Source organism: Cetorhinus maximus, chromosome 20, assembly GCF_964194155.1.
Source record: "Cetorhinus maximus chromosome 20, sCetMax3.hap1.1, whole genome shotgun sequence".
Lineage (NCBI taxonomy): Eukaryota > Metazoa > Chordata > Chondrichthyes > Lamniformes > Cetorhinidae > Cetorhinus > Cetorhinus maximus.
Genome location: NC_135898.1, coordinates 23328321 through 23399508, shown reverse-complemented (window position 1 = coordinate 23399508; position 71188 = coordinate 23328321). Strand labels below are relative to the sequence as shown.

At 45.8% G+C, this 71188-nt stretch overlaps 2 protein-coding genes and 1 long non-coding RNA gene across 4 annotated transcripts; 1 reads left to right on the top strand and 2 right to left on the bottom strand.

Annotated features, from left to right (window-relative positions):
• The first annotated feature begins 18930 nt into the window (after positions 1-18930).
• LOC144694970 (S-adenosylmethionine synthase) lies at positions 18931-27387 on the top strand. Its single transcript, XM_078565794.1, has 9 exons — positions 18931-19040; positions 20219-20296; positions 21461-21583; positions 21665-21777; positions 21876-22019; positions 23283-23501; positions 24354-24536; positions 25700-25833; positions 25938-27387. Exons 1-9 carry the CDS (start codon positions 18950-18952, stop codon positions 26038-26040), a joined length of 1188 nt encoding a protein of 395 aa, XP_078421920.1. The 5' UTR covers positions 18931-18949; the 3' UTR covers positions 26041-27387.
• Positions 27388-30173: 2786 nt separating this feature from the next.
• On the bottom strand, positions 30174-33421 carry LOC144694972 (uncharacterized). The gene is made up of 2 exons (XR_013579841.1): positions 32867-33421; positions 30174-32049 (listed from the first exon to the last, which is right to left on the bottom strand). It is a non-coding gene; the product is annotated as an uncharacterized LOC144694972 (long non-coding RNA).
• A 258-nt stretch (positions 33422-33679) lies between these two features.
• On the bottom strand, positions 33680-66303 carry ggcx (gamma-glutamyl carboxylase). Of its 2 annotated transcripts, XM_078565790.1 has the most exons (15): positions 66203-66303; positions 65573-65782; positions 59670-59828; positions 58789-58954; positions 55318-55396; positions 51570-51676; positions 49677-49840; positions 48493-48785; positions 44006-44137; positions 42033-42184; positions 39565-39734; positions 36525-36655; positions 34818-34965; positions 34106-34301; positions 33680-33970 (listed from the first exon to the last, which is right to left on the bottom strand). In XM_078565790.1, the coding sequence occupies exons 1-15, from the start codon at positions 66237-66239 to the stop codon at positions 33805-33807; spliced, it is 2310 nt and encodes a 769-aa protein (XP_078421916.1). In that variant the 5' UTR covers positions 66240-66303; the 3' UTR covers positions 33680-33804. The 2 variants fall into 2 exon arrangements, with proteins under 2 accessions (XP_078421916.1, XP_078421915.1); XM_078565789.1 differs by lacking the exon at positions 66203-66303 and having other exon boundaries at positions 65573-66009.
• Between the last annotated feature and the right edge of the window lie 4885 nt (positions 66304-71188).

The window sequence follows — 71188 nt, the reverse complement described above, 5'->3', positions numbered from 1 at the left end:
ATACAAGTCGTTGTTGTCTATATATCTCTGAACGAAAGAGGGAATATCAAGAGGGCTTCTGGTTCTGACCTCATCAAATGCCCCCACTGTAATGTATAACTTGAGAAAGGATGAGGGATGGCTGTGATACATGTCACGTAGTTTGCAAATACTCACAGTCCAGTTCCAGCCACAGTGAATGGCTGCTTCGTGAGGTATTGGATAGCTGCCAGAGGCCTGTACAATCAGACTCCACTGACAGTCAGCCACTTATGGAAAAGGAGAGAGCAAAAATTTTCTAGGAAAGGAAAACCCTCCCTCTCCCACCAGGTTCAAGTTGCTCCTTTAGATGGCAGGGGAGGGGGGGGGGGGTGGAGGGTGTGGAATTCAGCACAGTGAACGCAGGACCCCTCCCTCCCACTACTTTTAGCAACATTTATCAGTCACGCGGGTTGCACATTTGCCACAGCTGGCAAGAAGCTGTTCACGGTTACTTGTCCTCAGGGGTGGCCTTTCATGGTCCTCTCAATGACCAATAACATTGCAGTTTCCACTCGAGAAACATCGAGCGTGCTGAAAGTGGGAAGGACCTGGCTTGAATCAGTATTAAGCTTGTTGCCACATTTGTACTGTTTCCCCATTCACTGAATGTTCAAAATGTAGTGTTCATGTCAAAATCTTACACTGATTTAATGTTTCAGTTTCTGTACTGTGCGTGTCTACTCATTAAATGTTTTTATACAATGTTTTCTTCCTCCTATTAGGCAAGCGTGTTCAGTTGCTAAATTTTTGAGTCGTTAAAGGAAGTTTTTTTTTTAAAAACTGAATTTCGGGGATCTAAAATGCAAATGGGGAGTATTGGAAAAACACAGCAGTCTAACAGGGAGAAGGCTGTTTAACAATTGGGGAGTTAAATCTGCCAGAACTTTGCATGAAACTATTTGTCCTTCATCACTTCTCTTTCTTTGGAAGATATTTTAAAAATCCAAATTTCTGTGCTCATTTCTCGAAAATGTCTGAGAGAACATTTGACTCTGGCATGGAATGGAGAACTTTAAACAAGAGAGGGTGAACTGGTTCGGGGTGGGAGGGTGGGGGGGGGAACAGGAACTTAAGAGATTCAGGAGGGCAAGCACCAGACACAGGGACTTTTCCCTATTCGCAGCATTTTACTGCCAGCTGGAATTTCCGAGCAGAGATTGACTGCAAAATGCCGCACGTTTTCCTGGGTGCGTGGGTTTCAAACGCAGATTGCGTGCTGCTTTCTGTAGCCTGTGACTTAGAAGATGGAGCAAGGCAGAGTCATTTGCAAACTCTCTGTGGAGTCAGAGGAGTTTAAGTTTGCTTAAACAATTCAAAGTTCTGCTTTGCATTTTCGCCCGAGGTATATATAGATGAGACACCCCAGCTTGTCAAATGTGTAAATTTAGTTAGTTTTGCAAACGAATAGAACCATAGAAAAGTTACGGCACAGAACGAGGCCATTTAGCCCATTGTGCCTGCACCGGAATACTGTGGGCAGGATTTTCCCGTCGGGGAGCGGGGCCCACTCGCCGACGCCTAAAATGACGCACGGTAATGCCGGGTGGAACTCCTGACGTCACTGTGCCCCATTTAAATTTTCTGGTAGGCGAGGGCGCAGCAAACTCAGCTGCGCACCCGCCGACCTCTCAATGGCCAATTGAGGCCATTGACAGAGTCATTAAACTAATTAGTGGTCCTGCCCGTCCAACCTTAAGGTTGGCGGGCAGGCCAGGAGCCCCAGCAGGAATTAGAAAAAGCATGAAACCTCATCCAAGGGCGGGATGAGGTTTCATGTAGGTTTTTAAAAATTTTAATAACGTTTTTGTAAAAATTATAGACATGTCCCAACTCACGTGACAGTGTCACAGGAGGGGACATGGTAGGGAAACTTTATTGTTCTATGTTTAGTTTTTTCACATTTAGAGCCGATCTCCCTGAGGCAGCACTTAGCCTCAGGGAGATGAGTGCGCGTTTTTGTGCGCATGCGCGAAAGAACGCACTCTCGATTTTGGGAATTAACCCCCCTTGCCCACACAGGGAGCGCATAGCGCTTCTGTGCGGACATCATGCTGGGCGGGCCTCAATTGGCTGCCCACGTAAAATGGCGCCGGAAGCGCGCCTGTGCGCGCCCGCCCTTCAACTTCACCCCCGACGGGGGGAAAATCCTGCCCTGTGTTTTTTCCTACTGAGAGTCCATTTTCTCCCCAGCCATTTCTTCATCTCCTGAAGTGGTGCCAGTTGCTGAGGTTTTTCATGGATTTTCAACAGGAGCAGAGCAAACCTTAGAATTTCAGTCCTGCCCTCCCCTTGCCACACTGATCTATCTTACTTCTATCCTGGGTCCTGGATTGGCATAAGATGAGACCATGTACTCCTATTGAATAATGGTCATTACTCCTCTAAAACCTACCTGCCATGTAAATGGCAAACCTGCTTTCGGTGCCACAGAATGGCAGGTACATCTATCGCCCGCTTTTATTTGTCTGTATATATCTCTATGATGGCATTCAGTTCATTGAAAGCCATACGGTCATTAGGCATTCATTCGACTCATCAGTCTCCCGGGTTTTATTTGTCAGTGGGCAAATCCAGGCTATTCCAGCACTGCAGAGGCAGAGATGACAAGATGGGGAGGCTCTTCTCCTCTACCCCTTGGGAGAAAATGTAAAGCAGGTAAGTCGCACACAGAATCATAGGAGGGTTCCAGCACAGAAAGAGGCCATTCAGCCCATCATATTTGTGCTGACCTGAGCAAAAACAATCCAGCTAGTCCTGTGACCTTTCTCCATATCCCTGCAATTGTTTTTCTCTTCAAGCAATTATGCAATTCCCTTTTGAAAGCCATAATTGAATCATCCTCCACCACACTCTCAGACAGCGTATTCCAGATCTTGCCTTTAATTCTTTTGTCAATTATCTTATATCTGTACCCTCTCGTTCTTGATCCTTCCACCAATGGGAACAGTCTCTCCCTATCCACTCTGTCCAGACCCCTCGTGATTTTGAATACCTCGATCAAATCTCCTCTCAACCTTCTCTTCTCCAAGGAAAACAGTCCCAGGTTCTCCAATCTATCCACGTAACTGAAGTTCCTCATCCCTGGAACCATCCTTGTGAATCTATTCTGCACCCTCTCTAATGCCTCCGCATCCTTCCTAAAGTGCGGTGTCCAGAATTGGACACAACATTCCAGTTGAGGCTAAACTACATTTTATAAAGATTAATCATAACTTCCTTGCTTTTGTACTCTATGCATCTATTTATAAAGCCCAGGGTCCCATATATGCTCTCAGCCTGCCCTGCCACCGTCAACAATTTGGGCACATAAACCATGCCACTGCACCCCCCACCCCCCCACCCACCCCCGCCCCTGCTCCTTTTAGAATTGTACCTTTTATTTTATATTGTCCTCGTTCTTCACACTTTGCGACATTAAATTTCATCTGCCACGGGTCTGCTCATACTACCAGCCTGTCTATGTCTCCTTGTGAGGTCTATCACTAACGTCCTCACATTTCACAGTACTTGGGCAAAAGATACAGGCAGGGATGTGAGGAAGAACTTCTTTTAAGCAGCAAGAGTTAATGACCTGTGATTCACTGCCTAGGAAGGTGGTGGACGCAGAGATGATGAATGATTTCAAAAGGAAGCTGGATGGGCACCTGAGGGAAATAAACTTGCAGGTCTGCGGGGATAAAGCAGGGGAATGGGACTGACTGGATTGCTCTACAGGGAGGAGACATGGGCTTGATGGGCCGAATGGCCTCCTTCTGTGCCGTAATGGCTCCGTGATTTCAGGACAGTCTGCAATGGTTGGAAACTGTGTGCCACAAGAGGTGGTGCCATCAGCAAATTTTGAAATTGTGCCCTGCATACCCATATCGAGGCTCTTATTATAGATCAAGAAAAGCAGTGGTCCCAGTACCAACCCCTGGGGAATCCCACTATATACCATCCTCCATGTTACGCTTCTGATAGCCAGTTTTCTTTTATTCATTCATGGGATGTGGGCATCATTGGCAAGGCCAGCATTTATTGCCCATCCCTAACTGCCCTTGTTTAGAGGGCACTTTTAAGAGTCAACCACATTGCTGTGGGTCTGGAGTGACATGTAGGCTAGACCAAGTAAGGACAGCAGATTTCCTTTCCTAAAGGACATTAGTGAACTACATGGATTTTTACGACAATCAGCAATGGTTTCATGGTCATCATCAGACTTTTAACTCCAGATTTTAATTGAATTCAAATTTCACCATCTGCCGTGGTGGGATTCAAACCCAGGTCCCCAAAGCATTACTCTGGGTCCCTAGATTACCAGTCTAGTGACAATACCACTATGCCACCACCACCCCCATTATTGAAGGAAGAGCCAGTCTTTACTTCAAACAAGTTTATTCATAAACTGCAACATTACAGGTGCATATCTCCTGACTCTACTCCTGTGTCAGGAAGTTTCTCTTTATATGTGCTCAAGTAACCAAACAATGCCCTTCACCTATATGTACTTAACCTCAATTGATACAATTAACGCTCCTGTCTAAAAAAATAACCATCCACCACTATTCTCTGTTTCCTGTCACTCAGCCAACTTCGAATCCATGCTGCTACTGTTCCAGCACATGCCTTACAGACCCATATCCCTTCCTACATGAAAAATGGAGAGCAAGATCCTGGTCTCCAGGTTACATGCAGCTATTCTCCACTCACCGTCCCTCTCTCGAAGGTATGGAATCAACTTTAAATCCACGTATCCTGGGAGGTTTCATCACACAATATCCTGTCTCTAATTGCTCTCTCCCCCAACAAACTCCAGGACTCACAGTTGCAGTGAGTTGATCACTGGTGGTTGCACATGTCCCCACAATGGCCCAGTAGGCAGGGCAAATAAAGGGGCAGTCAAGCAAAGCTGTGCTGTGCTGTGGAGTAAACATTACTTTCTTTGCCTGGAGGGCTGGAAGAACTGGCATCACGGTCATGATTCGCACAGATGCACCTGGTGATTTCTATTTTTGAAAAAATGTATATAAACCAATTCAGCCATCTGTGAATCTGAGCCTGAATACAGTTATATAATCAGTAGAGTTTTAAGGAACTGCATCTGGCCACAAATCACAAACAATACCTTATTGTATGTCAATCACTCAGCCACATGATCCCACCAAAACCTTCTGGAAAATACTTTATTGAATCTTTTGTGCTAATAATAACGCTGCCAATTCTCTATAATTTTGCTTTTGGGCTGTTTACTGCGTGTCAGGGGAGATGGGTCTTTGAATCCTAGAGACTTTTGGACAATTGGGGTATTGCATCCAGTTCTGGTCACCAAACTTTAGGAAGGATGTGAGGGTCCTTGAGAGGGTGCGGAGGAGATTTAGCCAGAACGGTTCCAGGGATGAGGGATTTTAGTTACAAGGTTAGGTTGGAGAGGCTGGGGTTGTTCTCCTTGGAGCAAAGGAGGCTGAGGGGAGATTTGATAGAGGTGTACAAGATTATGACAGGTTTACATAAGGTAGATAAAGAAAATCTGTTCCCATTACGTGATGGTACAAGGACTAGGGGGACACAGATTTAAGGTTTTAGGCTAGAGATACACGTGGGGCAGACTGTGATAAAGAACTTTTTTTACACAGTGAGTGGTAACAACTTGGAACTTGCTGCCTGTGAGGGTGGTGGAAGTGGAGGCCATGAATGATTTCAACAGAAAATTGGATAGGTACTTGAGGGAAATAAACTCACTGGGCTACAGGGGTAGAGTGAGGAATGGGACTGACTGAACTGACTTACAGAGAGCCAACATGGACTCAATGTATTGAATGGCCTTCTTTAGTGCCATAATGACTTCAGGACAGTGTGCCAGTTGGAAACTGTACACCACCAAGGTTTTACACAGAGCTGCATCTCAAAGGATAACACCAGGAGCCTATTCAATATGTTATCAACAAAGCACCAACATGCCTACGTTGGTCACAGAAATGGCTGGGACAATGGCAATTCCAGCTTACAATACTCAAGAGAATGACTTTTTGCACTTTTGGGTGTAGGCACCCTATACCCCTCACCATTTAACCAACTTCACCACAATTACTCTCTGGTTCCTTCCCTTTATAAGCCACACTCATTTCTTACCACACATGCGCAGTCATTGAGTATATTTAAGATGGATCTTTGGGACTAAGGGCTTTAGGGATAGAGTAGGAAAGTGGAGTCGATGCAGAAGATCATCCACGATTTGATTGAGTGATGAAGCAAGTTCAAGGGGCCGCATGGCCTATTCCTGCTTTTACATCTTATGATACCCATTTTCCTATGTTTGTTAAGGTGTCGCTTGTCTATATAGGTAGTTGCAATATGCAGGGTGTACAACAAAGAGTAGTTAAAGGAACATTAAAATTCAAACCCGAATGCAAACAAAAGGAATCTGCTTAAGTTCCTGGTACAGCTTTGCACACAGGCTGTCTTCATTTCAGTGGTTTTGGAACGCAGAAGATACAGTGACGCAAATGTGCAGCCATCTTTACCTGTCATCCCATGTCACTGGGATGTGGCCTTGGTCTTAAAAAAAAAAGTTAGGGGTTTCCAGCCAGTAAATTCAAAAATAATTTTGTTGATATAAAGCATGGTTTCATAACAATGTAGATATGGTCTAAATTCTTACAAATGTCAAGCAAAATGTGCCAGCCTTTTAAACTGGCAAATTAAAAAATATATATTTAGTGTTTAGTTTGCATAGAGCACCATCACAACTGGGTTGAAATCATGCAATGTGGTAATAGTATGTCACGTATATTTATGCTAGCGTAACAAAGATTTTAACGCTTGAAGAAAATGACATCATTAAAATAGTGCACAAAAGGAATTTTAAGCAGCCTATTCACTAAAGAAAATGGGAGAGCTTATAGAAATAGGTGTACAAGATTATGAGGAGCATGGACAGGGTGGATAGGGAGCAGCTGTTCCCCTTAGTTGAAGAGTCAGTCACGAGGGGACATAAGTTCAAGGTGAGGGGCAGGAGTTTTAGGGGGGATGTGAAGAAAAACCTTTTTACCCAGAGGGTGGTGACAGTCTGGAATGCGCTGCCTGGGAGGGTGGTGGAGGCGGGTTGCCTCACATCCTTTAAAAAGTACCTGGATGAGCACTTGGCACGTCATAACATTCAAGGCTATGGGCCAAATGCTGGTAAATGGGATTAAGTAGGTAGGTCAGGTGTTTCTCACATGTCGGTGCGGACTCAATGGGCTGAAGGGCCTCTTCTGCACTGTGTGATTATGTGAAGCCTTGTGCCTTTTTTGAATTACCTATGAGCTTGGAGAGCCTATAGCTCCTTTCCCCATGGCAATGCCTCAGACAATCAGAGACAACTTGTTAACCAATCAGAACCCTTTTCTCCTGCAGTATAAATTGTTGTGACTGTTTGAAATTTGGCATTCTTGTGTTTGTCCTGATGAGTGCAAGATGGAAAATCTTCAGCAATATTCAGGAATGTTCAAGCTCTGTACTACCAAGTGACCGTTTAAAATGCAAACTTTAATAAGGGGAATAAAGACTTTAAAAGTGTCAAGAGATTCAGGTGGATATCATACACCTTTTTAGCCATTCAGTAGCCTTGGGATCAGCATTGCAGAGTCCTCCTGTTATTTTAACAGAAATGGGAAAAAATTGGGTAGATATGTGGTGTCCACTACTGCACTGTAGTGGGCAGTTCCTGAGTCACCAGGATGGTCATCTTCCACACACCTTACTACTCCAAAGTCTCACCCAAAGATAGTGTCTGAAACCAGGAAATTGCTCATTGGGCTGGGCAGTGAGGAAGGAGTTTCTTACAGAGGGTCGCTATTCTGTTAGCAATAACGAGGATGTTGTGATGGGTTAGCATCAGAAGGCGGGTGAGGTGTGGGACTGTTGGTGATAGGAGCTTTGGGGTTGCATTTACTGGTATCATTCTTGGATGAGTTCTTCAGGTAGAGCGCAGCCAGGAAAGGATTGCTAGGTTGCTTCCTCCTCTTCCCCTGCCTCATGCTCATGAGCTACTCACTGCATAACTGGTTACATGTTTCACATGGCTTTTATTTTATGCATGCTGTGCACGTCTGCATGTTGTGCACCCAAGTCATCATCCATGTGGTCAGTGGGCAGCCTTTGTCGTCCTGTAGCCAGCACTTGGTTTGCAATTCTGGCTCGTAACTACTGCCAGGTCACACATTCACTGCTCATTGAAGGATTGGAATCTCTTTTGGTTTCACTGTGGAGCAGGGTTGACATGGGGCGACCACAAACCAATGTGCGTCACACTCTGCATACTGGGAAGATTGCAATCCTAGCAAAGCTGCGTGCTCCCTCTACATGATGGTCTCTGGCAAGTGAGAAAGAAATGAAGCTGGCTCTCAATGAACAGAGAGACTCAGTGACCTCCCTCACACAATCGTGGACAGCAAACTGTGAGATGTTGCAAACATCTCCAGAACCAGCTTGGATGGAACTAGATGCATAAAAGTTTATCATCACGGTCACCTTCACAGGCACTGGAAATGCAGTCCTTGCCCTGTTCTGAGGCTGCAGTTGCGGCTGCAGCAGGTGTCAGATGTCAGTATAGATGTCCTATTGGAGCACACACATTGCACACATTGTTCCTCCCAGAGGTGCAGTTAGGAGAATTGTTCTTTGAACACCCTGGGTGCATATAGCCTCCTGCTAAGAGGTCCTTTCCCCCTCCTCCTTCCTCTTCCAGCACCCTGTCCTGCTCTGTGAGACCTCTGTTCATTCTCCAAGTCATACTCCAGGGGGTATAGTTGCTAGTGCACCCATGTGTTTGAGCAACTGGTTGTGCAGGAGCCTTGAAGTCAGTGAAATGTCCTTTAGTATCTGCCACACCACTCCCTGTCGACTTCAGAATATTGAAAGAGCTGTAGAAAGTAGCAAACAATTGTAGAAAAGAGCAACAGCTAGAAGAAATCAACCAGCAACTAACCTATAAGTAGTTGACGATCCTTTTAAATAGTGCTGGTATCTGGGGTGGGGACAGTGGGGAGGGTCCTTCCTGCTGCTTAACTTGCGTTCATCTGTGTGAGGTTAAGAGGGGATGTTAGCTGGAGCACTGTGCTTTAAAAAGACACTGCTGACATGAAATCAGCAATGCATGGTGACTAATGTCATAATCTGCTTGCTCTACATACTTTGGCCATTCACCACCTGTGCACTAACATCCTCCTTGCCCCAGTGGAATGCACATATGCTGAAGGCATTATATTGGTCCATAAATGGCACCTGTAGTGCCAAAACAATGCGCTAGCAATCCCAATTTTGTACTTTGTGTTTGAAAGGACAGGTAGCAATTTGATGCTTGTTTCTCTTGCACTCCCTGTCTTGAATCATAGGATGGTTACAGCGCCAAAGGACGGCATTTGGCCTTGTCGTGTTCATGCTGGATCTTTGCAAGAGCAGCTCAGCTAGTCCGACGACATCACCGCAGCCCCACCCTTTCCCTGTAACCCTGCAACATTTTTCTCTTCCGATAATTGTCCAATTCCTTTTGAAAGCCAAATTGAATCTGCTCCACCACATCCTCAGGCAGACTTGGCAAAATAATGTTGACATTCAGAGAAACTTGGGCATAAGGAATGTAGAAGATCAGCATGGAGGAAGGAAAGGCATTTATTGCAAGGGGACTGGACTATGAGAACAAGAAAGTCTTACTATAATTGTATAGGACTTGTTGGGACCACGGCTGGAGCACTGTGTGCATTTTTGGTCTCCATATCTAAGGAAGAAATACTTGCATTGGAGGTAGTATAGTGAAGGTTCACTAGATTGGTCCCTGGGATGAGAGGGTTATCCTATGATAAGATGCTGAGTAAATTGAGTCTATACTCTGTGGTTTAGAAGAATGAGTAAGCTCATGGAAACATTCAAGATTTGGAAGGGGCTTGACAGGGTAGACACTGAGAGGTTGTTTCCCCCTGGCTAGGGAATCCAGGGGGGGGCACAGTCTCAGGGTAAGGAGCTGATCACTTAGGACTGCGATGTAGGGAAATTTTTTCACTCAGAGGGTTGTGAATCTTTGGAATTCTCTACCCCAGAGGGCTGTGGAAGCTCCATTGTTGAATACATTCAAGGCAAAGAGCAAGCACAGACACAATGGGCCCAATGGCCTCCTTCTGTGTTGCAACCATTTGATAGATGAGCTCTAGAGACAGATTTTTAACTCTAAGGGAATCTAGGGATATGCGGAGCGGGTAGGAAGATGGAGTTGTTTCGGAACATCAGCCATGATTGTTTGGAATGGCAGAGCAGGCTCAATGGGCCATATGATCTACTCCTGCTCCTACTTCTTATGTTCTTAAAGTCTTAGGAAATGAAGCTGGGCAAGTGGATGACATGGCTGTGGGGGACTATTTTGGAGGTAGTGACCATAATACAGTTAGATTTAGCATCATTATGGAAAAGGGCAAAGATAGAACAGGAGTAAAAGTTCTAAATTGGGGGAAGACAAGATTTACAAAGCTGAGAGGTGAACCGGCAAGAGTGGACTGGATACAGATACTAGAAGGAAAACAGTGTCAAATCAGTGGGAGGTATTCAAAAGCGAGATTCTACAGGCAGAGGGTGGACATGTCCCCACAAAGAAAAAGGGTGGTACTGCCAAATCTAGAGCCCCCTGGTTATCCAGAAGCATACAGAGTAAGATAAAGCAGAAAAAGAGAGCTTATGACAGTCACAAAAAGCTTAATACTGTAGAAAGCCTGGAGAAGTATAGAAGGTACAGGCGTGAAGTAAAAAAAGGAAATTAGAGATCCGAAAAAATATAGGTAAGTAAAATCAGAGAAAACCCAAAGATGTTTTACCAGTGCATTAAGAGCAAAAGGATAACTAAGGAAAGGGTAGGGCCTAACAGAGATGTACATGGTAACTTGTGTGTTGATGCTGAGGATGTGGTCAGGGTTCTCAATGAGTACTTTGTCTCTGTCTTCACTAAGGAGAGGGATTATGCAGACATTCTAGTTAAGGAGGAGGAGTGCGAAATATTAGATACAATAAGCATAATGGCAGAGGAAGTACTGGAGGGACTGGCATCCTTGAAGATGGATAAATCACCAGGGCTGGATGGATTGTATCCCAGGCTGTTGAAGGAAGCCAGCGAGGAAATAGCAGATGCTCTGAGGATCATTTTCCATTCCTCACTAAATACAGGCAAGGTACCAGAGGATTGAAGGCTTGCGAAAGTTGTACCAATATTTAAAAAGGGTGAAAGGGATAGGCCAGGAAATTATAGGCCAGTCAGTCTGACTTTTGTGGTGGGCAAATTATTGGGATCAATTCTTAGAGACAGAATAAATCATCACTTAGAAAGGCAGGGATTGATCAGGGATAGTCAGCATGGTTTTGTCAGGGGAAGATCATGCCTTACTAATGTAATAGAAATTTTTGAGGAAGTAACAAGGAGGATTGATGAGGGTAGTGCAGTGATGTTGTCTACATGGATTTCAGTAAGGCAGTTGACAAGATCCCACATGGCAGACTGGTCAGAAAAGTGAGATCCCATGGGATACAGGGAAAGGTGGCGAGTTGGATCCAAAATTGGCTCAGTGACAGGAAACAAAGGGTTGATGGATGTTTTTGCAAGTGGAAAGCGGTACAGGCCTCAGTGTTGGGGCCCATGCTATTTGCTGTATATATTAATGATTTGGACTTAAATGTGGGAGGCATGATTGGGAAATTTGCAGATGACAAAAATTGGCCACAGTTGATAGCAAAAAGGAGAACTGTTTTCTCCAGAATGATATCAATGGTTTGGTTGAGTGGGCGGAAAAGTGGAAAATGGAATTCAATCCAGAGATGTGTGAGGTAATGCATTTGGGGAGGCAAACAAAGCAAGGGAATACTCAATAAACGGGAAGTTATTGAGAGGGATTGAGGAAGTGAGAGACCTTGGAATGCATGTCCACAGGTCCCTGAAGATGGCAGGACAGGTGGATAGGGTGATAAAGAAAGCATATGGAATGTTTTCCTTTATTGGGAGAGGTATTGAATACAAAATCAGGAACATAATTTCAGAACTGTATAAAATGCTGGCGAGGCCACAGCTGGAATTTTGTGTACAGTTCTGGTCACCACATTACAGGAAGGACATAATTGCTTTGGGTACAGAGGAGATTTACACGAATGTTGCCAGGGTTTGAAAATTGCACCTATGAAGAAAGGTTGGATAGGCAGGGGTTGTTTTCCTTAGAACAGGGGAGGCTGAGGGGGTGACCTAATTGTACAAAATTATGAGGGGCCTAACTAGGGTAGACAGGAAAAACCTGTTTCCCCTAGCTGAGGGGTCAATTACCAGGGGGCATAGATTTAAGGTGATTGGTAGAAGGATTAGAGGGGACATGAAGAAAAACCTTTTCATCCAAAGGGTGGTGGGCATCTGGAATTCACTGCCTGAATTGAGGCTGAAATGGTCAACTCATTTAAAACGTACTTGGATATGCACCTGAAGTGCTGTAACCTGCAAGCCTACGGACCAAGTGCTAGAGAGTGAGATAAAAAATGAGTAGCTAGCTTCTTTTTTCTCTTTTTATGGCTAGTGCAGACAAGATGGGCTGAATGGCCTCTTTCTCTTTTTTATGGTTCTATGGATTTAGAGGCAGGGTGGGAGGAGGTAATAAGATTGGACTCAAATGGACTACCAGTTTACAGTATTAATGTATATGCATCCAATTTTATTCTGCCCCACCACCGCCTTAGCTGGCTGTCTGGTTTTCCTAACTGAGTAACATAATAATCTTTGTAACCTGAAGTCTTGACCAATTGTCCAAGTCTTTCTGTTGGATCAATAAAGAACAAGAATTGAACCTGGGATTTTAAAAAAAGACTAGCATTTATATAGCGCTTTTCACAGCCACTAGACATCTCAGAGCGTTTTACAGGCAATGAAGTACTGTGTAAAATAGGAAACACGGCAGCCAATTTGCACACAGCAAACTCCCACAAACAGCAATGTGATAATGACCAGATAATCTGTTTTTTTGTGATGTTGATTGAGGGATAAATATTGGTCAGGACACCAGGATTAACTTCCCTACTCTTCTTTGAAATAGTGCCACTGGATCCTTTAAATCCACCTAAACAGACAAATAGGATTAACATCTCATCTGACAGACGACACCTCTGACAGTGCAGCACTCCACTAAAGAATGGTGCTAAGTCCCAGAGCGGGTCCTGAACCTCGAGTCTTGTACTTCAGGAGTTGTGAGTGCTACCAGCTGAGCCACAGCTAACATTAAATTTTTAGCCATTATAATTATAATTTTAATTTAATTTACACATGTGCTGAGCAGATTAAGTGCATCGCTGTCTGATTTTACTCATCAGCAAAGTAAATAGATGGTAATCTTGGGGTGGAGTGTAAAACATCCCACCCGGCGAGATAGGTTAAAGCTTGATTATATAGTGCCTTTATTAACTGAGCCAATTATTATGGGCAGCGCTGACCTAAATAGGTTAGGTGACTTACTCAGGACTTTTTTTGGTTCACTAATCATAGGATGGGTCCCAGGGTGGGATAGAGAGGTAGAATTTAAAAGTGGCCTTTTATCCCTTGGATCTGTGGTCGAATCCAGCCCAGATTTATGAGGATGAAGGCCTTTTCTGTCTGCTGGCTATAAAAATGTGGAGGATTTTTTTCAATTTAGTCTTTCATTTCTGACCTTTCCAGCATCAGGCAAGTAAAAGACTGGACACAGAAGTAATGGGGAGGGAGAGTTTTAATTACCAAATATGTTATTTCTTTTTGCGTGTGGGACTGGGAAGTAATCTATGTTTTAATCTTAACATGTGTATTTTAAATAAATGCCAGATAAGAGGATAAGGAAATGCTAGTATATTTGAAGTCTGGTATTATATACTATTTAAAATGGGTGCTTTTCAATCATCCTATTCTGAACTTTGAAAATGTTTCAGTACTAGTTCAAAGGGTAACAGCTAACTGCAGTGATGGAGAGTTTTATTTACACAGAGAGTCTCACACACCCTATTATTGATCTTAATTGGTATTTTAAGAAATGAATGTTATACTGTTAATATTTGTGTTTGACATTTTGTGGCGGATGGAGACTAGCAGTAACGAACAGGGCCCAGACATGATGGGGCTGGCAATCACTTACATCATGTGATTTGTTAGTAAAACTCATTATTTCTTAGCTATAGATAGTTACACCACTGAATTCTTATCCAAGTGAAGGCACTTATTAAGGCAGGAAAAATGTATTAAGCATTAACTGCGTAATAAGTTGCACTCATACTTGATTCACATGAAGGGAACTTGATTGAAGAAAAGTCCCCCAGAGGCACCAAGATGTCAAAAAATTACACGTGATCCGATTTGTGCACTTATATAAGGGAAGCGCTCAATGGGCGGTTCCTGTTAATCCAAAAGTAAAGCTACTGCTAAAGTTTTTTTTAAAATTTGACAAAGTGTGGCCAAGAAGTAAAATGAGAGAAGATGGGTTCTACAGATATTTGCAAGGAGCCTTGCGTGCTCCTAGACCTCATGTGTCACTTTCATGCCAGTATCAGTCCCAGCCCCTTGCTTCCCAATTTTGATACGATTGCTTCTCAAGTCACGTGGCTCTAGAACAGGAGTCATGTGACAAAAGGGCGCTCATTCAACATTCAGCTGATTTGGGTGCAGTGGGGTGGGGGTGGGGGTGAAACAAAACAAGGGTGAGTTTTCTTTTAAATCCATAAATGACGCTCGCTACAAATTGAGACTCAGCTCCTGCTGAGATTTAACAGCTTTTGGATTGCTGTGTTCATTTTCTGCAGTCTGATCAATCCAAAGGGAGTGCTAAAAATAGAAAACTAAAAGCTGGAAGTGAATAGCAAGTGGGTCACCACCTGCAAGAAAGGCTGGGTCACATGCTAAAATAGTACATTGCATATATAGTATGTTGCTGTAGCGTTCTTGGCCAAACTAGACATGAGTACTGCATCCAATTCTGGCAAACCTAAACAGGAAAAGAACGACTTGCATTTATATGTCACCTTTTAGAACTTTTTACAGCAAGGAAATACTTTTTGAAGTGCAGTCACTGTTGTAACATAGGAAATGCAGCAGCCAATTTGCACACAGCAAGCTCCCATAAACGCCAATCTGATAATGACCCGATAACCTGTTTTTGTTATTGAGGGATAAATATTAGCCATGACACCAGGGAGAACTAACCCTACCCTCATTCGAAAGGGTGGCAGAGGATCACTTACGTCCACGTGAGAGGGCAGACAGGGGCATCGGCTTAATGTCTTATCTGAAAGACAGCACCTCTGCCTGTGCAGCACTACCTAAGTGCTGCACTGCAGTGTTAGGCCTGGAGTGGGACTTGAACCCATGACATTCTGATGCAGAGGACCCCAGTTGATCTCTGCTCACCCTCAGCAGATCTCCACTTGATCTCTAGTAGGTCCCTAATAGAAACAAAAGTAGATTTTTCAATCTGGCCTACCCAATCTCTTCACTAACAATAGAGGGTGGGAGTAAGAGCCACACATGTGATAGTCTGATGTGTTTGGACATTGGTTGCGTATCTAATTTGAAGCTTGATTATCAGTAACAAATCACAGCCAAGTATATGTACAACTAAGAGCCTTGCCATGAAACATAGAGAAACTGTCTGTCTGTGTTAACATGGGCGGCCAAACTATATGCATCTACTGAAAGCACACTGTCCCCAAGTAATACTTGAAATTGTTTTGGATACATTTAACTAATTTTTCCCCCCAAAAATATACTTAATTCATAAAATTTGTAAAGGTACATTGCATAACATTGACAAAGACAGGCTGAAGCATTTATTACCATCTACAGATCCATCGCGGCCTCCTCCAGAAGTCCCCAGCATCACAGATGCCTGTCTTCAGCGAATTCGATTCACTCCACATGATATTAAGAAACAGCTGAAGGCACTGGATACTGCAAAGGCTATGGGCCTTGACAACATTGCAGCAATAGTACTGAAGACTTGTGCTCCAGAACTAGCCGTGCCCTTAGCCAAGCTGTTCTTGTACAGCTACAACATTGGCACCTGCCCAGCATATGTGGAAAATTGCTCAGGTATACCCTGTACACAAAAAGCAGGACAAATCTAACCCAGCCAATTACCGCCCCATCAGTCTACTCTCAATCATCAGTGATGGAAGAGATCATCAACAGTGTCATAAAGTGGCACTTATTCTGCAATAACTTGCTCAGTGACGCCCAGTTTGGATTCTGCCAGGGCCACTCAGTTCCTGACCTCATTACAGCCTTAGTGCAAACATGGACAAAAGAGCTGAACTCCAGAGGCGATGTGAGAGTGACTGCCCTTGACATCAAGGCAGCATTTAACTGAATGTGGCATCAAGGAGTCTTAGCAAAACTGAAGACAATGGGAATCAGGTTGGAGTCATACCTAGCATATAGGAAGACTGTTATGGTTGTTGGAGGTCAATCATCTCTAGGTATAATACAACGGGGGCAGGGCCATAGACAGTGTCCTTTTCTGATTGAGCCTTTTGTGATGGCTGCCCCAAACTACAGTTCGTCCTTCAGCAGAGTCCTGAGCATTGGAATGTGCCAGTCCACAACACTCAGTCATCAACAGCTCTTTGCTCTTGAAGACCAGCAGGCTTCTGGCAGACCAGAGAACCTCTTTCATTGAGTTGATGGACCTCCAGCCAGAATTGATGTGTATCTCAGTGTGCGTGTCCCTGGAACAATTTGTAGAGCACTGAGCCCTGCATTATGGAGCTGCTGAGGATGAACCTCGACTAAAGCCACTGCATCTCTTTTCACACCTTCTTCACAAAGGCACACTCTGGAAGGTGGTGGGTGACAGTCTCATCCCCACCACAGCCACCATGAGGGCAGCGTGTGGAGGCGGGGTGAGGCTCCAGGTGTGCAGGGAGGATCTGACGGAGAGGGCCCCTCTCACTGCTGCTCAAGCTACGTCTTGTTTGAAAGTTCTGGTGATGAGGTGTTCTGCCAAATGGCTTTGGCAAACTGCTCAGTGAATCATCCAACAGGATCCATCATCTGTGCCCTGCGCTGCCTACCCACCCTTCCCCTCCAACCCCCACCTTATCAAGCATGTATACTTCATTGGGTAAATGTAGCCAGTGTCAGCAGGAAATGCATCAGAGCCGAAGCCAATCTCTCATGATGACAGAAAGGCAGAATCCCCAGCGCACATTAACAAATGCGATCTTCTCTTATTTGGCTTAATTGCCAAATTTACACTGCGACACCACATTCCATGAAAGAATAGAGAATCATAACTGAAGAGCATTTTCTGCCTTCAAAAATGCGGTGGTGATAGTGTCAGTTGAGGGAAGGGCCAAGGTCCATAGGAAAAGAAGGGCAAGGGCAGAAGAACAGACCATTCAATGTTCAACCTATCCATTAGACAGTGTGCAGCCATAGGTCATGCAACACCATGGTAGAAAACATGGATGCACATCGAGATAAACATCTATTGGTACTGGAGGTGCCCTGTGGTCTGCCCAAAAGTTGTTTGCTTTCCGGTGCAAAGAGCTGTCAAATTGACTGTTGCAGGCTGGCACATCCAAGGTCTAGGACTAAGTGCTGAGGGACACAGTAAAGCTTGGAGCAGCTGTCGCAAAGGGTCAATGGGGAAAGGCCACTCTAAAGCCCTCCCACCATTGTACACTAAGGGGCTGAATCCATGTAAAACCCACTGGGCCATATGCAAAAGTGAATATTTGATGTGAAATGTCAACTTCTTTTAATATCTTTTAAAAAGTTAAAACCCATGCATTTCCATGACAGAGTTTGTGAGCTGCTGTGATTTCAGTGAAAAACTGATAGACACCACTGAAGACCATTGTTTCCCTGGGGAAATGGGGACTGAGGGAGGTGTTTCACAGTTCTTAGATTCTGGGGAAGATTGCCTAGCTCATGGGAGCGAAGGATATTTATGGTGGCCAACTGATTCTCAGGATTTAAGGTCTGTGGAGGACCTTCCAGAAACTTCCTAGGACACACATCCAAGAAACAGGCAGACAAATTGCCTGTACCTACGAAGCACCCCCGCCTTCCATGACTTACTACTTAACATAAAGAGATTCTCTGCTTCGGATCGACCACTCTTCTACTGCGAACCCATTATTCTGAATGATTAAATATAAATTATACAAAGGGGCAACGGTCAATATTCAAATAGTACCTGAATCAAATTGTCTAACTATAACAGGAGCATTTGATGCACTTTTTTTTGCTGTGTAATTATGTAAACTGATTCTGTCGTTATATTGTTCTGTGGAAAATGAAACGTGTGACTAACAGTCACGACTTATTCCAGCTAACAAGATGGTTGGGTTATTTATAAAATGCAAGTTTTTAATCTAATATTTTGCAATATCAGAAACTTGCTTCAAATCAAATAAAAGTGATTATTGCAACGTGAAATTAGCCATTGGGCGTCTAATTCCTGGGCATCACAACATGGAAGCAATGTGACTGCGCCTTACTGCGGCATTCTGTAGCAAGCTGGATGATTGACAGGAGCCCGGGAGCCAAGCCCCGCCCGGCGGTTACCATTGCAAGAGGAGGGGTGGCCGCTCAATCCTGAGCAGTGACCAACCAGCTATCAACCCTATCTCATGCATCGATAGCTCAGTGACTGGCACATCCAATCTGGAGCAGATGCTTAATGTCACGGTTGCCTCGTTCTTAGAGGGGCAGTTCTGCCTCACCGTCTTCTGCAAGGCTTCTCCCTCCCTCTACTGGGGATTTGGTTGCGCCGGGTGGAATGTTGGGGGATCCACGTGGTCGGGCTGCCGGCTATAAAGAAGGCGAAGGGCGCCGGCTGCCATTATTCAGCGTGCAGGAGCCGCAGCGAGTGGATCGGCTGTGTGTACAACCTCCCCTTTTTTCCCCATCAACAACGACCGAACACCACCACTAACCATGAACGGTCAGATCAACGGCCTGCACGGCTCCTCGCTGGACGAGAGGGCTTTCCTGTTCACCTCCGAGTCAGTCGGCGAAGGTCATCCAGGTGAATAACCCTCCGTTCCCGCCTTTCCCGCCCACCCCGGGCTCCGGATCATCCGCGCGCTCCGGCCCAGGCTGGGGGGCTCGTGAGAGGCCGCTTCGGGAATGTTCGGCGGCGGTGCCATTAGCGCGCGCGCGCGCGAGACCCCCCCCCCCCCCATCCCCGGGTTCAGGCCGTTTCTCCGCCCCATGATCACCCGGCGAGCGCGTGGCCCGCGGCAACGGCAACCTCCCGCTTCAGTTCGATAGCCGGCGCCGCATGCTACCGGGACCCCGTGGGCCGTCCCTACCCTACCCACTTGACCCCGTGGGGGCGGGGAAGGGGGGGGGCCGCTGCCTGACGCCGCTGCTTCGTTTTCTGCTCCCCTTTCTTTCTCTTTTTCCATCTCTCCCCCCCACCCCCCCATTTGCCGCATCGTTTCCAACCCGGGGAGTGGGCGGGAACTAGTGACGTTTTATGGTATCCTGCTGCCTCTTGACCAATCGCAGCTGGATGTCACGGCGGCCTCTCAAATCAGCGCCGCTCGGCCAATGATATGGGGGTGGTTAACCCATGCAGCGCGTCCGATTGGCCCACGCGTCTGTCACGCTACTGACTGGCGTCAGGCGCGTCCAATCCACGTGGCGGAAGGCCCAGGGCGTTAGCTGGGTCCTAGCGCCTGCCTTTCAGATCTGGGTGAACTTCTTTGGTGATCACTTTGTACATGGGCCAGAACAGTGCGTGCAGGCAGTTTGACTGCAGATGCACTACTGCTAAACCCAAACCTGTTTATTGTCTCAAAGTACTTGGACTCCTGAAATAAAAGCGAAATAAAAAGTGCTGGAAAAACACCACAGGTCTGTGGAGAGACAAACAGTTAATGTTTTGAGGCTGATATGGTGACTTTAATGCCAAATGAGCGTCATATTGGACTTGAAATGTAAACTGTTTCTTGCTGTCAAACCACCTGTGATTTTCCAGCACTTGACTTACACTTACCACCGAATCAGTTTTTGTCCCTGCCCTGAGATTTTAGTTGTTGCATGCCAAATCTCTTTTTTTTAGTGCAACTTGTTTTGAACATGTAATAAAGACTTTGAGGGATTGGTAGGAGATGGAAGATAGCTGTGGGTGGGGGGTGGTGGTGAGGAGAGACAGTAATGAGAGGATTTTGTTAACTGAAGGTAATTTTTTTTGTGCAGATAAAATGTGTGATCAAATTAGCGATGCTGTGTTGGATGCCCACCTCAAAGAAGACCCTGATGCCAAAGTTGCTTGTGGTGAGTTTTGATGTCCTTGTAAGCTGCTTTCATTTTGGCAATGATTTGAACCTTTTCGAAGACAGTAGTACACTTTTGTTTTTAAAATAGATACGTTGAGATTAGAGGCCATCAACCAAGTAGCAATTTTCTTAAGCTGATTTAGCTCTAACCATTACACGGTAGTCTAACTATAAATTGAATTCAGATCTGCTGGTAGGCTGTTGCTATGCTTGAAGAATATTGTAAGTGATCCATATTCCCGACTGAAGTTCAGCAATGTAACTGAACATATTTTCACAGCCGATCAGAACTTTTCTCAGCCAGTGTGCTCAAAGTTAAAAGGGGGGAAGTGTGAGGTCATGCACTTTGGTAGGAAGAATAGAGGCATGGAGAGAATTCAGAAATCTGAAGTGCAAAAGGACTTGGGAGTCCTAGTCCAGGATTCTCTTAAGGTTAACTTGCAGGTTGAGTCTGTAGTTAGGAAGGCAAATGCAATGTTGGCATTTATTTCGAGAGGACTAGAATATAAAAGCTGAGGCTTTATAAGGCTCTGGTCAGACCACATTTAGAATATTGTGAGTAATTTTGGGCCCCGTATCTCAGGAACGATGTGCTGGCCCTGGAGAGGGTCCAGAGTAGGTTCACGAGAATGATCCCAGGAATGAAAGGCTTAACTTATGAGGAACGTTTGAGGACTCTGAGTCTATATTCGATGGAGTTTAGAAGGATGAGGGGGGATCTGATTGAAACTTACAGAATACTGAAAGGCCTGGATAGAGTGGACGTGGGGAAGATGTTTCCATTAGTAGGAGAGACTATGACCCGAGGGCACAGCCTCAGAGTAAAGGGAAGACCTTTTAGAACAGAGATGAGGAGAAGCTTCTTTAGCCAGAGAGTGGTGAATCTATGGAATTCATTGCCATAGAAGACTGTGGAGGCCAGGTCATTGAGTGTATTTAAGACCGAGATAGATAGCTTCTTGATTGGTAAGGGGATCAAAGGTTACAGGGAGAGGCGGGAGAATGGAGTTGAGAAACTTATCAGCCATGATTGAATGGTGGAGCAGACTCGATGGGCCGATTGGCCTAATTTCTGCTCCTATGTCTTATGGGGGTGGAATATCAAACTGATGTTGGAGTGACTTTAGCTTCAGTTATGATAACTGATCTTTTTCCTTCGCAGAGACTGTTGCGAAGACTGGTATGGTCCTGCTGTGTGGTGAAATTACCTCCAGGGCATCTGTGGATTATCAGGCAGTCGTGCGAGATACCATCAAACATATTGGATACGATGATTCCTCAAAAGGTGTGTTATAGTCAGGATATCTTGGCTTCCTCTGTCATGCCTTGAATGTGCAATAACTGTGAACATGTGTGTCTCTCTCAGGCTTTGACTACAAGACCTGCAATGTTCTAGTTGCTTTGGAGCAGCAGTCCCCAGATATTGCACAGGGTGTTCATTTGGATAGGAATGAAGAAGATATCGGTGCTGGAGATCAAGTATGCTCACTTTAGCCATGTTGAATGCCTTAACTTTGAACTGACATTTCAGTTGGTTTTATGGGTGTGAAACTAAACTGTCAAACATAATTTTTCAGGGTATTATGTTTGGCTATGCCACTGATGAAACCGAGGAGTGCATGCCCTTGACTATTGTTCTCGCTCACAAACTGAACGCTAAGATGGCAGAGCTGCGACGTAATGGCACTCTGCCCTGGCTTCGGCCAGATTGCAAAACTCAGGTGAGGTGAACTTGGTAGAGTGTTTTTGACTTTTGAGCTTATAATAATATTTTGACCACTTCCCACATTGTCTGGAAAAACTGCTTTTGCCTCCCCAGCATTGTCTGCCATCATCCCACCCCTGTTGCAAAAGCTTCAAATTGAAGCCCTCTTCTCTGTTGCTGTCTCTGATCTCAGCAGGAAGGTTATGCTGGAGCTGTGTGCAATGCCAGTTAGACCACAGCTTGTGCACTGTACAGTTCTGGTCACATTACAGGAAAGATGCAATTGAGCTAGAGAGGGTACAGAGATTTATTAAGGAGTATGAAATGAGAGGCCTTGGTAAAGTAAATAAAGATGACATGTATCCCTTGGGTCAAATGCCAGGGGGGTGTAGATTTAAAGTATTTGGTAGAAAGATTCAAGGAAAATAAGTTTTTTTTTTCCCACCAGAGACCTGGAACTGAGCCTGAAAAGGTGGTAGAGGCAGAAACTCCATGTTTTCAAGCACTTGAACATCTACTTGGAGATGTGACCTGTGGGGCTACAGTTCTAGTGCAGGAAGGGGAGGTTAGGATGGGTTGACCAGTGTGGACATGACAGGCTGAGTGGTCTCCCTACTGATTTTCTGTGATCTCTATCTCCTTCAGCTTCTGTCCCTGCATGCACCCAGCAGCCAACTTCCTTGTAGACATTCAAGTACTTGAAAACATGAAGTTTCTGCATCTAGCACCTTTTCAGGCAGAGCTCCAGGTCCCTACCACCCTCTGGAGGGAAAAAAACTTGCATCTCCCTTGAATCTTTCTACCAACTACTTTCAACCTACACCCTCTGGCATTTGACCTAAGGGATACGGGTCATCTTTATTTACTTATCAAGGCCTCTCATTTTATGCATCTTAATAAATTTCTGCACCCCCTCCAGCTGCATCACATCTTTACAGTTCTCTAGCTATCTGGAATTCTTAACTTGAAACCTGCTGTCGGTCTTGTGATTTCTCTTGCTCCTAGCTGTCCCTTTCATTTTGTCTGCTTGCTGTCTCCTCATAATAATGCTCTGACACCCTTTTAATGTACGTGATTAACATTATGAATGTAGGTGGTGGTTCAGATCTGACTTGCTGGACCACAGGTTCAGACAACCCAGTCACCACTGATACTTTAGCCATAGAGAAGGAACCTTGGCAAATACTTCTCTCAGTTGCAGTTAATATAGCCTTGCTGAAAATGGACTGGAGAAATGTTAAATGTTTGAATGTTCTATTTCTCCCTTTCTGATGTTCAGGTGACAGTGCAGTACCTGCAGGACCATGGTGCTGTTATTCCTATCCGTGTGCACACCATTGTCATCTCTGTGCAGCATGATGAAGAGGTTCCCCTGGATGAGATGAGGGATGCTCTGAAGGACAAGGTTGTTAGGGCTGTCGTGCCTTCCAAGTATCTGGATGAGGAGACCATATACCACCTGCAGCCCAGTGGACGTTTTGTTATTGGCGGACCCCAGGTTGGCTAGAGCTGTCGCTCTTTGTGTGCAGGGCTTCTGAAACTGCTGAAGTGCAGTCTTAGATTTGCTTCATGAAGCTGGGTTTTCTGCATGTGCTTAAAGCTTCGCTGTTTTCTGTTTTGCCTGAAAGCAAATGGTGTAGTGGGTTTTTTTCCCCATTGATGCCCATTCCACTGATGCTGGGTCATTTCCTTTCTCAGCAGATTCATTGACCCTGGTAAGGGCATATAAACATCACAACCAAATTCAGTGCTTCACCCAGTGCTCACTTTTGTGATGAGGGTTGCTGGGAGCAGAAATGTCTTGTTTCCTTAACTTGGATGCACCTTACTGTTGTCTGGACTGAGCTAACTACACGGGCTAGGTATTGAGCCCTTATGTTCAATTCACTTGCTGAATTAAGGGGAGGGGCTGGGGTGCTTGCTTGGCTGTTGTGTTTCCGGTTCCCTGTACAAAACTTGGAAATAGTGTCATGATCTTCAAATGCCTAAATGCAGCATTCAGTGTTTAAAACAAATGAAGGCTTACGTTTGTGACCCTGGCTGCTTGTACTTAGTTGTAGCAGTGTTCGGTAGGTATATCCACAGTAATTGTACTGGGGAAAGAGAAAGATAAACTTCAGCTTTTGGGTGTTGTCATTTGCCTCAAATGCTCTGTTCCCAGTGGCTCTTCAGCTCTATGCTATTTTTAACACCATACCAGTTTAATGTACTCTAGCAGGCCAGTTGGCTGTCTGTAATGGTAAGGAAAGCCGTGCATGCTGCAACGCTACTGAAATCCTAGTGACATGCTGGCAAGCGTTCGGGTTTGTTCTGACGATTGAGACTTAAAAAACCCAAACCTCTCAAACAGGGAGATGCAGGCCTCACTGGGCGAAAGATCATTGTTGATACCTATGGTGGATGGGGTGCACACGGGGGTGGTGCTTTCTCTGGCAAGGACTACACCAAGGTGGATCGCTCTGCTGCCTATGCTGCTCGATGGGTTGCCAAGTCTCTGGTAAAAGCTGGCCTATGCCGACGTGTCCTTGTGCAGGTGAGTCCTTGACACCTACAAGTTTGTAATGGCGTGCAGGGGTGGGGCATTAAAGTAACTTGCTGTGGCATTTACTGTATTTATTAATCAAATGGTACCATGGAATCTGGTCTCTGCTGCAGTTGGATAGGAACCTGAGTTACCAGGCCATAAGTTAATCCATGGGATGTGGACATTGCTGGCTAAGCCAGCATTTATTGCCCATCCCTAATTGCCTTTGAGAAGATGGTAGTGAACTGCTGCAATCCATGTGGTGTAGGTACACCCACAGTGCTGTCAGGAGATTTTGACCCACCAAACTTCCAGGTGGTGGTGTTCCAGTGTGTCCCTTGCCCTTCTCGATGGTAATGGTCATGGGTTTGGAAGGTGGTGCCTAAGGAGTTTTTGTGAGTTCCTGCAGAGCATCTTAGTAGATGGTAGTCACTGCTGCCATTGTTGGTGGAGGGAGTGAATGTTTGTGGATAGGGTACCAATGAAGTGGGCTGCTTTGACCTGGATGGTGTCAAGCTTCGAGTGTTGTGGGAGCTGCACTCATCCAGGCAAGTGTGGAGTATTCCATCACACTCCTGACTTGTGCCATGTAGATGGTGGACAGGCTTTGGGAAGTCAGGTGAGTTACACTTCGCAGAATTCCCAGTCTTTGACCTGCTCTTGTAGCCACAGTATTTATATGGCTAGTTCAGTTTCTGGTCAATGGTAACCCCCCCAGAATGATGTTAGTAGGGGATTCAGCAATGGTAATGCCATAGAATATTAAGGGGTGACCTAGCTTGTCTGGTAGTCAGGTGACAATGGGAACTGTGTGAATGATTGTGATTATTTAGTCCATCTCTTAGGCTACAAAGACCCAGTCGTGATGCGAGGAGAGGCAGTGGCAGAGAACTTCAGGAATCATGAATCCAGTGTTGTCTCTTCCAAGAATGGCTTAAATTAGTGAAAGGAGCTTTTTAAATCCATAACTAATGAGGTATATGGGGAACTAGACCAGGGCTCCCACTCCTGACCACTGTCCAGTGATTCTTTTGGACTGTAGAGCGATGGTTGAGGCTTAATTGCGGTACACTCCCTACAGTAAAATGTGCCACTCAATGGTTCATGAGGGTCAGCCACATCTGGAGTTAGTTAAATGTGTATGTTACTAGTAACATTTCATCTACTCCTAGGTTTCCTATGCCATTGGAGTGGCACACCCTCTGTCCATTTCCATCTTCTCCTATGGAACATCTGAAATGAGTGAGAAGGAGCTGTTGGAGGTGGTGAAGAAGAACTTTGACCTTCGTCCTGGTGTTATTGTCAGGTAAACAGCTGTGTTGGGGTGGTAGGAATGTGGTGAGTTTTAAAGGGAGCAAAGTAGCATCTGGGGGAGGAAAGAGACACTCAACATCTGAATGTGTTTTCCAGGGACCTGGACATGAAGAAGGCAATTTACCAGAAGACAGCAGCCTACGGCCACTTCGGTAGGGATAGCTTCCCTTGGGAAGTGCCTAAAAAACTTAAGTACTGAGTGTAAAGTCTTTCTCCCCAGACTTGTTGGTGTATAATACAGAGAAGCTGCAGGCTCTCGGGGAGAAAGGCCCTTTCCCATATATCCTGTCCTCCCATAACTCCATACACCGTTAGTGGCTGAATCTCTTCTTTCCCTTATCCTCCTGTTATGTGGAACCTTGTCCTTAAACCCACCCACCCACCCCTCCCCTCCCCTCAACCCACCTCCTGTGCTAGCCACTGCAATGCTATGTGTAGTTTTTGTTTAGCAGGGCAAGGGTTGAAAGGGACCATGAACTAGAGGATCAAAGTTTTGAGTTTCCATGTTCTAGTTGGGAGTTTGGATGACCAGACACTACATTGTCCCAATTACAGCTTGTAACCCTAGTCTGCAAGTCTGCTTTGCATACCATGTCCCACATGAAACCTGTAGCATTGCTTATACATGGAAGTGATAACCTTTTGTCAGTACATCACCCAAACATTGGGGCACATCTAGTAATGGTGCTTATTGTGTAGTTCCGACCCTTTAATGTAACTTAAAATGTCCTTGACACTTAAACGTGCAGTCCTATTTTTGGATTAGCAACCAGTTTTGATTTCCTCCCCACCCCCATTTTTGTTTTTCTTTGAGGACGTACGTAATGATTTTTAAAAAACAAAAAGGGTTTTTAAAGGAATTGACAACAGCTATGCATCGTTGTTTCTGCACTAGCCAAACCTCATTTTTAAAACTTTTTTTTCTTTGTACAGGCCCTTGGTAGCCTTGACATGATAGAAGTCAAGGGCTACTCCCAAGGCCTGTGGATTGCACACTTTTTGGTACTCTTTCTCTTCAAGGAATGAATCCATAACTGCACAATGAGCTCCTGAATTCAGTCAGATGGATATTGCAGCCATTGTGGAAAAGCTGGTGTAGATACAGAGAAGCCAGCAAGTTGATGGCTCCAGGAATCCAACCTTCATACTTGAATAATATTACGTTCCTATTTATTCTGAGACTTGGCGTAGTTACAGAGAAGCCAGTGTCTCAGTAGGCAGCTTAAAGATACCTTTTTTTTTAAAGATATATATTGCAATTCCTTCAGTCCCAGTATCCCTGGTAGGCCTGAGGCGTCCTACAGAAAGCCCTTAGGCTCAACCTATGAGGGGTCTGGCTGGTGTTAAACACAGGGGCAGGCGAGTGCAGCAGTTGGTGAAGTGCCTCTTGGCTGGTGTTGTACAGAGAAGCCGGCCTGTTTACACGCTCTCCGCCACTGTTGTGATCGGCAAGTGCCTTTTTGTAACTTGGCAGTTATTACGTATGTCTGTTATCAGAAGTCCAAATGCTGAGATCTCAATAAAGTGCTAGGTTCTCCATATAAAATTGTCTGATTTTGTCTGTGTTTCTACATACATTTTCACAGCCCAGAAAAAGAATTATTGACGTTTTTGGATTACACCTCAATAAAAGTACTGTATATAAATCCTGCTCCAAGCACTATGACTGGGATCTTCCAAGTAGCAGTAATGATTGTCAGAGTGCCACTGCACACGTAAATTCCCCTTAACGCTGCTGCGTATTTCTATTGGGTCTTCCGATCCAGCTTTCACACACACCTGCAGAGTTGGGAAGATGAGGCACTAGCTGCCATATGGGTTTTTTAATGGCCTAGTTTGAATATTAGTGGGTGGAGCAGTCGGGTTTAGTTGGTTGAAGGGGGTGATGGTGACCAGTTAAGTAGTTATCCAGATGTTGTACTAGAGTTTAATTGGTTTTACATTTCCTGGGTGACTACTCCGTTAAGTACAAGTCAGAGAGCTGTGTGGAGAAGGGGAATTTACCATTGGAAATGCTTCCCAGGCAATTATGTAGATCCACGTGTTACAACTTGAGCCACACATCCAGATTGTTGGAGATTGATTTGGCCCCAAATTACTGCAGGGGACTCAATCCAAACTGCATTCTTGGAGTGGTTTAATTTGCGATTATGCTGTCTCCAAGGCTTTTACAGGTTTTTGTGAATTCTCCACCAGCTTGTCCTGTTTCAACATTTATAGGCCCAGTGTGGTGACAGCTTAGTCCTTATTCTCTAATTACACCCTGCACCACATGTTCAAATATGTATGTAACTTTACAGCTGCAGTTAGTGCCAACCTTAGTTTGTGACTTGCATTCATGGACTACTGAAATATGAAACATTTAGGCACTCCCATTGGACATCATTGTCCATGATCCAGTTAATATGGAGAAGTCAAACAAATGAATTTGCACAGCTGAGTCAGCCAGAGTGGAATATTGCAGTTGGATTAAAATTAGGAAAGGTTTTGAGGGTGAATAGCAAAATTTCAATTAATTTGCAAGCTAATCACTAGAGGTGATACTCCAGGGTTAGCATAAAGGAAATCTGAAATAAGACAAAATACTAGGGAAAAACTCCACAGGTCTGGTAGTATCTTACGAGGAAAGGTTGGACAGTTTTGGCCAGTATCCATTATTTGGAAAAATGAGGTGACCTTATTAAAACCTAAGATCCTGAAGAGGTGGATGCCAAGAGGATGTTTCCCCTTGTGGGAGATACTAGAACCAACGACAGTTTAAAAATAAGGGGTCATGTCTCCCAGTTAAGGAGATGAGATTTTTTTTTTCTTGGGGAAGGTTCTTGGTCTGGAATTTCTCCCCAGAGAGCTGCAGAGGCAAGGTCATTGAATACTTCTAAGGCAGAGTTAGATTCTTGATTGACACGGGAGTCAAGACTATAGGAGTTAAACAGGAAAATAGAATTGTGGCCACAATCAGATCAGCCATGAACTTATCCAAGTGGCAGTACAGGCTTGAGGGGTCAAATGGCTTACTCCCAATTTGTATGTTAATATGTACCCAGGAAGTTGGTAATTAGGTCAGGATGTTTATGGAATTCTGGGATATCCAAGGGCCTAATGAGTGATGAACAAAAAAATTACTGGAGCAATGAATGGGGCTAGAAGTCAACAATCTTGGATCTGATAGTCTACAGCCTTTGGTTTTAATGGTGGCTGCTGCAATAGAAGGTAGATTGATTAGATCTACCAGATTTCTCTAGATTCTGGAGCAGTTCCCCCACGTTTGGAAGGTAGCAACTAATTTGATGCTGAAGGGGCAAGAATACTGCACTATCGGCCTGTTTGCCTTTTCCCAATTAGTGATGTCTGGCTAGAGTCTGTTATTAGGCTTGTGATAAATCACTGCTTAGTCAATTGGCGTGCTTTCATGAAAGGCACTATGAGTGTAATTAATTAATGAGATTGCAAATGAGTGGATGTAGAATTTGATAAATTGTCAATTGACGTGGTTACTTAAGGATTAGGTCTCGGAACTGGGTATAAAGCTAAAGGGATTGGCTAACAGGAATACGTGGGTCATTTTCAGGATGTTAACGTGTAACAAGTGGGATACTGCAAGGATTGGTGCTTGGAACTTGGCTATTTATCAATATTGCTGAAAAGAGACATGTTGCCAGAGCTTTTTGTCTTGCGCCTTAAGTGCCAAATGTCAAATTAGTGCTTTATACTGCAGCAGTAAAGGGTGCTAACTGGTTGGTAGAGACTTGTTGTTTGCTCTGCAAACAAGAGGAATATGTTCAAGCCTTGTGCCTTTTTTTTTAATTGCCTGGGAGTTTGGAGAGCCTGTAGTTTCCCCATTGCTTTCTCCATGGCAACGCCAAGTAAACATTCTTTTCTCCTGTAGTATAAATTGTTGTGATCGTGTGAAATTTGACATTCTTGTTTGTCCTGACAAGTGCATGACGAAGAGGCTCGGCAACGTCCCTTTTTAGCAATGTCCAAGTTCTGTACCACCAAGCAACTATTTATTGATGTTAGTAACTCTGATGAGAAAACCTGAAATATGTCCAAAAGCATGATACTGTGGATACTGGAAATCTGAAATAAAAACAAAACACAGGAAACACTCATCAGTTCTGGCAACACCTGTAGACCATTATCAGGTTAAACCTTTCATGACATTGAAATATATAAGTTTGCTAATTAAGCAAAGTCGGCTGTGAAAGTAAGCTATGGGGAGGTAACAAAGGGATATTGACCAATTAAGTGATTAGCCAAAAAGGTGGTAGGATGTAATGTGTGGAAATGTGCAATTATCCACTAACAAAAATACAAAAGCAGTAGTTTACGTGAGAGACTAGAAAATTTTACCATTTCAGGTTCCTTATACATGAATCACTGTTAACAAGTAGGTACAACAGGTAATGAGGAAGGCAAATGATATGCTAATCATTATTGCACGTGGTTTGGAATTTAACTAAATTTTGCTGCATTTATATAGGTGAGACCACATCTATAGTTTTGGTTTTGTTATTAAAAAAAAAGATGCACTTGCTTCAAGAGATGTGACTGAGGTTCAGTAGACTGTCTTGAAGCAATAATAACTAGCATATGAGCCTACTTAAGAGCCTCATGGCACCTGGGGTTAAATCACTGGGAACTCCTCATAGAACCTTGTCCTATATTCTCTGGTGTTTAGAAGAATAAAGGGTGAACTCACTGAAATGTATATGATTGAGAGAGCGGTACAAGGGGAATCCCAGGGATATGGGTTCAGGGTGGGATAGAGCAATTGATGTCAGTGAGTGACAACAACCTGGAACTCACTGCCTACAAGAGTGATGGAAGCAGAGACGATGAATGATTTCAAATAGAAATTGGATGGGTACTTGAAGGAATTAAACTTGCAGGGTTAAAGGGACAGAGTGGGGGAATGGGACTGACTGGATAGCTCTGCATAGAGCCAGCATACACTCAATGGGCCAAATGGCCTGCACTGTAATGAGTCTGGGCTGCACTAAATAGGGTGCCACAGTCCTTGCCCCCAAGCTGAAATGTGTGGGGGTGGGGCCAGAGCTCATCAAATAGCTATTAATTGATTTGAGATGGGACTTCTGCCCTCAGCAATAGGGAATTCTGACTCTTGACAGCTTCTGGCCAACCAGTCCCTGGGAGAGATGACCATTGCATGAGGAGGTGTGATGTGCTGTTTCTGGGATTTGAGGAAGTGTGGGGGGTCTTGCCACAGTCAAGCTGGCAAAGGGGGTGGGAGGAGGGCCCTTCAGTGGGCCTGGCTGGGGGCTGTTAAGGAGGGACCCCACCTCCAGCCTGCACAGGGAGAGCTGCTAAGCTGGATGTTAGCCATAGGCCTCTCCCACTGCTATTTAAATCCCAGTGATTTAACCCCAGGTGCCATGAGGCTCTTAAGTAGGTATTAATTACACCTTCAAAACCACTGGCTGGGGAGTGTAAACTCCAGCCCTAATTGCAGTTCATGTGGTGAAGATACCCCCACAGCACTGTTATGGCAGGAGGTAGTTCCAGGGTTTTGACCCAGTGAAGCGTGCTAGTGATGGAGGGGATGAATGTTTAAGGTGGTGAATGGACACCAATCAACTGGGCTGCTTTGTGCTGAATGGTGTTGAGCTTCGAGTGTTGGAGCTGCACTCGTCCAAGCAAGTGAAGAGGATTCCATCACACTCCTGATGTAGATTGTGGAAAGGCCTTGGGGAGCCAGGAGGTGAGTCATTCACTGCAAAATACTCTTGTCTGACTTGCCTGGGTAGCCATGTGGCCAGTCCAGTTAAGTTTCTGGTCAATGGTAAACACCATAATGTTGATAGCAGGGGATTCAGTGATGGTAATGCTGCTGAATATCAAAGGGAGATGGTTAGACTCACTGAAGATGATCACTGCCTGGCACCTCTGTAGCACAATAGTCACTTGCTACTTAGCCCAAGCTTGTGTGTTACTTATGTGTGCATGGATTGCTTCAGTATCTGAGGAACCACAACTAGTACTGAACACTCTGCAATCATCAGCAAAATCCCTACTCTGACTTTGAAGGGAATGTTGTTAATGAAGCAGCTGAAGATGGCTGGGTCTAGGACACTACACTGAGGAACTCCTGCAGCGATGTCCTGGGACTGAGATGATTGGCCTCCAACACCGCTACCATCTAGCTTTGTGCTGGGTATGACTCCAGCCAGTGGAGTTTTCCTCACTGCTTCCTTCCCCTGCTAACCTCCAATTCTAATTAATTTCAATTTTACTAGGGCTCCTTGATGTTGGAAACAGGCACTCTCGCCTCACCTCTGAATTCAGCTCTTCTGTCCATGTTTGGACCGAGGCTGTAATGAGGTGGAGCTAAGTGGCCCTGCCAGAACCCAAACAGATTATCGGCGAGTACGTGCCACTTGATAGCACTGTCCATGACAACTTACATCATTTTGTTGATCGAGAGTAGACTGATAGTTTGGTAATTGGCCCGGTTGGTTTTGTGAACAGGACATACCTGATCAATTTTCCACATTGTAGGTAGGTGCCAGTGTTGTAGCTGTCCTGGGACAGCTTGGCTAGGGGCGTGGCTAGTTCTGGAGCCCAAGTCTTCAGTACTACTGCCAGGATGTTGTCAGGGCCCATAGCCATTGTAGTATCCAGTGTCTTCAGCCGTTTCTTGATATCATGGAGCGAATTGAATTGGCTGAAAACTGGCATCTGTGACAGTGGGGACCTCAGGAGGAGGCCGAAATGGATTATTTATTAGGCACTTCTGGCTGAAGATGGTTGCAAATGCTTCAGTCTTGTCTTTTGTGCTGCTGTACTGGACTCCCCCACCTCCCCCAACCAAACATTGAGGATAGAGATATTTGTGGAGCCTCCTCCTCAGGTTAATTGTTTAATTGCCCACCACCATTCAAGACTGGATGTCACAGGACTGCAGAGCTTAGATCTACTCCGTTGGTTTCAGGGTTGGTTAGCTCTATCCATCGCATGATGCTTCTGCTGTTTGGCATGTAAGTAGTCCAGTGTTGTAGCTTCACCAAGTGGACACTTCATTTTTAGGTATGCCTAGTGCTGCTCTTGGCATGCCCTCCTCTACTCCTCATTGAACCTGAGTTGATCCCCTGGCTTGATGGTAATGGTAGTGAGGGATATGCAAATTGTAGTCGGGTACAAATCTGCTGTTGCTGATAGCTCATAGATGCCCAGTTTTGAGCTCCTACATCTGTTCAAAATCTATCCCATTGAGCGGTGGGAATGCTACACAACACAATAGAGGGTATCCTCCATGTGAAGACAGGAATTCATCTCCACAAGACTGTGCGGTGGTCACTCCTACCAATACTGTCATGGACAGATGCTTCTGTGACATTAGGTTGGTGAGGATGAGGTCAAGTAGGTTTTTCCCTCGTGTTGGTTCTCTCAACGAACTGTCACAGACATCTCTGAAAACTGTCCTTCAGGACTCAGCCAGCTCAATCAGTAGTGGTGCTACCGAGCCACTCTGGGTGGTGGACATTGAAATCCCCCACCAAGAGTACATTTTGTACCCTCGCTAACTTCAGCACTTCTTCCAAGTTGTGTTCCGACTACAGAGGAGTATACTCTATGCTTGCTTTAAACCTGTTACCCTTCCAATTTTTTCTCAGTTCTGACAAAAGACCATCAAACCGAAACATTAACTGTATCTCTCGCCACAAATGTCACCTGACCTGCTGAGTATTCCCAGCATTTTCTGTTTTTATTTCAGATTATGCAGCACCCCCTGGTTGTTAGCCCTGGCCAAAGGCTCGCATGATCTGTTCTCTTCAAATGAGGCTGAGAGACTGGACTGAAAGATCTGCTCTCACAAACAATTGTAAAGATTCATTTATTTAAAAAAATAGTTCAGGTCTGTAGTGCCAGTTGGTGCGTGGAAGCCGGTGCCTTGGGTTCAGAGAAGTTTGGAATTTGAATATATGATGTGGTTGTACACCAATCACAGTTCAGCATGGTCCTCAGTCTTGGGCCATGCCTTCCTCTGGGATTCAGCGTCCACGTACTCATAAAGTTTAATGTTTACGTACTCAAGTTCCTCCATTAGTTGCTCCATGGGAGGTCGTCCGTAAAGGAGGTTCCGTATTGCGTAGCCAGTCATGAGGATGCTATGGGGGTGGAGAAATGTGGGTCAGAAATAGCTGTTAGCACGTAGCAACACCAACAAAACAAAGGGTCATCTCCCATCTAAAATAACAGCATTGACCGCCTGTAAGACCATCGCATTGGCATAAAATACTCACCTCCTTCGGAAGGTCTGGTGCTTTTTCTGCACAAATCTGACCAACCTCTCCGCTATCGTTGTGTTCTTCCTCCTCTCGTACTCCTCCTGCCTCCTTTGCCGACGCACGAAAGCCGCCAGCAAGGGGTCGGTGATGTTGATGTTCTCAGCACTTCCATTCAGCACCATCTGCACCTCTGGCAAAATGTCCTCCGCCTCTGAAAGGCAACACAAGAGGGTGACTGCAATAGGCAAAATGCTCAGCTCCTTGGCCACCGAATATTTTTAGCACTGAAAAGTCCTAGGAAAAGGGGCGAAACTGTGGGACATGTTAAAAGCTGCTGGGGAGGAGCAGCGTCATTCTATCCGTGCTTTTTCCTATCTGCTTTCTGAATTACAATTCCACCACTCTGGAAGAAATATTTGGATTTATACAGCACCTTTCATGGACGTCCCCACTGGCACATCTTTCTCAGGGAGTCCTGAACAGTTTTACATCCTACTTTGAAGTGTAGTCAGCTTTGTAAGGAAGGAAGTGACTATTCGTGGACTAAGATGGTTATTTTGGCCAAGTTGAGGGAGCAAAGGGTCAGGAATGAGGATCCTGGCTGCATTTTATTTGGTTCTCCCCATCTCAAAATCCTAGCAATCGAGAGTTATCTCTCCCCATCCTAAAATCAACTGGAGCCAGCGATCGAGAGTTATCTCCAGAAAGGACTTTACTCTGTACCCACCTGTTCCATTCTTGACCTTCTCCTGTAGCTCCACAAAACGGGTGTAATTCTCTTCAAACCGCACCATTGTAGTGTTCACGTAGATGTACATGTAGCACGAGGGATCCTCAGATACGGTGTACACCTGGTGGTAGTCACCAGCTGGCAGCTGCAACACATAGTAAGATCCTCTCTATCATTACAGCACAGAAGGAGGCCATTCGGCCTATTGAGTCCATGCCAGCTGTGTAGGTCAATCCAGTCAGTCCCATTCCCCCCGTACCCCTGAGAGTTTATTTCCCTCAAGTGTCCATCCAATTCCCTTTTGAAATCATCCATCGTCGCCACTTCCACTCCCCTCATGGGCAGCGAGTTCCAGCTCATTCCCACTCGCTGTGTAAAAAAGTTGTTCCTCACCCACCCCTGCATCTCTTCCCCGAAACCTTAAATCTGTGTTCCCCTAGTCCTTGCACCATCAGCCAATGGAAACAGCTTCTCTTTGTCTACCTCATCCAAACCTGTCAGAATCTTGTCCACCTCTATCAAATCTCCACTCAATCCCCTTTGCTCCAAGGGGAACAACCCCAGCTTCTCCAACCTAACCTTGTAGCTAAAATCCCTCATCCCTGGAACTATTCTGGTAAATCTCCTCCGCACCCTCTCAAGGACCCTCACATCCTTCCTAAAGAGTGGTGGCCAGGACTGGACACAATACTCTAGTTGTGGCCTAACCAGAGCTTTATAACGGTTCAGCATAACTTATCTGCTTTTGTATTCAATGCCTCTCTTTTGAAGCCCAAGATCCCATATGCTTTGCACACTACTCTCTCAATATGTCCCAACACCATCAAAGATGAACATATGAACCCTCAGATCACTCTTTCCCTGCACACTCTTTAGAACTGGGCCTTTACGTCTATATTGCCTTCCCCTAATCCTTCTGTCAAAATACATCACCTCACACTTCTATCTATTAAATTCCATCTGCCACTTGTCTGCCATTCTGCTAGCCTATCTATATCCTGTTTCCTATTTCCACCAGCCTGCCTCCTAAGCAGCAAGTTCTAGGCCGTTACCACTCGCTGTGTAAAGAAGTTCTTCCTCACATTACCTCCCCCACCGCCGTATCTCTTACCCAAAACCTTAAATTAGGTCACCTTCGTAAGAACAGTGATAAATTCTCCCCATCAGCACAAACTCATTACCAATGGGCCGGTCCAGCAGAGACAAGGATCACAGCTTGGATCCTCCTGCTCGGTACATACCAGTATCACAGGGGGTGGTGCAATTATTTGGGACAAGGTGGGGAGTCTAGGGTTGGTAAAGGGAGAGAAATTAAAATTGGACACCGGCTAACATGCTGAGGCTTACACGATCTAATGACGAGGGCAAGCTTCTGTATCCACAGACAACACTGCTTTTAAGAAGTGCAGCTATTGGAAAATCCCTGCACAGGACACACACAAGTCAGCCTTCTTAAGTTACTGCGTGTGCAGCTGGGCATAAGCATTTAAACAGTCTACGCACATTTAAAGGGATTAGCCATGCAGTAAAATAATAGAGGGTATGTAGTGCAGGAATGTGTGCACTCAGTCTGAAGTTAGGAGCTGTTCAGTGGGCCTTCACTCTAACCAGTCATGTAATCACATTGATCATTTTCTTGTCACAATAATTCAGGAACGCACTATTTTTGGCAACCACATCTTTCAAGAATACTTAGCCTCCGACCTGCATCTTTTCGCCCTCCTTCAGGGTGTAATTTTTCTTCTCGGCTACGACCTCCACAGCCACCTCCCCCTTCAGCACCTGAATGCTGGTGTTGCCCAGGTCTTCGCTCACAAAATTCTCCAGGTGAAGGCCTTTAAGCAGAGATTTAGGGTCAGTGCTTTCCACTGGTTAAAGAAAACCCAACTCCCAGTATTTGCAGAGCGTGTGCATCACATCTGACCCAACTGGTCTACGTGGTGTTTATGCCCCACACGAGCCTCGTCATCCTGCTTCTCGTCTAATATGTTGCAGGTGAGAATATTGGGAATAGTACAGGCAGGCGGAATTGTTATAGAGGATCAGCGCGATCACATTTAATAGCCAGCTACTATCTCTTTAGGTTGAAACTTATATAAAACGCTGGTTGGGCTTCCACTGGAGCACTGTGTTCAATTCTGGACACCGTTCGTTAGGAAGGACGTGAAGGCTTTAAAGAGAGTGCAGAAAAGATTCGCGAGAATTATTCCAGGGACCAGGAACTTCAGTTACGAGGATAGATTGGAGAAGCTGCAGTTGCTCTTCTTGGAGAAGAGAAGGTCGAGAGGAGATTTGATAGGGGTGTTCGAAATCATGAGGGGTCTGGACAGAGTGGATAGGGAGTGACTGTTTCCATTGGTGGGACAATCTGGAACCAGAATTTTAGGTGAACCAGAGGTGGCATGAGGAAAAGGTTTTTTTTAACCCAGCGAGTGGTTAAGATCTGGAATGCACTGGTGGAGGCAGGTTCAATCATGGCTTTCTGATGAGAAAATATCTGCAGGACTACGGGGAAAAGGCTGAGGTGTGGGACTAGGCAAACTGTTCTTGCAGAGAGCTGGCAGGGATACAATTGGCTGAATGGCCTCCTGTTCTGTAACCATTTCATGATTCTATCATGTTGCTATGAAGCCGCAGTGCTGTTAGGTGGTCAGGGAAATCTGACCGATGTACAGACTTTGCAGTAACTTTAAAATGATTGTGGAAAGGAAGAACTCCCATTTACAGCCTGCAGGGAGTCCCTCTGCTGTATTAACCAATTTCCATCAATAATTACACCACCTCATTCCAATGATTTCCCAAACCTGTTGTGTCATCGATAATCAGGATTTCCTTTTTTTTAAAAAAAATCAATCACTGCAAAACTGGATTCACTGCGTATAAACTGTTCATGTGTTTCTTTTCAAATAGAGAAACCAGCTAATGGGTGAGGGCCACTCTGTAGGAACAGTCGGATAGAGCAAAGATAAATCAGCAAGTGGTAACTAAGCTATAGAGGACAGGGATAGGGGACTGGCATTAAGGGAGACAGTGCACTGAGTCTATATTTAAACATAGGCTGGAGGATGAAGTTTGGAAGGACCTTTTGGCTCTGCATATTCCAATACAATGGATCCACTGGGAATAGGCAGTGTTTTAAACACTGGCTTCTCACGTTAGGGATCTGGATTGGATTATCTACACGGTGGATCAAAGTCTCCACTATCAAGAGGCTGTGTGAACTATGCTTGGGAGGGTCTCAGGTTCCTGCCTGACATTTATTAATAGGCTGCTGTATATGTGTGCGGAACACGAGGAGGAGCACTTCCTGCACATGTGCAGTGCAGAGTGTCAGCTGCTGCATTAAAATGAACAAGTTGGCTTGACACAGACTAACAATACTGTGCAGTCCTTAACCAATTGAAGTTTTTGTATCCACGTTCTAAACTGTTCCTTCTGTTTCAGTGAATTCTAAAGAAGTATAATCAGGACATTTCTGCAAATGAGATTCCCAACTTCCAATGAACCCAGAAACCACGGAGAATTGCTTGTAATATTTTTTGGTAAAAATCACTTTTAAAAAGCTGCTTAGGATTTGAAACAAGGTCCCTGGGATTAAGAGTCCAACTACTATCCAACTAAGATAATAGACGAGTCACACGGACTCGAAACATTAACTCTGTTTCTCTCTCCACAGATGCTGCCAGACCTATTGAGTTTTTCCAGCATTTCCTGTTTTTATTTTATATGCCATCCAACTAAGCTACCTGGGCCATGAAGGTTTCCCTGCACAAAGTCTTAATAGGCTGGGGGAGAAAAATAGCATTTAAATAAAACTTACTTATTTTGTTTATTTTCATGGTCCGATTTATTATGCATTGTGGCAAGTTAATTAGTGTTCTGGTGGGTGGGGGTGGGTGAGGGGGTGGGATTGATCCCTCTATAGATGCAGCCATTTCGCTACCTGGATATCATTGCAGGGCTTAATAAATCCATTGCCAATCACTGCAATAACACTCGTTCAATGGTAATCTAACAGGCAACTTTACAAAACCGGATTTCATATGGTGATTCGGATGTAGAAAAATTCCATTCTGTCACTGGCTTGAGGGACATGTTGCATGCGTGCCAGCAGTTAGAATATGTATGCGCAGCTGTTCCTGCCACACTTCCAGTCTGCAGCAGGAGTTATAGTGTTACTGATAACTATCATGTTCCTTGGCAGGCCATTCTCATTAAATACACACTTTAGTACAGGGCGCTGTACTTTTCATTACTCTCCTCTCAAAGGACTCCGACAGCCAGGGGGAAAGGCAGGGGAGGGGCAAAACAAGACAGCAGCTCCAGTCGTCATAGTTACTGAGTCGGTTACAGCACAGAAGGCAGCTATTCGAGTCCATGCCTGCTTCCTGCAGGGCAATCCATTTTGAGTCCCGCTTGACCACAAAAGTCAAGGCTGACACTCAAATGCGGTACTAAGGGAGTGTGGGAGGGGCTGTCTTTCAGATGAGATGTTAAACAGACGACCCATCTGCCCTTTCAGCTTGTGCGTAACTATTTGGCCTTGGGAACCATCACAGTCTGGACCAGTCCTGGTGAGCACACTTTCCAATCAGAATTGCTGTGCAACAAGCAACAGGGAGGACACTCTTACCCAGAGCAAGTGCTCAAGTAACAATCAGATTATTCAAGTTCAAGTTTATTGTTATAAAAACTCCGACCACGCCTCCCTCCCCTCCCCCTTCAAATCCTATTTCTAATTTACCTGGAAAATCTGCAATGAAAACCACATCCGTTTGATTATCCAACATTTTCTCAATTTCGTCAAACTTTGATCGCCAGGGTGAGAGATCAACCAGCAGGGGCATCAGCCAGGATGTCTTTTTAAAGGGAGACCACTCAGCCGTTACAATGTCAACCCGGGGGTCAAAGAGCCTAGATAGAAGAATTCTGCATCAATTAAACAGGAGCGAGCTCTTAAGCAGATAACTGTAAGTGAGGAGCCAGCCAGAGCACAGCAAAAGGCCAGAGTTCGAATCGAAAGGCTTTCTTGACTGAATGACTCATTGCTAGATGATGCTGTGCACTCACTCACTGAACCACTTAAATGCTAATTACCAAGGCTGAGGTAAAACTGGGCAACAGCAAATCAGCAACCCGATTCGTTATTATTCATTCATGAGGTGTGGGCGTCACTGGCAGGACCAACATTTGTTGGCCATCCCTAATTACCCTTGGGAAGGTGACGAGCTGCCTCCTTCAGCCACGGCAGACCATGAGGTGTAGGTACACCCACAACACTAATATGAGCCGCCTCGGGGACATGCCCTCCGTGCCATTTGGCACGGCGCGGAGGAGTTTCCTGTACGGACTGCTGCTGCACACCTTCCATTTTCTCACCCTCGTCCCCCGCCCGGACACGCCCTGGCGTGCCTTGTTGCCGTCCGGCGGCGGAGGCCCCCGATGGGAGGCCCTCTACGGAGGCGTCCTCCCACTTTCTATCGGGGACCTGGGTTGGAGGGTGTTGCACGCAGCAGTCCCCTACAATTGTAAAATGTGTAGGTTCACGGACTCCCAGGACACCTGCCCTTTTTGTGGTCTTGTGGAGTCCGTGGACCACGTTTACATAGGGTGTTGTAGGCTGCACTCCCTTTTCAGTTATTTAAAAAACCTTCTGTTACTGTTTTGTTTGCACTTCAGTCCCACGCTCCTGATCTACGGACACCCGGTCGGGAAGGAGGAGAACCTCCTCGTGAACCTGCTCCTGGGCCTGGCCAAGTTGGCCATTAACAGGTCCAGGTAGCGGGCGATTGAGGGGGGAGTCCCGCCCGATTGTTTGTCCCTCTTCCGCGGCTACGTTCGCGGCTGGGTGTCCCTGGAGAGGGAGCACGCGGTGTCTGCCGGCACTCTCGAGGCCTTCCGTGCCCAGTGGGCGCCGCGGGGACTGGGGTGTTTTGTTGACCCCTTTAATCACATTTTGGTTTAATGTTTGTAAGTTTCCTTTAAACTTTGTCCTTGGTTTTACAGCTGACCTGACTTAGGGGCTGTGCCTGATTTATCCCTTGTTTTTGTTAATTTAGTTAATTGTTTTAACTCTACAAGAGTTACACCCACAACACTGTTAGGGAGTTCCAGGACTTTAACCCAGCAGTGAAGGAATGGCAATATAGTTCTAAGTCAGGATGGTGTGTGTCTTGGGTTGGAACTTGTTGGTGGTGGTGTTCCCATGCATCTGCTGCTCTTGTCCTTCTAGGTGGTAGTGGTCATGGGTTTGGAAGGTGCTGTTTAAGGAGCCTTGGTGAGTTGCTGCAGTGCATCTTGCAGCTACTGTGTGTCGATGGTTGGAGGAGTGAATGTTTAAGGTGGTGGATGGGGTGCCAATCAAATGGCTGTTTTGTCCTGGATGGTGTCGAGTCTCTTGAGTGTGGTTGGAGCTGCACTCCTCCAGGCAAGTGGAGAGTATTCCATCACACACCAGACTTGGTGACTTGTAGATGGTGGACAGGCTTTGGGGAGTCAGGAAGTGAGTTACTCGCCACAGAATTCCCAGTCTCTGACCTGCTCTTGCAGCCACAGTATTTACATGGCTGATCCAGTTCAGTTTTTGGTCAATGGTAACCCCCAGGATGTTAATGGCGGGGTTTCAGCAGTGCTGATGGCTTTGAATGTCAAGGGAGATGGTTAGATTCTTTCTTGTTAGAGATGGTCACTGACTGGCACTAGTGTGGCACAAATGTTGCTTACAGGGGAGGTGGTGGCACAGTGATATTATCACCGGACTAGTAATCCAGGGTAATGCTGTGTGGACCTGGCTTCGAATCCCAATTTAGCAGATGGTGGAATTTGAATTCAATAAAAAAAGAACCTGGAATTAAAAGTCTAGTGATGACCCAGAAACCATTATCAATTGTCATAAAAACCCATCTGGTTCACTAACGCCCTTTAAGGAAGGAAATCTGCCATCCTTACCTGGTCTGACCTACATGTGACTCCAGACCCACAGCAATGTGGTTGACATTTGAATGCCCTCTGAAATAGCCTAGCAAGCCACTCAGTTAGTTGGGGGCGGGGGGGGCAGTAAATGCTGACCTAGCCCCATCTCATGAACAATATAAAACAAAAGTTGTCCAGGTCTTGCTGCAAATTGACATGGGCTGTTTCAGCATCCCGAGGATGCGCGAACGGTACTGAACATTGGGGAGTGACATGAACCAGTGTCCCTCTGGCTCTCACCTCTGCTGAAACCTATCATTTATAGACACCCAGATGTCGAAATAGATCTCAGGTTCAGAGATGTTGTATTTCAGCAGTTCTCTTGCAAGACAGTTGGAATACTGCTTTAACATGTCTGCATGGTCCTTCCAACGTCGACTCTGTGTCCACACCTGCACAGAACAGGAAGCATTTTTAGGCAAGTAATTCAGCAGCAAGAGAGTCAACATGGTTTTTACTAAAGGGAATTAGTGTTTGAGAAATTTACTAGGGTTTTTTTTGAGGACTTAACTAGTACAGTATATAAAGGGGAACCAGTAGATGTAGTATACTTGGATTTCCAAAAGGCATTTGATAAGGTGCCTCACAAAAGGTTAATACACAAGATAAGGGCTCATGGAGTTGGCATGGATAGAGGATTAGTTAACAGACAGGAAGCAGAGAATAGGGATAAAGCGGGCATTTAAGTTGGCAGGCTGTGACTAGTGGCGTGTGACAAGGATCAATGCTGGGGCCTCAGCTACTTACAATCTGTATTAACGACTTAGATGAAGAGACAGAGAGTAATGTATGTAAGTTTGCCGATGATACCAAACTAGATGGGAGTGTAAGCTGTGAGGAGGACACAAAGAGGCTGCAAAGAGATATAGACAAGTTAAGTGAGTGGGTAACAAGGTGGCAGATGGCGTAAAATGTGGGCAAGTGTAGTCTTAAGGATAGAAAAGCAGAATATTTTTAAAAAGGTGTGAAACTTGTACAGATTGATGTTCAGAGAGACTTGGGTGCAATTGTACAAGGAACACAAGGTTGGAATGCCGGTACAGCTAGCAATTAGAAAAGCAAATGACACCTTCATTGCAAGGGGATTGGAGTACAAGAATAAATAAGTCTTGCTACAATTATACCGGGTTTTGTTGAGACCACACCTGGGGTTCAGTTTTGGTCCCTATATTTAAAGGAAGGAAATACTTGCATTGGAGGCAGTACAGTGAAGGTTCACTAGATTGGTCCCTGGGATGAGAAGCTGAGTAAATTGGGTTTATCTGGAGTTTAGAGGAATGAGAGTTGATCTCATTGAAACATACATCATTCTGAAGGGGTTTGACAGGGTAGATACTGAGAGATTGTTTCCACTGGTTGGGGAATCTAGAACACGGGGGCACAGTCTCAGGATAAGGGGCCGATCATTTAGGACTGAGGAGATGAGGAGAAATTTCTTCACTCAGAGGGTTGAGAATCTTTGGAATTCTCTACTGCAGAGGGCTGTGGATGCTCCATCGTTAAATATATTTAAGGCTGAAACGGACAGATTTTTGGTTTCTCGGGGAATCAAGGGATATGGGGAGCGGGTGGGAAAGTGGAGTTGAGGCAGAAGATCAGCCAGGATCGGACTGAATGGAGGTGCGGGCTCGAGGGGCCGAATGGTCTACTCCTGCTCCTGTTTCTTATGGTCTTGTGAAAACGAAGACATCCTGTGAGCCTTGCATAGAACAAAACAATGACAAGAGTTCTCCACAGGTGGTAAGTGGGTAAATGTCACCAGGTTTAAGACCAGACCAAAGAGAAGTGGACGGGGCAGCAGTGATTTGCAAGCTCCGTGGAGGGACCAGTACAAGTGACAAAAACTGGCTTCAGTATCTTAGCATGTTAGGCAGTGAAAAGAGTTGTCAAAAAAGACAGTGTCCCACTACCGAGAGGCATTGGATAAGGGCAGTATTGGATAAGGGCAGTATTGGGTCTGAGATAGCAAGAATGAACTTTTAGTATGTATAACATCTTTAATATCTTCAGGACATTCCAAAATTCTTCACAGTGAATGAAATACTTTTTGAAATGTAGTCACTGCTAAAATCCGGTAAGCACTGGAGCGTCAGCCTAGATTTTTACGCTCAAAGTCCTGGAGTGGGACTTGAGCTTGGAACCTAGTGACCCAGAGGCGAGCTAGGGAGGGAGCTGGCAATTGGGTTGAGGGCTTTGACACCGTTTTAACTCACACCAGGATTTAGGTAGCCAATCTCTCCGGTTACTCCATCCTTATAGGTTATCTTGACGTGTTGGTGGAATCTGCTATGAACCATCATATCCCAGGAATATCCATACAACCCATTTGTCCAGTTATTGTATCCCTGTAAGAAGATGGAGCAATTAGACACTTCTATTTTTCACCATAACTTTTGTTTTAATTTATGACAACTTAAAAAGTAAAATTGGAGTCAGGTTTTGCTGGAAAGTTGAAAGAACAAAATTGAAGCTGTTGGGATGTGTTGAAGTGACTAACCCCAAAACCTTTCCTTTTTCAAATGGTTCAGTTTAATCCTGGGATATTCTGTTTGCCACCTCTTGAATATCATGTCTGGAAAAATGCATGACTTGGTTTCATCCATAGGGATGAGTTAGAGTCATTACAATACAGGAGGCAGCTCTCTCCAGAATGATCCAGTCAGTCCCATTCTCCCCCGCTCTATCCCCGTATCCCTCATGTGTCCATCCAATTTCCTTTTGAAATCATTCATCGTCTCCGCTTCCCCCACCCTAGTGGGCAGCGAGTTCCAGCTCATTCCCACTCACTGTGTAAAAAAGTTCTTCCTCACATCCACCCCCTGGTATCTCACCCAAAACTTTAAATCTGTGTCCCCCTAGTCCTTGCACCATCAGCCAATGGGAACAGCTTCTCTTTGTCTACCTTATCCAAACCTGTCAGAATCTTGTCCACCTCTATCAAATCTCCCCTCAATCTCCTTTGGTCCAAGGGCCCTTGTGTGGAGAGATGAGTTTAGCTGAATGATTATGTCAGTCTTTCACACCTATCCCTCCATGTGATGTATTCACTAGGACTTTGCCTGTATGACAGAAAGAAGAAGTGACTTGCATTTATATAGCGCCTTTCACGGCCTCAGGTATGGCAACAGTTGATGATGGCCATCGAGAGTAACACAGAGTCAGAGATTAAACCAAACCTGCGTTTGAAGGAATTTCCATTTAGACACAAGACATATTCTCAGGGACGAAGGGTCATGTCGGACTCGAAACGTCAACTCTTTTCTTCTCCACCGATGCTGCCAGACCTGCTGAGTTTTTCCAGGTAATTCTGTTTTTGTTTTGGATATTCTCAGGGATCCCTATTGAAACACACTCATGGAGGAGGAGTCTTTATCTAGTGTGGTCGGTAACTACAGGGAGTGGCTGAGGCAAATAGCATAGATACAAGAGAAAGAAGGAAATAAAAAGGGTATGTCAATGGGCGAGATGAAGCAGGGTAGGACAAGGCTTGTGTGGACATAAGCACCATCACTGAGCAGTTGGGCTGAATGGCCTGTTTCTGTGCTGTCATTCTATTCAATAAGCAGGAGATTCCTCTAAAAACTTCTGAGCACCTCGGAGATTCATAAAGCCAGCACTGGGTCAGCTGAGTCTCGGAGGAACACTCCCACCTAGTGGCCAAGATGAGAATGGACCGTTCGCCCCACACCACCAGAGCAGCATGGAGGCTAAGGACCTGTCAGCGGGGGGGGACATACAAACCAGGAGCAGGAGTAGGCCACTCGGCCCCTCGAGCCTGCTCTGCCATTCAATAAGATCATGCTGATCAGGTTGTTACCTCAACTCCACATTCCCACTTACCCTCGATAACCTTGCACCCCCTTGCTGATCAAGAATCGATCTATCTCTGCTTTAAAATTACTCAGAGAGACTGTTCCCACTGCCTTTTGTGGAAGGTGCAAGAATTTGAAACGCAGCATTGACAGGCTTTCAGAAGTCAGATTAAAACATTTTTCAGCAGCTCATAGACAGAGGAAAGAAATGGAGGGGGAGAGACAGAGTAGGCCAAACCACTGGACATTTCTCCAGCACTGCGACTCCACGAGGTGGGAGTGTTCCTCCGAGACTCAGCTGACCCAGTGCTGGCTTTATGAATCTCCGATGTGCTCAGAAGTTTTTAGAGGAACCTCCTGCTTATTGAATAGAATGACAGCACAGAAACAGGCCACTCGGCCCAACTGCTCAGTGATGGTGCTTATGTCCACACAAGCCTTGTCCTACCCTGCTTCATTTCACCCTATTGACATACCCTTTTTATTTCCTTCATTCTCATTTAGCTATTTGCCTCAACCACTCCCTGTAGTTACCTACCACGCTAGGTACAGACTCCTCCTCCACGAGTGTGTTTCAATAGGAATCCCTAATGAACTAATTATTGAAAATGCAACAAAGGACATAACTCTTGACACTGTGACACCAGGATACAGCTACACGTTCACTCTCGGCACCCCACTCCTCAATCGGTACAGCTCCACTGTGATTCTCCCCACTTCACCACGTACAATTCAATGGATCCCATCCACACCATCAACATCCTGGAGTTACCACTGACCAGAAACTGAACTGGATTAGTATAAATACTGTGGCTACAAGAGCAGGTTAAAGGCTGGGAATTCTGCAGAGAGTAACTCACCTCCTGACTCCCCAAAGCCTGTCCACCATCTACAAGGCACAAGTCAGTAGTGTGATGGAATGCTCTCTACTTGCCTGGATGAGTGCAGCTCCCACAACACTCAAGAAGCTTGACACCGTCCAGGAGAAAGCAGCTCACTTGATTGGCACCCCATCCACAAACATTCACTCCCTCCACCACCGACGCACAGTAGCAGCAGCGTGTACCATCTACAAGATGCACTGCAGCAACTCACCAAGGCTCCTTCAACAATACCTTCCAAACCCACAACTGCTACCACCTAGAAAGACAAGGGCAGCAGATTCATGAGAACATCACCACCTGCAAGTTCCCCTCCAAGTCACTCACTCACTGACTTGGAAATATATCGGCCGTTCCTTCACTGTCACTGGGTCAAAATCCTGGAACTCCCTCCCTAACAGCACTGTGGGTGTACCTACACCACAGGGACTGCAGCAGTTCAAGAAGGCAGCTCACTATCACCTTCTCATGGGGCAATTAGGGATGGGCAATAAGTGCTGGACTAGCCAGCGACACCCACATCCCGTGAATGAATTTTTAAAAAAACTCTCAACTGTATCACAGAATTATACAAATTTGGAGCACAGAAGGCTCTTACACTTTGAGACAACAGGCAGGTCAGGAAAGTATTAGTAAGAGGAGAGCGTCAAAGCATGTTCAATCCTGTGATAAAAGCAAAAAACTGCGGATGCTGGAAATCCAAAATAAAAATAAAAATAGCTGGAAAAACTCGGCAGGTCTGACAGCATCTGCGGAGAGGAACACAGTTAAAGTTTCGAGTCCGTATGACTCTTCAACAGAACTAAGGAAAAATAGAAAATAGGTGAAATATAAACTTGTTTAAGGGAGGGGTGGGACAGGTAAAGCTGGATAGAGGGCCAGTGATAGTTGGAGATAACCAAAAGATTTCATAGACAAAAGGACAAAGAGGTGTTGAAAGTGGTGATATTATCTAAGGAATGTGCTAATAGGTGAGATTAAGGATAGAAAGCAGGACGAGCAAGGTACAGATAGCCCTAGTGGGGGTGGGGTGGGGGGGAAGGGATCGAAAGAGGCTAAAAGGCAGAGATAAAACAATGGATGGAAATACATTTAAAAATAATGGGAAAAGAAAAATCTATATAAATTATTGGAATAAAGGGGGATTGGAAAGGGGGTGGGGATGGAGGAGAGAGTTCATGATCTAAAATTGTTGAACTCAATATTCAGTCCAGAAGGCTGTAAAGTGCCTAGTGGGAAGATGAGGTGCTGTTCCCCCAGTTTGCATTGAGCTTCACTGGAACATTGCAGCAGGCCAAGGACGGACATGTGGGCATGAGAGCAGGGTGGAGTGTTGAAATGGCAAGCGACTGGGAGGTCTGGGTAATGCTTGCGGACAGGCCGAAGGTGTTCTGCAAAGCGGACACCCAGTCTGCATTTGGTCTCTCCAATGTAGAGGAAACTGCATTGGGAGCAACGAATGCAATAAACTAAATTGAGGGAAGTGCAAGTGAAATGCTGCTTCACTTGAAAGGAGTGTTTGGGCCCTTGGACGGTGAGGAGAGGGGAAGTGAAGGGGCAGGTGTTGCACCTTCTGCGGTTGCATGGGAAGGTGCCGTGGGAGGGGGTTGAGGTGTAGGGGGTGATGGAGGAGTGGACCAGGGTGTCCCAGAGGGAACGATCCCTGCGGAATGCCGCCGGGGGGGTGAAGGGAAGATGTGTTTGGTGGTGGCATCATGCTGGAGTTGGCGGAAATGGTGGAGGATGATCCTTTGAATGCGGAGGCTGGTGGGGTGATAAGTGAGGACAAGGGGGACCCTATCATGTTTCTGGGAGGGAGAGGAAGGTGTGAGGGCGGATGCGCGAGAGATGGGCCAGACACGGTTGAGGGCCCTGTCAACCTCTGTGGGTGGAAATCCTGTGTTTGCCTGACTCGCTCTGTACAGGTTGGGTCACTGACCAGGACCTGGATCCCTGGTTGGCATTCCCCTCTCCAGCCACTCGCGATTTTCAGATGGAACACCTTACCTGTGTGATGAAATGCGAATAGGGTAAAAAGAACTGCTCGGCGAGGTAGAGGACTGAGAAAATCGTTCCTAGCTGCTGTCTAAATGTCAACGCGCTGTGGCCGGCACGCTCCTGCTTTCCACCCTTCCTGTCAGGCTCCACCCCGGGATACACACACGAGCTGCTCCGCTGGGGCGGGTCCGCAAGCGGAAGCAGGAGCCTCAGGAAAGCCGGGAATTTCTGAATCATTGCCCTTGGCCAGTCGGTGTGGCAGAAGAGCAGAGACGTCGCCAACATGGTGTAGGAGAACATTCCTGAAAGGAGAGGGAGACATTCCCAGGATATGATTACAAAAATCATTCAAATAATATTTTATAAATTTTTGATTTCTCTTCCCTCCTATAGCTTCTCTGTGCTTTGATTCTTACTGGGGTAGTCCCACAGGCCAACCAGCGGCTGCCAATGTCAATAGGGCAATTTGACTACATTAGGTAGCAGACAGAGCTCGATACAGTCCTCACAAGATTCAGCAACACAGCAAGGTCTGGAACTTCAGCAGTCTCAATGGTTTTAATGGCTCAGTGATGTAATGTCAAAGGAGTCACAAAATTCAGATGCAAAATCATAAATGCATTCTCCTGCCCACACCACCACCCCCGCCCAACCCTGGCAACCTATTTTGTTTCCTCTCTGTCTTATCTCTCCGTTCTAGAACAGCAGGGCATCTTATCTCGTTTGACTGAACCACCTTAAGGTTCCGTTGTGCCATGCATGAGCACAAGATGATAAGAGGCTCAGTCACCATGCAAAATTACATAGGATATCCAGCACAGAAACAGGCCATTCAGCCCAAACAATCCATGCTGATTTTGTGTTCCACTCGAGCCTCCTCCCATCTCTTCGTCTAAATCTACCATCGTAACCCTCTATTCCCTTCTCCCTCGTATGTTTGTCTAGTTTCCCCTTAAATACATCGATATTATTTACTTCAACCTGCCTCCACCACCCTTCTCAGGCTGTGCATTTCAGATCCTAACCACTTACTGCGTTACAAAACAAAAAAGATTGTCCTCATGCCTCCACTGGTCGAATTGCCTTACCCAACACTGGCAATGGGAGAGCTGCGTGGGGGTGGCCTATGGTACTGTTCAGATATGGTACTGACAAGAGATCTCAAATGCGACTGGATGGGGAGAGGTAGTCACCTATGCTGAAGAGCTGGGAGTTCATGCAATGGAAGTAGCTGACAAAAATCATGGCGTACGGGCGGGTGAGGTCAAAGAAGAGAAGGTATCCAGCGGTCAGGTCCAGGACAAGACCTCCACCATGTATGATCAGAACACTCACTAGTTCCTCAGTAAGCACCAGCCTGTACAAAGGGGAAAAACAGAGGGGTTAATACTATGGATTTCTGAATGGGCAAACACTGAGAATAAAGGTTTTCTCCATGTCCACACAAGGAGGTCCCAATGAAGTTTAGCAAACGCTACGAGAAGCAGAAGTAGACCATACTTGAACCTATTCCGCCATTCAATGTGATCATGGCTGATCTTGGCCTTCAACTCCGCTTTCCTGCCCACTCCCCACATCCGTAGGTTCCCTGAGAGACCAAAAATCCGTCTTTCTCAGCTTTAAATACTTTATATTCGACTATGAAGCAGCATCCATAATCCCCTGGGGTAGAGAATTCACAACCCTCTGAGTGAAGAAGTTTCTCTTCATCTCAGTCCTAAGTGATCAACCCCTTATCCTGAGACTGTGCCCCCTGGTTCTAGGTTCTCCAGCTTGCTTGCACAACCTCTCAGTGTCTACCCTATCAAGCCCCTTCAAATTCTTCCTTTTCAGATAATAATTCAATTCCCTATGGAAAGTCTTGATTGACCCCGCCTCCTCTACACTCTCAGGCAGCGCATTCCAGATCCTAACAATTTGCTGCATGAAAAAGTTTCTCATGTCTCCATTGCTTCTTTTTCCAATCACCTTCGATCAGTGCCCTCTGGTTCTCGATCCTTCCGGCAATGGGAACAGTTTCTCCCTATTTACTCTGTCCAGACCCCTCATTTTAAACATCTCTATCAAATCCCCTCTCAATCTTCTCTTCTCCAAAGAAAACGGTCCCAACTATCAATGTAGCTGATGTTCCTCATCCCTGGAGCCATTCTTAGGAATATTTTCTGCACTCACATCCATCCTAAAGTGTGGTGCCCAGAACTGGACCTCCAGCTGAGGCTGAATCAGCATTCTGCACAAGTTTAACATAACTTCCTTGCTTTTATACTCTAATCCCTTGTTAATAAAAGTAGGTTAACGCCGTGCCCATTTCTGGTTTCAAGGGCCTCTCAAGTCACAAGTTGGAAGTTGAAGAGTAAACTATCAGTATTGTAAATATGTGGCTTGATGTAAGTAGAGAAAAATCTTGTAAGCAGTCAGGAGGTCAGTTATCACCTGTAGAGAGAACAGACATGTTTAGTGTGTCAGCCACGGCTCAGTTGGTAGCACACTTGCTCCTGAACTACAAAGTTCCAATTTCAAGTCCCACTGTAAGGCTTGAGCACAAAAATCAAGGCCGATGCTCCAGTGCAATAGTGAGGGAGTACTGCACTGTCGGAGATGCTGTCTTTTGGATGAGATATTAAACCGAGGGCCTACCTGCCTGCTTGGGTGCAATGTAAAAGATCCCATGGCACTATTTTGAAGAAGAGCATGGGAGCTATAAAGATCGTCCTGGCTAAAATGTATCCCTCAACCGACATCACTAAAGAAAAACCAGATTGTCTGGTCGTTATCACATTGCTGTCTGTGGGATCTTGCTGTGTGCAAATGGGCTGCTGCGTTTTCTACATTAAAACAATGACTGCACTTCAAAAAGCATTTCATTGGCTATAAAGCACTTTGATACATCTGGTGGTCGTGAAAAGTGCTATATAAATGCAAGTCTTTCTTTTACTATTTCAGGTGAAGGCCCTTATTTAATGGACCTGTTCTCTCCACAGATGTTGACTGATCTACTGCATGTTTGCTGCATGTTCAGAATGCATTTCAGACATCCAGCATCTGCAGTTTTTATCTTTTACTTTTAGCTTAACAGAGCTACTTACTTAAAGGGGTCAAACAGCCAATGGTGTGCGAGATGGTTCATGGAGTATCCACACACCCAATCAGTATCGAGCTTCTTTATACCAGCAATGAAGTACACAATAAAGACCTGAAAGAGAATAAAGGACAAAATGAAGGGTCTATAACACCGAGGTTACCACGACATCAGTAAGGAGTGGCATTAACAGTAAGAAATTCTTGTAATTGGGGTTCAGTCGAACTGCAAGAAATACCCATGAGGACAATCAAGTATTTCTGTAACTGCTGCAATGTCGGAAACATGGCTGAATGTTGCACAGCAAGCTCCCACAAACAGCACAATGACCAGATAATCCATTTTAGTTGAGGGATAAACTTCCCCTGAGGGAGAACTCCCCTGTTCTTGTCTCTATTTTAACCAGTTCTACTGTAACCAGTGGTGCTCTCAGCATTTCTATGATTCATTCTTAACTACATGTAGTACATCCGAAACATGCCACTTCCTTCAAATCAAACTTACTGTGCCGCCCCGACTCACTCATTCTTTCCCTGAACAATATACCTCCCTCAGCTTCCCCTCCTTCCTAAAACCTGCGGTGTTTAAAAATCCAAGGCTGGAGTCATCTATTCACTATCTCCCACGTCAGGGGATGGCAACCTGGAAAGCCACTGAAAAAACAATGCCTGAAATAAGAATTATTGGGAGCCGTAAGATGAAATTCACATTTCTATACCAAATACTTGGCAAACTGACAAGTGTCCTTGGTAGAAAGCATAATTTGCATATCTTCATTCAGCTTCTCCCATTTAACTTGGGGTCACCACAATGCTGGTTGATCATTCTTCTCTATCTCCTGTCAGTCACCTGCTGCTCTTCCAATCCCACTGCCTTTAAGCCTCTCGCCACCGCATCTTTCCACCTGGTTTCAGGCCCTGCCTCTTCTTCTTCCTGGCAGCCCCATCTTCATCATTCACCTCACCACATTTCCTCGCTCTCTCTCTCCACAATAGAGGACCATAACACTTCAATCTCTTCCCAGCCCCTTTCTTCGCTGTTCCCACAATCTTCACTGACTCCCTGATGTGCCAGTTTCTGATCTTGTCCTTTCTCATTACTCCACACATCCATTGCAGTTTCCATATCTCATTAGTATCCAGTCGTTGTTCCTCTCTTCTTGGTGTTGCCCAAGTTTCTGCACTATATAACAAAACCAGTCTCACAACTACCTTGTAGATTCTTCCTTTCAGCTTTAGTGAAATTTTTCTGTCACCTAACACCACTGCATTTCTTCCAGTTACTCCAAACAGAGTTAATCCGTTGCTTAATTTCCATTCCCATACTTCCATCTTCTGCCACCACTGACCCCAGGTACTTCAAGTACACTGATTCCAAGCCTTCACCCATAGTCTTTACACCTTCACTCCAATCCTTTTCCCTAGGCTCCAACTGACAGGCCCTTGGTTTACTGATCTTCACACCCTGTTTTCCAGTACTTCTCTGCAGTTCTCCAGGTTCTGAGTCACGTTCTCATCATCCCTTCCACATAAGCTCAATGTCAGCTGCAATGGCACTTTCTGTCTCACTTGCTCAGTTAGAATGACAATCAGGAAGAGGAAAGGGCTCAGTGCTGATCCAACTTTGGCTTCAAAACACTCACTCTCGCCCGCGCTACTTCTCACTCTTATCTAGGACACTCCTTGTACATGTCCTGTAAGAGTCGTACATACTTCTCAGGGACTCTATGAATTCTAGCACAGCTCCAGACTCATGCAGGGTCATAAGCCTTCTCCAGATCGATGTGCACAATCTTCATGTTGCATTGGTCTTCCATACATTTCTACATCACTTGTCTCAAAACAAAATATATACTAAATAAAATACATGTATTGGATTTATATAACAGTAGAAACAAAAATCAAAATAAATTCTGAATCAGTGTTTTTTGACTTTTAAACTATAATTTTGGCAATAAATTCACCTTTAATATGCGTAGAATTAAGGCAATTTTTCAGCTACTGATTCTCATGATAGAAAATAGCTTCTAATAAAACCTTCATAAACTTCGTGGCTGGAAAGGGCAATGTCCAGTTGTAAGAATATACTTTTTATACTATTTGCACATATATTCCCTCACAGAAGTGTGTCTAACTGTTATAAAAAATGTGTCTGTACAGGTTGTCTGTATCTTGCAGCTCTCAGGTTCAGAAGGTTTGCCCCCAACACCGTTTACATTCAGAATAATTAATCATCTCCAGCTATGTTAGAAACACCCAAAAAACTTGTTCCTCAAACTAAAAGCTTCACCTCTAACCCTGACAAAGCTGTACCACTCGAACAGGTTTATTGAGAGCACAATGACTTTTTTTTTGTTAAAATAATCATTTGAAACTCTAAATTGCAGTAAAATGATTAGTTTTTTAACTCCACAATAAAAACACAGCTTGCGCTGTTCTTGACTTGAAGTTTTTAAGGTGAGAACCTTGCAGACCCCTGATCTAGTTTGGCCTCACCTTCTCTCCTATTCTTTTCAATCTTGTTACTGTTCCACAGTGGGCACTTAGTTCACCACCCTGGGTTCCTCAGTCACCCTGTTCACCTCACTTTAAAACATATCAAAACATAGGAGTCTGAAGTGATTCATTTTGGTAGGTCAATGGGGAGAGGCAATATAAAAGTGCATTTCCAAAGGGATTCAGGAGCAGACGGACATGGGTGTATATGTGTACAAATCATTGAAGATGGCAGAGCAGGTAAAGAGTGTGGCTAATAAAGCATGCAGGGTCCTTTATAAATAGGGCATGGAGTACAAAAACAAGGAAGGTATGATAAATCTGTATAAATCACTGGTTGGAATGCAACCAGGCACCGTACTTTAGGAAGGATGAGAAGGCATCAGAGAGGGTGCAGGAAAGATTTGCGAGGTTGGTTCCAGGGGTGAGGAACTTCAGTTATGGAGACAGATTGGAGAAGCTGGGATTTTCCTCGGAGAAGAGAAGGTTGAGAGGAGATTTGACAAGAGGTGTTCAAAATCATAAGGGGTCTGGACAGAGTAGATAGGGAGATAGGAGGTTCCCGCTGGTGGGAGGGTCGGGAACCAGAGGGCACAGATTTAATTCCACTGGCAAAAGAAGCAGTGGCGACTTGAGGAAATACATTTTCACACAGCGAGTGGTTAGGATTGGGAATGCACTACCTGAGAGTGTGGTGGAGGCCAGTTCAATCAGGACATTCAAAAGAGAATTGGATCATTATCTGAAAAGTAAGAATTTGCAAGGCTACGAGGCAAAAGGTGGGGGAAGTGACTTGCTTTTGCAGAGAGCCAGCATGGACACAAGGGGCTGAATGGCCTCTTTCTGTGCTGCAACCATTCTATGATAATGACATTAGGCCATTAGTGCCACGGAAGGGGAACAGCATCAGCCAGTTGAGTGGCACGCACTGTGAGGGATCGGGCACACAACAAGTGGTGTCTGGGACAGAGACTCGTGTGACCTTTCATGTCAAACATACATATGACATACAGCACACAGTTCCCCTCCAAGTCACTCACCATCCTGACTGGGAAATATGTCACTGTTCCTTCACTGGGTCAAAATCCTGGAACTCCCTCCCTAACAGCACAGTGGGTGTACCTACACCACATGGACTGCAGCGGTTCAAGAGGGCAGCTCACCACCACCTTCTCAAGGGTAATTAGGGATGGGCAATAAATGCTGGCCCAGCCAGCGAAGCCCACATCCTGTGAATTAATTTTTTTAAAAAGCACTAACCTGTGTCCTCAGCAGAGTGTAATTCCATAGCGGCACCTGAGCATTCCTCTTTTTCGGGTTCCGTAATCCATCAACAGACCTAACAGAGGTTCAAGTTAAAAAAAAATAGTGATTTACTAGTGAACATCTGAAGAGAATCACTGCAGTGAGGTGCTTATTATCTTAAGCAGCACCCGCCCAGATGTTCATATAAAAAACAAACATGATATAACGAATTGCATTTATATAGCACCTTCAATGTAGTGAGGTCCAAAGATGTTTCACAGGAGCTTTATAATGCAAAATTTGACACTAAACCACATGAGGAGATATTAGGTCAGATGGCCAAAAGTTTGGTCAAAGAGGTTGGTTTTAAGGAGCGTCTTAATGGAGGGAAGAGAGGCAGACACGGAGAGAGGCGTAGTGAGGGAATTCCAGAGCTTGGGGCCCTGGCAGCTGAAGGCACGGCCACCAACGGTGGAGTGATTAAAATCGGGGGATGCTCAAGAGGCCGGAGGAGTGCAAGGATCTCAGGAGGTTGTGGGGCTGGAGGGGATTACAGAGGTAGAGAGGGACAAGGACATGGAGGGATTTGAAAAGAAGGAAGGATGAGGATTTTAAAATCACTGCATTGCTTAACTGAGTGAAAGTGTAGGCACAGGGGGTGATGGAGGAACAGGGCCTGGTGCAAGTTGAGACCCAGGCAGCAGAGTTTTGGATGAGCTCAAGTTTACGGAAGAATGTGGGAGACCAGCCAGGAGTGTGTCGGAATAGTCAAGTCTAGAGGTAATGAAGGCAGGGATGAGGGTTTCAGCAGTGGATGAACTGAGGCAGAGGCGAAGTCAGATGATGTTACAGAGATGGAAGAGGGCAGTCTAAGAGATAGATGTGTGGTTGAAAGCTCATCTTGGGGTCTACTGTGACACAAAGGTTGCGAACAGTCTGGTTTCATCTTAGACCGTTGCCAGGGAGAGGGTTGAAGTTGGTAGCTAGGGAATGGGTGTTTATGGTGGGGATCGAAGACAATGGCTTCAATCTTCCCGATATTTAATTGGAGCAGATTTCTGTTCGTCCAGTATTGGATGCCAGATAAACAGTCTGATAATTTAACAACAGTGGAGGAGATGAGAGAGGTGGTGATGAAGTAGAAATGGGTGTTGTCAGCGTATATATGAAAACTAACACTGTGCTTTCAGATGACGTTGCTGAGGGGCAGAACGTAGATGAGAAATAGGAGGGGGCCACAGATAGATCCTTGGGGGACACAAGAGGTAACGGTGCGGGAGCAGGAAGAGAAGCCATTATAGGTGATTCTCTGGCTATGATTAGATGGATAAGAATAGAAGCAGGGGAGAGCTGTCCCACCCAGCTGGACGACAGTGGAGAGGCGCTGGAGGAGGATGGTGTGGTCAACCATGTCAAAGGCTGCAGGCAGGTTGAGAAGGGTGAAGAGGGATAGTTTACCTTTGTCACAGTCACACAGGGTGTCATTATGACTTTGATATGAGCCATTTCGATACTGTGGCGGGGCAGAAACCTGATTGGAGAAATTCAGACATGGAGTTCCGGAAAAGATGGGCACAGATTTTGGAGGTGGAGTCAAGGACTTCAAAGAGGAAGGGAGGTTATATTTTGTAAGGACAGTAAAGGTTATTTTTTTTAAAATGGGGTAATGACAGGAGATTTGAGGGAAAAAGGATAATTCCTGAAGAGAGGCAACTGTTTACATTAGGGGCTGAAATGGGGAAAAGGACGAGAAGTTGGGTGGGCAGCAGTTTTGTGGGAATAGGGTTGAGGAGCAAGAGGTGGGTCTCATGGGCAAGATAAGCTCAGAGAGGGAATGAGGGGAGATAGGAGAGAAACAAGAGAAAGGTGAGAGTTCAGGGCTGGGACAGGGTGGAGCTCTGGAGGATGTCTGGCCCAGTGAGCTAGGGGAAGCAGCAGAGCAAGCTGATCTGAAGATCTCGATCTGATAGTGGCAAAGAAGTCCATGAGTTCACTGCACTTAGCAGAGGTGAGGGTGGAGTGGACAGGGGAGAGTGGTTGAAGAAGATGGTTTAGAGTAAAGAAGCTGAGAATGGGTTATCTTTGCATTCCAGAATGATCCTGGATCAGTGAGCGAGATTAGCAGACGGGAGGAGGACCCAGCAGTGTTTTAAGTGGTCCAGCCAGATCTGGCAGTGAATGGCCAAACCATCTGTCTACCATATCCATTGGATGTTTGAGTCTCTTGGGTTTAACTGAGTGGAGATGAGGGCCTTACTGAGGCAACAGCCAGGTTGAGAGAGAGGGTAATGGCTTTCTCTGGGGCTAGGGTATCAAAAGCGGATGTGTGAGGGTACACTTGAGTAAATGAATAGTTGCAGAACTGTTGTGGCAAATGAAGGACCAAAGGCTTGGTAGTTTAGATTTTGAAAGTGTAGTTGTAGGTGAAATTGGGAATAGTATTTTCCCCCAGGGACGGATACAGAAGGAGGGAAGGTTGGGGCGTGGAAGGGTAATGAGAGAGATACAAGGAACTGATCGGAGATGGCTTCATCTGTGATTGACATGATGGGACTGGCAAAGCATGTGAGCTGGCAAGGTCAAAGGTGAAGGGGGTGGCCACGAATATGGGTTGGGGATTTTAAATTAAGGGAGAGATTTAGGGAGGATAAGAGGACAGGGATTTCAAGAGGAGAGAGAAGATGATGAGTGGAGATGGAAGCTGAAATCCCCAAGAAAGGGAAGCGGTTTGGTCCAGAGGCTGAGGGAACAGCAGTGAAGATATCTCAGTCTTTGTGGTGGTGGGGATGGGGATGGAGGGGCGGGGGGGTGGGGGGGGGTGCAGTATAGTCAGGCAGGGGTGCTTCATATAGGGAGAGAAAATGTCATCACCCCTCCGCCAGGTTTCCATCAACAAAAAATCTGCAAATACAATAGTCAAAAATTAATCTTGCTGAAAAGAGAGGCGTGTTGCCGAAGCTTCTCATCTTGCACTCATCAGGACAAATGCAAGAATGCCAAACAACAATTCATACTGCAGGAGAAAAGGGTGCCAATTGCACCTTTCTTGAATTACCCAGGAACTTGGCAGCTCTCCGTGGCAATGATTTGGCCAATCAGACTCAGCCGGCTAACCAACATAGCATGCATTGTTGTGATCGTTTGAAATTTTGCATTCTTTTGGTTTGTCCTGACGAATGCAAGACAAAATGTCAGCAACATGTCCCTCTTGACAGCAATATTCAACTTCCGTACTACCAAGCGACAATCAAAGATGAATAATTGGATAGCCGCAATCTTTGTTACTGGGTTTGGAGCGACTCGGGTCAATGAGAGCGCGAGAGATGGTGCCACAGGTTAGTCAGATCTCTCTCTGAAAAGAACCCCGAAGGTAGAGGGCAGGGATAAACAGAAAGCATGCAGCAGGAAAGAGTTGCTCAGGAGCCACACCGCTCCCTTAACCATCGAGCCAGCGGGTGGTACTTGCTGAAATCCTGAGCTTCATACCAGTATCTGTTGGCATCCATCAAGGTGAGCTGGAAGCCAATGAGGCCGTATAGATAGGAGTGGTTGTTCCAGGCTGTCTTATCCAAGAAGAAGTTGTACCAATATGGGATGAGAAACATCAGGCAGGAGAGGCGGTAGAAACAGCCGAGCATGATCCCAATGGCTCCTGCAAAGAGACAGAGGCATGTGTTGAAGTGTTAATACAAGGCCACGGCTACTCACTCAGTGAGCTCTCAGAGTGCTTCAAATACAATGAACTGCTCTGAAATGCAGCAGATAACTAGAGAACATTAAAGGTCCTGGAAACAGTAGTCAATCTGTTTCTGGAAATGTTTCTTCAGGAAGGAATGCTGAACAGGAATGGTGAGAGAACTTCCCTGCTCTTCATAGAACGATTAAAGCACAGAAGGAGGCCATTCAGCCTGTCGTGTCTGTGCTGGATCTCTGCAAGAGCAACTTAGCTCGTGCCACTCCCCACCATTTCCCCATAGCCCTTCAAATGTTTTCTCTTCAGATAATTATCCAATTCTTTTCTCAATGCCTCAATTGAATCTGCCTCCACCACACTCTGGGGCAGTGCATTCCAGATCCTAACCACTTGCTGTGTAAAAAGGTTTTTCCTCATGTCACCATTGCTTCTTTTACCAATCACCTTAAATCTGTGTCCTCTGGTTCTCGATCCTTCCACCAATGGGGGAAAGTTTTTTCCCCCTACCTACTTTGTCCAGACCCTGATGATCTTGAGCACCTCTATCAAATCTCCTCTCAACCTTCTCTTCAAGGAGAGCAGTCCCAACTTCTCCAATCTATTCTGAAGTCAGGGAACGCTCAAATTTCCATGCGCAAGGCCCTAGAAGTGGGACCAAAGACCTGAGACTTACCCAACCACATGGCAACGAAGACTACGTACATCCAGTCCAAGGGGAAAGGCTCCAAGAAGTTGAAGAGGGGAAAGCGACAGACCACCTGATCATCAAAGTACCTGAAATCCAGGGAGCTCAAACCCCGCTCCTGTGGGATGTCAAGAGCCATCAGGAAACCTGCAGGGGGGAGAAAAGGGCGAGAAAGGCTTGAAAAGCAAATCATACAATCATATAGGACAAAAGGAGGTTATTTGGAGCATTGTGCCTGTGTCAGCTCTTGGAAAGATCCAATAAAAATCAGTGGGAGGGGCTATGGTTCCCAACCGCTAGCCAGGTGACCTCTGTCAGTAAAGGTGAGGGACTGGATTGGAGTTGCTTGCGATTCTCTTCATGGTTGGATTGCCCTTCGCGTAGGCTCACACGGGCCTCTAGGGCCAGAGACTGCACCTTCCATGGTGAAGGAAGCAGGCAAAACAAATTTGGGTTAACCTTAATTTGCAGCAAATGCAGATTCACCCCCATCGAGCTAGTCCGGGCCAGGAAACACTTGAGATTAGCGGAGGAAATTCCAAACCTCTGGAGTTATAAAGTCAGGCCTTACAATACAGAAATCCGTCTACTGGAATGCCTTATATTCCAAAAGCTTCCAAACCACAGTTGTTCAACCAGCAAAGGGGGCTATAGGAACTTAGGACTTATGAGCAAGAGTAGGCCATCCAGCCCTTTGAGCCTACTCCACCATTCAATAAGATCATGGCTGGTCTGGTTGTGGTCTCAACTCCATGTTCCTGTCTTCCCCCCCCATAACTCTCGACTCCCTCATCTTTCAAAAATCTGTCTAAATCTGCCTTGAATATATTCAATGACCCAGCCTCCACTGCTCTCTGTGGAAGAGAATTCCACAGACTAAAAGCCCTCTGAGAAAAAAAATTCTCCTCCTCTACATCTTAAAAGGGAGGCCTCTTATTCTTAAATTGTGTCCACTAGTTCTAGACTCCCGCACACAAGTGGAAACATCCTCCCGGTATCTGCCTTATCAAATCCCCTCAGGATCTTATATGTTTTAATAGGGTCGCCTCTCATTCTTCTAAACTCCAATGGGTGGAAAGAGGTTGCACTGTCCAGACTCAGCACAACATTTAAATATTTAACCCCAGCCTCATAACTGAAGTTAAAAAGATGACAGCAAATAGACAGGGTTGTGGGCAGGAGCACGCAAGAGAAAGCCTGGGATGCCTTCAGGAAAGAAGGTCACTGCACAGACTAGGGGGAGATCAGGACTGACATTTGGGTTCTTTGCAAAATGTTCAGGGATAACACTGAAAAAACAGCTTGACCCTGGCCTCCGCTGTGCAATACCATGACGGGTATTAAAAAATGCAAACTGAGGAAGCATTCTAACCAGTTCAGCAATACATGTAAGCGCTTTGTAACTAGAACCAGAACAGAAAATGTATCACGCACAGGTACAGTCTGACTGACGGTGATTCAGCTCTCGTGAAGAGTTGCTGGCCATGTGTGTTCAATTATCTCGCCGCCAAGTAATGAGCAAAGGCTGTGGGCGCTTTGAATTTCACAGGAAATCTGGGAAGGATTAGGGAATGGAAAGAACAAATCCCTATATGTTAGTTTTTTTATTGGAGCGGTAACAGCACTGACATTTGATCTGGAATGAGTGAGGTGGAGGCAGATTCAATCGTGACTTTCAAAAGGGAATTGGATAAGCACCAAAGGAGCGAGAAAAAAAAATTGCAGGGCTACAGAGAAAGGGTGGGGGTGTTGGAACTAGCTGAGTTGCTCTTGCTGAGAACCAGCACAGACTCAATGGGCTGAATGGCCTCCTTCGGCACTGTAACCATTCAACGGTTCTAACCCCACAGGATAAACACATACGCCAGTGATTGCTTTGATTCCCAATTTCCTTTCGTAACTATTACTGGATACAGGATCATGAGTGATGTATATAAAATGTGCCTTCCAGACCTCCTTATCTGTGGCAGTGGCAGAAGGGGGAGGAAAGAGGGGGTGGGGTTGGGTTGGTGTTTAAACCTCTGAATTGTCAACTTAGCAGATATCAGCGGGGCTCAAGAATCAAATCTGCGACTATGCAGTATCATAGAATGCTAACAGCAGAGAAGGAGGCCATTCGGTCCATCGTGACTGTGCCAGCTCTCTGCAAGAGCAACTCACATAGTCCCACTCACCTGCCTTATCCCCAATCGCCCTGCACATTTTCTCCCTTCAGTTGCTTATTCAATTCCCTCCCGAAAGCCACAATTGACCCTGCCTCCACCACACTCTCAGGTAGCATTCCACATCCCAACCACTCGCTGGGTAAAAAAAGTCAACCATCCGCTTGTCTTACTGGGAATAGCCCAAATTTGATTCATGAGGAACGTTGGTCTTAGCTGGGACGGAGCTCCCTGTGGCTTCGGCAGTGCAATTATGATGCCACCCACCACCCCCCAAACCCTTTAAGCCAAGAGTCAGCAACCATTTTTAGTTGAAGAGTCTTTAAAAAAAAATTTGCACAAAATATAAATTCTTGGGAGCCACAAGATGAAAATTTGGCATTTCTAAACCAAATACTTGGCTAATTGTCAAGTCTCTCTGGCAGAATGCATAATTTGCATACATAATAAATAATTGTAGGGGCGACAGTGGCATAGTGGTATTGTCACTGGACTAGTAATCCAGAGGCCCAGGCTAATGCTCTGGGGACATGGGTTCAAATCCCACCATGGCATTTGGTAAATCTGGAATATAAAGCTCGTCTCAGTAATGGCAACCATGACAACCATCATCGATTGTGGTAAAAACCCCTGCTGTCCTTACCCAGTCTGGCCTACATGTGACTTGAGACCCACAATAATGTGGCTGACTCATAGCTGCCCTTAAGTCACGCAGTTCAAGGATAATTAGGTATGCGTGACAAATGTCTTGCCAGCAACGCCCATATCCCATGAAAGGATAAATAAAAAATAAATAAAATTAATTATTTTTTATTGATACACAGGGCTGAATTTTGCCGTTGGTGAGCAGGGGGCGGGGCCTGTTTGCCGACGCGTAAAATGATGCGGGATGACATCAGGCGGAACCCCCGACGTCATCCTGCCCCATTTAAATTTTCAGGAAGGCGGGGGCACAGCAAAATATCAGCTGTGGGCCCACTAACCTGTCAATAGCCTATTGAGGCCATTGACAGGATCATTTAAACAATTAAAGTACCTGCCCGTCCAACCTCAAGGTTGGCGGGTCGGCCAGGAGCCCCGGCGGCAAATAGAGAAAACACGAAACCTCATCCACCGGCGGGATGAGGTTTCACGCAGGGTTTTAAACATTTTAAGAAAGTTAATCTGTAAATTATGAACATGTCCCATCTCATGTGACATGAGGGGGACATGTTAGGGAATTTTTTTTTCTCTGTTTTTAATATTTTTCAAACTGTCAGCGATCGCCCTGAGGCTGCACTTAGCCTCAGGGAGATGTGCGCTCTTTCGTGCGCATGCATGAAAGAGCGCACTCTCGCTTTTGGGGAATCCCCCCCGCCCGCACAGGAAGAGCATAGCTCTTCCCGCTGGATGTCACGCTGGGCCGGCCTTAATTGGCCCGCCCACATAAAATGGCGGCGGGACCCGCTTCTCCGGCGGGAATCGGCTCCCTGCCTGCCGGGGATTGGGTCGGGTCGGGCCCGCCCGCCCGACAGGCAGAAAATTCTGCCCACAAGTTCAAAACAATTAGAAATTAAAGTAGATCAAATGCTGAATTATCACATTTTTTGATTTTTTTACTGATAATTTTGTCAGTGAAGTCATCTTTAAAACAGTTTTCAAACTTAAGATGCGTAGAATTAAGACAACTCTTTCAGCCATTAATTCTCATGATCAAAAAAGCTTCTAATAGCACATTCAGAATAATTTATCATCTCTGCTCCATTAGAAACTATAATAATCACAACCATAAAACCTGTTGTTCAAGCCAAAGGTTTTATCGATAACTACTTGAATAGGTTTATTTAGAACACAAGGCTGTTTGAATAACCATTTGAAACCGTAAAGTGCAACATAGTGATTCAATTCTTATCCCCGCAATGAAAAATAGCCTTAATTTTTTATAGGTTTCTTCATGTTAATGCAATCCAACTGGAAAAGGTTGGGGGCCGCAAATGAGATGTTAAAGAGTCACATGAGGCTTAGGAGCCACAGGTTCTGGCCCCCTAGGTTAGTGGACAGGCAACGACATCCAACTGGTCTAGGCTCATGCAGTGAGCCACTAGGAGCCAGCATTGCTACAACTGTCCTGCAGCCTGTGCCAGTGTGACAGTCTTGGAGCACCTTCACCGCCCCTGCAGTCAGCCAAGACATGGTCAGTTTTCTCACCGCCCTGCTGCAGAGTTTCGACGCAAGGTCTCGTCGATCAGAGGTTAAAGCCGGGCTGTTAATTGGTTAGATCATACGGATATGGTTTTTGTCAGCTCACCTGAGATAGTCGCAACTCAGAAAACAAGCGGAGTTTGGTTTGGCTGCACAGTTCTGCTTATGTCAGGTTTGACCCCTACTGGTGTGTAGTTACTTGAAGAGGTGTATTGATAGGGGAAGAATCCTGCTTGTTATCTATGCTGGGAATATCACCAAGCTACTCATAGTCAGTACCTGCTAATCTCCATACGCACGCAGCCAGCAAAGGTGTTGAGGCATGGGGTAGAACTGGAAACTCAGGTTTGATTTTCTCCTTCCTAGCCCAGGGGCAGAGAGTGACTATAGCACCCCAGTTAAGGTCAGAAAACATGGCACAGGGATTGCCTGGGACACTGTGCTCTGTATAGGTTCAGTTACACACTTTACCATTGAGTCATCAAACATAGAACATTACAATACCGAAGGAGGTCATTCAGCCCATCAAGTTCATGCTCACTCTCTGTAATTCCCTCCCTATATTCCCGTAGCCCTGAAAGTTTATTTCCCTCGAGTGCCCATCCAGTTTCCTTTTGAAATCATTCATCATCTCTGCTTCTACCATCCTGGTAGACAGGGTGTTCCAGGTCATTAATACTCACTGCGTAAATCACAGCACCTCCTGCATCTCTTGCCCAAGATCATAAATCTGTAACCCCCCCCACCCAGTCCATACAGCATTAGCCAATGGGAACAGCTTCTCTTTGTTTACCTTACCTTATCCAAACCTGTCAGAATCTTGTCCACCTCTATCAAATCTCCCCTCAATCTCCTTTGCTCCAAGGAGAACAACCCCAGCTTCTCCGACCCAACCTTGTAGCTAAACCTCATCCCTGGAACCATTCTAGCACCCTCATATCCTACCTAAAGTGTGGTGACCAGAACTGGACCCAATACTCTAATTGAGGCCTAACCAGAGTTTTATAAAGGTATAAACAGCCCTCCTTTTTCCCCAGCAGGTGAACACTGAAATTACGCAAAGAGTGGGCACCACTTCAAACATTTAACAAAAAAAAACCTACATTCTTATAGCACCTTTCGCAGCTTCAGGCATCCCAAAACATTTTACGGCCAATTAAGTAATTTTGTAGTGGCTGTTATAATGCCAGGAATCCAAATTGCATGTAGCAAACTCCCACAAACTGCGCTGAGGTACATCACCAAATAATACTTCCCTTTTTTTTAAAAAAAGTTAAAGTGGTAGAATAAATCTTGTCTAGGATTTTCCTGTTACTTTACAGCCACCTGAGGCGGTAGATATGCCTGGAATGGACGACAGAACCTCTGACAGTGCAGCACTCCCTCAGCGCTGTCAGACTAGATTTTGTGCCCAAGTCTCTCTGTGGGAGACTCAAACCCATATTGTCTTAAAGGCGACAGCACTGTCAGTGAGCTACAGCTGACGCTTCAAGCAGCAAGTTACTAAAAAAGCCCCTTTCGACAGACAGAGAAGAAGTCGGGACTCACCAAAGAGAAACCTGAAGATCCCCAGGGATGCGGGGTCAGTGGGCCGGCTCAGCAGACAAACAAACCGACGCCAGCTCCGGAAATCTGACAGCTCGAATCCAAAGATCCTCTTCATCTTGCTGACCTCCTCCTCCGTCCCTTTCTCCTTTGGGGCTTTCGTCCTGGCACAGTGAGACATACCTGGAGCGCTGGGTTTAAAGGCAGCAGCGCCTTCCCCAAAAAACAAAGAGGAATCAAAATGGAAACTTATTTCTCTTTTTGCAAATTCCCTCTCCGCATGCCCAAGAATTTTCAGACAACCCACTTGTGGAATGAGCATACACTGTTGCTACACAGTCACTTCTTGGGACCTAAACTCAGAAGAAATGAGTCTTTGGGGAATGTAATCTACAGCCTGGGGGTGGAGGGGTGCAGTTATCATCCCAGTTTCCAACTGCAATTCTGGTAAATCATAACTCTTTTGCTGGTTTCCCGTTATAAATCATTAACCAATGTTTATTTTGCATGGGTTTGGGTCAATTTGGGAGTATTTATTCATGTCGCAACACAGCTTGCCTGCTCTGAGATAGCAGATTTTGTTAAAGGACTTTCTGCTCCCCACCCGCCTCCCTGCCCGAGTGAGGTGAGTACCTGTCCGTCTCAGGTTGTCCCCGCTGGCTCGATGCATGTCTGGTCACCGCGGCTGCCCTGCCGAATCTCTCTGAGCCCACCACGTCCCCACACTCCGCCACACTGCCAGAAAGCAAATCCCACACAAATCACATTCCTGCAAAGGCTGCCAGACACACTGCCGCAAATCGACCAGCTGTCGTTAAAACTCGCAAAGCTCCTCCCAACAGGGAGGCACCTGCTCCAATCCGCTGTGAGGACCGGCTCCCAGACAACAGCGGTCCTGCTGCAAAGCAAACAGGGCTCCCGTTTAACGCTGACATTAGCGGACAGGGCTCCTGTTCACAGGGCTGCTGTTTAACACTGACATTAGCGGACAGGGCTCCTGTTCACAGGGCTGCTGTTTAACACTGACATTAGCGGACAGGGCTCCTGTTCACAGGGCTGCTGTTTAACACTGACATTAGCGGACAGGGCTCCCGTTTAACGCTGACATTAGCGGACAGGGCTCCTGTTCACAGGGCTGCTGTTTAACACTGACATTAGCGGACAGGGCTCCTGTTCACAGGGCTGCTGTTTAACACTGACATTAGCGGACAGGGCTCCTGTTCACAGGGCTGCTGTTTAACGCTGACATTAGCGGACAGGGCTCCTGTTCACAGGGCTGCTGTTTAACGCTGACATTAGCGGACAGGGCTCCTGTTCACAGGGCTGCTGTTTAACACTGACATTAGCGGACAGGGCTCCCGTTTAACGCTGACATTAGCGGACAGGGCTCCTGTTCACAGGGCTGCTGTTTAACACTGACATTAGCGGACAGGGCTCCTGTTCACAGGGCTCCTCTTTAACACTGACATTAGCGGACAGGGCTCCCGTTTAACGCTGACATTAGCGGACAGGGTTCCTGTTCACAGGGCTGCTGTTTAACACTGACATTAGCGGACAGGGCTCCTGTTCACAGGGCTGCTGTTTAACACTGACATTAGCGGACAGGGCTCCTGTTCACAGGGCTGCTGTTTAACACTGACATTAGCGGACAGGGCTCCCGTTTAACGCTGACATTAGCGGACAGGGCTCCTGTTCACAGGGCTGCTGTTTAACACTGACATTAGCGGACAGGGCTCCTGCTCACAGGGCTGCTGTTTAACACTGACATTAGCGGACAGGGCTCCTGTTCACAGGGCTGCTGTTTAACACTGACATTAGCGGACAGGGTTCCTGTTCACAGGGCTGCTGTTTAACACTGACATTAGCGGACAGGGTTCCTGCTCACAGGGCTGCTGTTTAACACTGACATTAGCGGACAGGGCTCCTGTTCACAGGGCTGCTGTTTAACACTGACATTAGCGGACAGGGCTCCTGTTCACAGGGCTGCTGTTTAACACTGACATTAGCGGACAGGGCTCCCGTTTAACGCTGACATTAGCGGACAGGGTTCCTGTTCACAGGGCTGCTGTTTAACACTGACATTAGCGGACAGGGTTCCTGTTCACAGGGCTCCTCTTTAACACTGACATTAGCGGACAGGGCTCCTGTTCACAGGGCTGCTGTTTAACACTGACATTAGCGGACAGGGTTCCTGTTCACAGGGCTGCTGTTTAACACTGACATTAGCGGACAGGGTTCCTGCTCACAGGGCTGCTGTTTAACACTGACATTAGCGGACAGGGCTCCTGTTCACAGGGCTGCTGTTTAACACTGACATTAGCGGACAGGGCTCCTGTTCACAGGGCTGCTGTTTAACACTGACATTAGCGGACAGGGCTCCCGTTTAACGCTGACATTAGCGGACAGGGTTCCTGTTCACAGGGCTGCTGTTTAACACTGACATTAGCGGACAGGGTTCCTGTTCACAGGGCTCCTCTTTAACACTGACATTAGCGGACAGGGCTCCTGTTCACAGGGCTGCTGTTTAACACTGACATTAGCGGACAGGGCTCCTGTTCACAGGGCTGCTGTTTAACACTGACATTAGCGGACAGGGTTCCTGTTCACAGGGTTCCCGTTTAACACTGACATTAGCGGACAGGGCTCCTGTTCACAGGGCTGCTGTTTAACACTGACATTAGCGGACAGGGTTCCTGTTCACAGGGCTGCTGTTTAACACTGACATTAGCGGACAGGGTTCCTGTTCACAGGGCTGCTGTTTAACGCTGACATTAGCGGACAGGGTTCCTGTTCACAGGGCTCCCGTTTAACACTGACATTAGCGGACAGGGCTCCTGTTCACAGGGCTGCTGTTTAACACTGACATTAGCGGACAGGGCTCCTGTTCACAGGGCTGCTGTTTAACACTGACATTAGCGGACAGGGCTCCTGTTCACAGGGCTGCTGTTTAACGCTGACATTAGCGGACAGGGCTCCTGTTCACAGGGCTGCTGTTTAACGCTGACATTAGCGGACAGGGCTCCTGCTCACAGGGCTGCTGTTTAACGCTGACATTAGCGGACAGGGCTCCTGTTCACAGGGCTGCTGTTTAACACTGACATTAGCGGACGGGGTTCCTGCTCACAGGGCTGACCATAAGACCATAAGACATAGGAGCAGAAATTAGGCCATTTGGCCCATCGAGTCTGCTCCGCTATTCAATCATGGCTGATAAGTGTCTGAACCCCATTCTCCCGCCTTCTCCCCGTAACCTTTGATCCCCTTACCAATCAAGAACCTATCTATCTCGGTCTTAAATACACTCAATGACCTGGCCTCCACAGCCTTCTGTGGCAATGAATTCCATGGATTCACCACTCTCTGGCTAAAGAAGTTTCTCCTCATCTCTGTTCTAAAAGGTCTTCCCTTTACTCTGAGGCTGTGCCCTCGGGTCCTAGTCTCTCCTAATGGAAACATCTTCCCCACGTTCACTCTATCCAGGCCTTTCAGTATTCTGTAAGTTTCAATCAGATCCCCCCTCATCCTTCTAAACTCCATCGAGTATAGACCCAGAGTCCTCAAACGTTCCTCATATGTTAAGCCTTTCTTTCCTGGGATCGTTCTCGTGAACCTCCTCTGGACCCTCTCCAGGGCCAGCACATCCTTCCTGAGATACGGGGCCCAAAATTGCTCACAATATTCTAAATGTGGTCTGACCAGAGCCTTATAAAGCCTCAGCAGCACATCCCTGCTTTTATATTCTAGTCCTCTCGAAATAAATGCCAACATTGCATTTGCCTTCCAAACTACCGACTCAACCTGCAAGTTAACCTTAAGAGAATCCTGAACTAGGACTCCCAAGTCCCTCTGCACTCCAGATTTCTGAATTCTCTCCCCATTTAGAAAATAGTCTATGCCTCTATTCTTCCTACCAAAGTGCATGACCTCACACTTCCCCACGTTGTATTCCATCTGCCACTTCTTTGCCCATTCTCCTAACCTGTCCAAATGCTTCTGCAGCCTCCCTGGCTCCTCAATACTACCTGTCCCTCCACCTATCTTTGTAGCATCTGCAAACTTAGCCAGGATGCCCTCAGTTCTAAAAACAAAAAGCTAAAAGCTACTGCGGATGCTGGAAATCCAAAACAAAAACAGAATTACCTGGAAAAACTCAGCAGGTCTGGCAGCATCGGTGGAGAAGAAATCAGCCCCCCTCAGTTCCTTCATCTAGATCATTAATGTATGAATTGAAAAGTTGTGGTCCCAACACTGACCCCTGCGGAACTCCACTAGTCACCAGCTGCCATCCTGAGAAGGACCCCCTTATCCCTACTCTCTGCCTCCTGCCAGACAGCCAGTCTTCTATCCATGCTAGTACCTTGTCTCTAACATCATGGGCTCTTATCTTACTGAGCAGCCTCCTGTGCGGCACCTTGTCAAAGGCCTTCTGGAAGTCCAAGTAGATAACATCCATTGGCTCTCCTTTGTCTAACCTACTCATTACCTCCTCAAAGAATTCTAACAGATTTGTCAGGCATGACCTCCCCTTGATGAAACCATGCTGACTTTGCCCTATTTTACCATGCACTTCCAAGTATTCTGAAATCTCATCCTTAATAATGGACTCTAAAATCTTACCAACGATCGAGGTCAGGCTAATCGGCCTGTAATTTCCCGTCTTTTGCCTCACTCCCTTCTTAAACAGGGGGGTTACATTAGCGATTTTCCAGTCCGCTGGGACCCTCCCTGACTCGAATGATTCCTGAAAGATCACCACTAACGCCTCCACTATCTCTTCGGCTATCTCCTTCAGAACTCTGGGGTGTAATCCATCTGGTCCAGATGATTTATCCGCCTTCAGACCTTTCAGTTTTCCTCGCACCTTCTCCTTGGTAATGGCCACCATACTCACCTCTGCCCCCCGACTCTCTTGAACTTTGGGGATGTTACTCGTGTCTTCCACCGTGAAGACTGATGCAAAGTACCTATTCAGTTCCTCCGCCATTTCTTTGTTCCCCACTACTACTACTCCAGCGTCATTTTCCAGCAGCCCAATGTCCACTTTTGCCTCTCTCTTACCCTTTATATATCTAAAAAAACTCTTGCAATCTTCTTATATATTATTGGCTAGTTTACCCTCATATTTAATCTTCTCCCTCCTTATTTCTTTTTTAGTTGTCCTCTGTTGGTCTTTGTACGCTTCCCAATCCCCTGGTTTTCCACTGCTCTTCGCTGCATTGTATGCTTTCTCTTTAGCTTTTATGCTGTCCCTGACTTCCCTTGTCAGCCATGGTTGCATCGTCCTTCCTTTAGTATGCTTCTTCTTCCTAGGGACGAATTTTTGCTGTGTCTCCCAAATTACTCCCAGAAACTCCTGCCATTGCTGTTCCACTGTCTTTCCTGCTAGGCTCATCTCCCAGTCAATTCTGGCCAGCTCCTCCCTCATGCCTCTGTAGTTGCCTTTATTCAACTGTAATACCGTTACCTCTGATTCCAGCTTTTTCCTCTCAAATTGCAGGGTCAATTCTATCATATTATGGTCACTTCCTCCTAAGGGTTCCTTCACCTTAAGCTCCCTTATCAAATCTGCCTCATTACACATCACTAAATCTAGAATTGCCTGTTCCCTAGTGGGCTCTA

Bases quoted from the DNA above. Each gene is read 5' to 3' on its own strand.
- LOC144694970 (XM_078565794.1), top strand. From the start codon at position 18,950: ATGAACGGTCAGATCAACGGCCTGCACGGCTCCTCGCTGGACGAGAGG. The intron at 21,778-21,875 runs GTATGCTCACTT...ATAATTTTTCAG, and splicing joins ATATCGGTGCTGGAGATCAA to GGTATTATGTTTGGCTATGC. The intron at 24,537-25,699 runs GTGAGTCCTTGA...ATCTACTCCTAG, and splicing joins GCCGACGTGTCCTTGTGCAG to GTTTCCTATGCCATTGGAGT.
- ggcx (XM_078565789.1), bottom strand. From the start codon at position 65,891: ATGCTCATTCCACAAGTGGGTTGTCTGAAAATTCTTGGGCATGCGGAG. The intron at 51,677-55,317 runs GTTAGTGCTTTT...ATTCTCTTTCAG, and splicing joins ACACTCTGCTGAGGACACAG to GTCTTTATTGTGTACTTCAT. The intron at 39,735-42,032 runs GTGAGAGCCAGA...TCTTCTATCTAG, and splicing joins AATGATAGGTTTCAGCAGAG to GCTCTTTGACCCCCGGGTTG.